Here is a 60948-nt window from a genome sequence, read left to right on the forward strand (position 1 = left end):
ACATCCCACCAACACACAGAAACCACTTCCACGGCAGAGCTAAATGAGACCTGACTGCTGTGTGCGTTTGTCATCTCAATAAAAGCAAGCGCGTGGCAACTCTGCTCTGAGAGACAGAGATGAGAGACAAATGGGTCATCTTGCAAATGTCAAGGGTAACCATCCAGTGTCAGTGATGCTATTTGTAGATTCATAACTCATCTGAGCGAAGGATGTCTGATTCAGCCCAACCTGTTTGAGGGGAAATTGCAGATATCCTGGGAGGAATTTTTCAAAGCTTGGTGAAAGATCACAGGTGCTCTTCCAGAGCTTCAGGTCAGATGTGGAGATACCTGAGATTTTATCACATAAGAACTGAAAAAAAAAAAAAAAAAAACACAAATTCTTTTTAAACATTTTAGCTGAACGAGAAAGGCAATTCAATTTTTAAAGAAATTGTGTGCTTTGAATGAAAATTATATGATGGGTTTACTAAAAACTTTGCTCATGACTAGCTATAAATGTGCTTTCACTTCTTCTAATTTATTTGAATAATTCAGCAATCTAAATATAAGTGTTTACATCCAAGGGAATCAGAAAATAAAAGACAAGCAAATGTAAAGGACTAAGTACAAGTAGAAAAAGAACAAAGCTGTAATCCATCAACCAAAAATGAAACACTGCCTGAAAAACAATATTTGAAACTTTACTTAAATACATTAAATAGCAGAATGAATGTCAGATTGAACAAATAAGATTTTAGCTACCACCAGTCTCCTCACTAACAAGCATAATGGTGGTCTGGATGAAGGGGTCGATCAGTAATATTTAGGTGTCTCAAACTTAGTTGATTTTGTTAAATGCAATGCAAGCGAACTGCCGGCCTGAGGTCTGACCTGATGAGCCAGTATGAACTGGAAAAACTGGCGCTCTTGTATGAGTCTAGCTGAAAAGGAAAGAACAGGTTAATTACAAGCTGATTTTAAGGTCAACCTAAAAGCTGGAACAATACATCCATTTAGATGCAAGATTAGATCTTTTCCGCCTAACAAAGTTAGGGGGGAGCTATTTAAATTACTTTTGCAGAGCATTTTCACCTCAGATTTAAAAAGGACAACCCGTGGGTGAGCAATTTATTCTCCGAGCATACAAACAAGAAATGTTCGTTGACATACTGTAATCCAGTGTGTACTTGCAGCTGCATTATGGGAGAAAAGGTGGCCCTGCAGATGGTGGTGAGGGGAGCTGAAAGGTTAATGCCCCACCTTCTCTCCAGGATCTGTTTCTGAGCTGCTGCATAAAAGAGCCAGTGAACAGTGAGAGAGACTCGTCACACCCTCTAGGCAAACATTTTGAACTGCTGACACGAGCCAAATAATACGTTTTTAAAAGCTGAACCACCAGACTTCTACAGAGTTTTCTGCACAAAACTGCTGGAATGGTCAAACGCTGTTGAAATTATGCATTTTACATCATTATACATATTCCATGATTCATTCAATGTCATGGAAACACCCCCCTCTTACAAATCTTTTATGTTTTTGCTCTTTGTAACATTTGAATGTTTCAGATCAATAAACCAAAGTCTAATATGAGACAACGATAACCTGGCTGAACACAAAAAGCTGTTTTCAAATGATGATTCTATTCATTAAGCAGGGGAAAAAACGACTGAAATCCACATGGCCTGGTAAAACGCAGCTCTGCCCAAAATATAATAACTGCCATGCCAGTTTGGCTGCAAGAACTGCCATCAAGCATTTGTGGTAACTCACAATGAGTCTTTAACATTGCTGTGGAGGAATTCTTGCCAATTTCTATTTGCAGGGTTTTCAAGCTGATATCCTGATTCAGGTCATCCCAAAAAGAATTTTGATATTCTGTGCCCTCCAGATGTGGATATTTTTTGTGTGAATTGTATTATTGCCCTGCTCCAAAACCTTTTTGCACTTGTTCTTTAGGTCATGATCTGATGGCCGGAGACTCTTCTTCTGGGGTTTTCAGTAAAAAGCAGATGTTCCCATCACTTACAGCAGGTCGCCCAGGCCCTTAAGCAGCAAGCATCACGCTGCCTCTACTATGTTTGACCCTTGGTATAATGCAGTCTTTCTGACCATAACTGAGGCAAGTGAGGCCTCCAGTAATATAGATGGTGTTCGGAGTTTTTTAATTCCTGTCGATGATGCGCTCTTTGAGTACATTTAGTAGGCCGGACACACCCGGGAGGGTTCATCACTGTTCCTTCTTTCTCCATTTGTGGATAAGCACTCTTGTTGTTTGCTGGAGTCCCAAAGCCTCAGAAATAACTTATTTCCAGACTGATAGATTTCAGTAATTTTGCCTATGATCCAAACGCATTTAGATTGGGGCATGATGTGTTGCTTTTTGAAAACTTTCAGCCTACTTAATGTTGTCAGAAAAGGTCCATTTCAATTATTTTATTTTACAAATTGGACAGTGACCAGGTTTTCCTGAAAATATGTTTGAGTTACTTCATGAATTAACAGGGAGCCCTTGCTTTTCTACATAAAGTTAATCCCTTGAGAAAAGAAATCACTTCAAAAATGCATTTTTATGTGATATTAACATTTGTTTGATACAGCACTGTACACGCCAATACACATGAAAAAATAACCAGATGTTTATTTACCGTCCTTTGTATTGAATGTATTATTAAAGGTTTAAGCTAAAATGTCTATAATTAGACTGCATTAATTAATCATTAATGCAGCCTGTTAATTCTATTTTACACATAATTTTGGAACTGAATTTAATCTATATATTTACAATCAGAGGAATCATTACTATATTTACCAGGGAAGCTTTGAAGAAAACAATACTGCCCTCTTGTGCAATAAATTCCAATCAATTTTAGGCAAGATGTTCCATTTGTGTCCGCTTTGTCAAAAAGAACCATAAAGAGGGTGAAAAAAATTCTTGTTAGTTTATTGAAGCCAAGAATCAGGCTACAATTCCTTTAAAAGCCTTTTCTAAAAATATTTACTTTATCAGCTGTAAAGGTGATTTTACAGCCAGAAGGAAAACAGGAAATACCAATCCATGACATTCCCAGTTTTTAACTTATCTAATTCATTCAGAATACAATTGAAGCCCTTCATTAGGAAAAAGTGCTTTAAAAAATACTTCAATTAATTTCTACATTTTGTCTTCAGACTAATCTCGGTATGTCTCATTTTTATGTTTGATATGCCGATTGGGACCCTAGCCCCAACTGCCTGCGTTACCTCTTAAAATGCAGTAATTTAAACTGATCTAGTTGGAATGGAGTAAAAATGTCCCTTACTGCTTTTGTAGCTTTAGAGGAGGAAGAAAAAAAAAAAACACACAACACAGGATAGATTTTATGAAAAGATCTATTTACATGTACAGATTATACAAATGCAAGAAATCTGAACAAGACCAGCTACCATCAACATTTATTAAAAATGTGTCTAAAAGAACATAAACAAAACTGTATTTACATCTATTCAATTTTAAAAACATCTAAAAAAAAAAAAAAAGTACAATTTAAAGCTCAACGCTTTTTATAGCTTTCTTTTTTGAGAAAAAAAATAAAATAATTTTGCTCACAGGCAACAAAAAAAATTGTTAGGTAACAGTTCAGAGTAGATTGTTCTGTGCTTCAAGTGCTCATCTCATTTGATCAGTTTGGCAGGCAGCAGTCATTAATGACGCCATTCTCACACTGAGCTTGTGTGAAAGCAGTCCGAGGTTGAAGTGGAGCCCCCTGGAAACACCCCAGCAGCAGAGAAGTCCATCTCAGTTAAAAGGAGTCCTTGATTAAAAGACGGAATAAACCTTTATCACAGGCGCCTGATGCTTCTCTTGCTGCGAGTGCTCCCCGGGATGACTGGGGTCGCCTTAGAGGTAGTGAAGTGTGAATGATGTTTTATCGTCCGGCAGGGGGTGGAGCCGTGGAAGGGCTCCCGACAGCGGGTGCAGAAGTCAAAGAGACAGCTGGCGCGAGTGCATTTGGCCCTCTGAACCTCGGCCAAATGGGTCGCAGGCGAGCCACAGTGCCTGCAAGAGCGCAGGGACTCGTTCTGCTTCAGACCGCTAGCAGCCTGCAAACGACAGTGAAATAATTAAGGTTGGTTAAAGAACGGTTTAAGCAAAGCTTAAATGTGGCAAATTCACCCTTGAATACAACTAAAATTGAAGACACTCACTTGCACAAATTCGCTGAAGCGTGTGCGCTCGGAGTTGGGCATACTGCCCTTTTGTGAGGTAGCAGTGCGTCTCGTGGTCCCACAGCTTTGCATGGATAAAGATTGAGAGGAAGTTGGGGTGCTTGAGGAGGCCAGAGTCTGCAAGCAGGACAGTACCACCCTGGACATCGCAACGTCTCTCGTCAGACCACTAGCAAGTTGTCTCTGAGAGCTTCTTGACTCCTAGATGTCAAAAGTTACATTAGTTAGGATGAAAACACAAATCCAACAGGTATACTATTGGAAACAACACTATAGAGTGAATTGCAAAGTATTTTTACTTCTTACTTACTTTACAACATAACCATTTATTGTAATAGATCAACACATGCTTGTGTATAATTCTGAAAAGAAAATTTTACATTTTCCTACAAATAAAAATCTGAAAAGTGTAGAATCCCCTGAGATGTCTTTTTAAAAGGTGTGGTTCTACCAGCTCTGCTGGTTACACATCTGGAGACTGAAACTGTTCTTTCTTACAAAATAGCTTGGATGAAGATGGTTTGGAGAGATCACTTTTCATGTCTTGCCAAGAAAAACCTCTAGCCTCCCATTAACTCTTTTCCAAAGACTTCCTTGTGTTTAGCTCAGATGATCTTCCCTTTCCCTGCTGAAGAAAGGCTTCTCCATTAGATGTTGGTGGGACATCCATGTGTGATCATGGGAATGGTGTTTATGGTGATGTGTAGTTTTAAGCCCCTTTCACAAAACAGTTGAAGGTGTGATTAAGATGCGCTTTATCTGTCTTCTTGTGTTGTGTGAAACGACCAGGGTGGGGGTTGGTCAACCCCCTGCTGTTCCCCTGCTCTTGACTCACTATGCAAGGTAGTCGCAGCCCGAATCAGCTGAATTTTTAAAGGGTAAACTAGTGGAGTCACAGCTAAGGGTGCGGACACAGACCACTACAGGTCCTTCTCAAAATATTAGCATATTGTGATAAAGTTCATTATTTTCCATAATGTCATGATGAAAATGTAACATTCATATATTTTAGATTCATTGCACACTAACTGAAATATTTCAGGTATTTTATTGTCTAAATACGGATGATTTTGGCATACAGCTCATGAAAACCCAAAATTCCTATCTCACAAAATTAGCATATCATTAAAAGGGTCTCTAAACGAGCTATGAACCTAATCATCTGAATCAACGAGTTAACTCTAAACACCTGCAAAAGATTCCTGAGGCCTTTAAAACTCCCAGCCTGGTTCATCACTCAAAACCCCAATCATGGGTAAGACTGCCGACCTGACTGCTGTCCAGAAGGCCACTATTGACACCCTCAAGCAAGAGGGTAAGACACAGAAAGAAATTTCTGAACGAATAGGCTGTTCCCACAGTGCTGTATCAAGGCACCTCAGTGGGAAGTCTGTGGGAAGGAAAAAATGTGGCAGAAAACACTGCACAACGAGAAGAGGTGACAGGACCCTGAGGAAGATTGTGGAGAAGGGCCGATTCCAGACCGTGGGGGACCTGCGGAAGCAGTGGACTGAGTCTGGAGTAGAAACATCCAGAGCCACCGTGCACAGGCGTGTGCAGGAAATGGGCTACAGGTGCCGCATTCCCCAGGTCAAGCCACTTTTGAACTAGAAACAGCAGCAGAAGCGCCTGACCTGGGCTACAGAGAAGCAGCACTGGACTGTTGCTCAGTGGTCCAAAGTACTTTTTTCAGATGAAAGCAAATTCTGCATGTCATTCGGAAATCAAGGTGCCAGAGTCTGGAGGAAGACTGGGGAGAAGGAAATGCCAAAATGCCAGAAGTCCAGTGTCAAGTACCCACAGTCAGTGATGGTCTGGGGTGCCGTGTCAGCTGCTGGTGTTGGTCCACTGTGTTTTATCAAGGGCAGGGTCAATGCAGCTAGCTATCAGGAGATTTTGGAGCACTTCATGCTTCCATCTGCTGAAAAGCTTTATGGAGATGAAGATTTCATTTTTCAGCACGACCTGGCACCTGCTCACAGTGCCAAAACCACTGGTAAATGGTTTACTGACCATGGTATCACTGTGCTCAATTGGCCTGCCAACTCTCCTGACCTGAACCCCATAGAGAATCTGTGGGATATTGTGAAGAGAACGTTGAGAGACTCAAGACCCAACACTCTGGATGAGCTAAAGGCCGCTATCGAAGCATCCTGGGCCTCCATAAGACCTCAGCAGTGCCACAGGCTGATTGCCTCCATGCCACGCCGCATTGAAGCAGTCATTTCTGCAAAAGGATTCCTGACCAAGTATTGAGTGCATAACTGTACATGATTATTTGAAGGTTGACGTTTTTGTATTAAAAACACTTTTCTTTTATTGGTCGGATGAAATATGCTAATTTTGAGAGATAGGAATTTTGGGTTTTCATGAGCTGTATGCCAAAATCATCCGTATTAAGACAATAAAAGACCTGAAATATTTCAGTTAGTGTGCAATGAATCTAAAATATATGAATGTTAAATTTTCATCATGACATTATGGAAAATAATGAACTTTATCACAATATGCTAATATTTTGAGAAGGACCTGTAGATGTCGGCCAAACCTCCTTTCCCCCCCATGTTTGTGTTGTCCCCAGCATTCCTTGTGACAAACTACAAACAAGACTTTCAATGGCTTTCTTTTTGACACTTTTCCATAAAGGCCGGATTTGTGGGGAACATAACCAATAGCTGCCCTGTCAACAAACTCAGGATCTCTCCAGAGTTACCATACGTCTGTTGGCTGTTTCTCTATTAATATTTTACTTGTTAGGCCTGTCAGATTAGGTGGGCAACCACAACTTGGTATTTTGCAATTGTGCTGCACCTCAATTTTCTGATGACGGATTGAACACTGCTCTGTTTGATGCTCATAGCTTCAGATGTTTGCTTAAACATCTCCGCAGTTTTAACCCTGACCTTTGATCTTCATGATCCTGGATGTCACTAAAGTTCTCTAACAAACTTCTTAAGCTTTCACAGAACAGTTGGATTCATACTACGATCAAACTGCACACAGGATACCTTTACCAGTTGTGTGAATTTTGAAGGAAGTGGGTTGCACATTATTTTATAAAGGGAAATCAGAATATGCTGCACTTTTCAAATTTTGAAAAAATTGGAAAATCCATGTACTCTCTGTGCCAATTATGTGTTGTTCCATCACAAAATGCAATACATGTTTTTGGTTATGATGAGACAAAAAAAGTTCAAGGAGCAAGAATACCTTTGAGAGGAACAGTATACATGCTAACAGGTTTTCATATGGTTTGCATTGATTTCCTCACCCTGAGTGCCTGCTCAGCTTGCTGACACCTCCTCATAGCTGCCGAATCCTCACATATGATCTTCTTCCACGTTCTGCTCACTGTCTTACAACTATAAGAAGGAAAACATGAACATGTTTATTTGAATGTTGCATCAGTGCAACATCCTCCAGATGAGGAATTTTAAATTTACCGTATGAGGTCCAGGTCTCCCAGCAGGGCTAGGATGTTGGTCAGGATGCTTTTCATGTTCCTGGAAAGCAGAGATTCAAAAATATCTATGTACTCAAGGCCAATTTGTCTTCCGATTACACGATCCAAAAGATGCTCCTCTGCTATCTTTGGGATGACACTCCAGTCATACCTGCAAAAAATAACATCTCATTGTCAGAAAATTAAAGTAAAAAGGAGTTTGTTCTGAAAGACAGATGTGCTAGGCTATCATTGTAAAAAAAAACATTAGAATGGTGTATAAAACAATAAAATGTTGTGCTGTATAGAAATATTACCTCTTATTCTTCTTATAGCTCTTAGCAAGCTCTTCACAAACAGCCTGCTGGAATTTTAAAATGGGCAGATTGGACAAGATGTGTTGGTTGGTGGGGGTGGATGACAGAACTGCTGCTGTCTTTCTATGGTGATCCACTGGTGTGGAAACTGCCAGAGACCCTGGAAGGCTGGGTCTAGTTCTTCCCTGACACTTTGAAGGGGAATTATTTGATGAAACGGTTTTTCGCTGGTGTGTCTGAACTGTACGGTCCTCTTCTTCATCTACGTGATGATCAATTTGACTGTTTTGCAAAGATAAATAACCACTGTCCTCAAAGCATTCATCCAGGGTCCCATCATGCTCCCTGCTGGTACGGTTTTCCTTGTTGTGATCTGTACTGGCGTTGCTCTTGTAAGCCACAGTCTCAGTCGTTACTCCAGGGGGAGCCTCCTGAGATTTAATGGGGACTGGCTCTTTCTTTGGAGAATCGTTGAGGTAAAGCGCCTTAGACTCCGCAGCAGCAGCTGAGCTTTTCTCCATCGTGTTCTCCTTAGTAGACTTGACCACGGGAAATTTCATGGCAACTCTTTTACAAGGAAGCATATGCGCTGACTGAGCGGTATGGTGATCTCTGCAGAGACACAGAAGAAGAAATGTCAGGGATCGTGTCAATGGTGTGGACGTGACTGGCGCTCACAACGTAGCACTGCTTCTTTACGAGTCTAAACTCTAATCTAAGAAAAGGTAGATCACCAGCATACACGTGAAATGTAACATTTCATACACAACGGTCACATAAACTAACGGTACGACGTGTCTTGAAACAAATAGTTGATTTTGGCGCGATGCGGATTTGGCGGAAAGATAGCGTAGATGACGTAACGAAACTCAGCTTGTATCCCCCACACTTAAACCCATTGTTTCATTAAATAGACTAAATCCCCTTTACGATAGACTAATCGGATTATTAATGATGCTTTTATTAACTTCCCTTGTGTGAACCTGTATTTAGGCGTATGCATTATGTGCAACGTAGCTAAGTAACCACGATGCTAGCTGTACTCAAATTAATAATACATAGGATACCATAAAACTTGCTTTAAAATTTCCCTTATTTCCTGTTATGCTGTGTGCAATATTCTAAACCAAGCGACAAAACAGTGCAGCTAATCATACACTGACCTGCTAAACACAATCTGAAATTGCCTTAATAAGAACAAATAAAAAAATCAGATTTTATCCTCAAAGTTATTTAATAAAGCCACATACCGTGAGTTATTCTCCTAAAATAACGACGAGGAAGCCTCCTCTTTCTGTCCTTTCAGTTATCCTCGCGTGGCTCTCTTCCGACAAACAGCCGCTACACAAAGTTAAAATCCTCTACAGTTGAAAAATCCGCCTGTTTCTTCTTCTTATTTGAAATCCGTGCGCAAAGCCGGAAGCCAATCACATTAAAGGGTATGGCTGCCGCTTTGGAGCATCGACCAATGAGATTTTAGGTTGAGCGGACATGGTGCAACTGCATTGTTTCCCGACGTGAAACACACAGTCGCTGTAGTAAAATATGAAAAGTGGATAAGCATTTCTGCAAATTGCAAAACAATGTACCAAAAAGTCCAGTTATCATCTTAACATAAACGTTTGTGTTTTGATTTCATTATATTTAGATAACATGGTCCCATCTCAAAGATTTTTTGGAGTCTCCCTAAATTCTCAAGCTTTTATGCCAAGTCACAACATTTGTACAACAGGACTTGGAGTTTTTTCACTTTATTGTGTCATTAAGGCAAAACAATTAATAAATGAGAAGAATGGAGAAAGAAAAAACATTTCAGCTCCATGATGTGTTGTGCAGTGATGTATTATTTCAAGGTAGAAGTTAAGAAATTCAAGAAAAGAGTTGCTAAATATTAGAAGTCAGATTTCTCAACACTGACTTAAAAATCCAAAATGGCTGTCTTGATCTAACACCCATTGATAGCAACAGTTAAAAAAATAGTTTGTTGCAGGTCTGATGATTTATATCCTATTAAAGCTTTTCAAACATGGTTTATACACTTTACTTTTGCTTACAAAGTACAAAATGAAAAGCGGCATTATTAGCTTGCATTGCTATTGATAGCTTGGTCACTGCATACATTACTTAACCGATTCCACAGTTTTGTTTTTTGTACTGAAAACACAGTTAAGTTACAAGCCATTCCCTGATTCCAGATCCCACTCCATGGGTAAATAGAGAAAATAATGTTACAATATGTCCCCTGCACTTCTCTTTTCAGGGGTTTCAGATTAAGCGAAGAAAATGTGCTTAAAAAACTTTTGGCTTTTGGTGCTTGTTACTTCCACATCACAGTTAATTGTTAGTATTTATGTTGGAAATAATTATTACCAAAAGTATTTCATGTATCACTAAGGCCTCCAGAAGTTAAACAGACACAGACATGTGTGACCGGTATACACAGCATATTAGGGGCTACTGTTTCTAATTTTATCAGAAATGTGACATGTGATTGTGAGAAATAACTGTTGTGAGCTTGTGTAAGACAAACACTAAAAGGAAACTGGAAAGGAGTGCAAAAAAGCTGACACCCTGCCTGGAATGTGTAAAGTGGTTCTTTCACTGAAACCAGATGGGAAATGGGGCATGGGTGGAGTTTAGATAAGCAGCCCTTCTTTTCTGTATTGACCTAACTTTGATATATAATAGTCTTGAATTAACTTTGATTTAAATGTATTAATGTTAAATTCATAGGAAAGCTTTGCAAATGTAGTCCACTTAGCAACTTAAGTGAAGGTTTATGTGTTTGTAAGAGAACTTTGCATTGCCTAATGAAGTGCATTTATGCTAATTCATGATAATCCCTTTATCTCCTGTTCAGAGTCTAATTTACAAGTCTACATTGTCTTTTCAATTTCATATATTGGTGATCACTCCATGGAATTTAATTTGTAAAAAAAAGACCTCAAAGCCTTTGCTTCTCAGTCATTACCTTTTTAGTCAAGATATGGATCCTTTCGTTCTCTCTTTCTTGAGTTCAGTAAGGATGAAAAAGTGTTTATTCTGCAGAATGAAAGACAAATAGAAAACACTGTAAAGGCCCATTAGATTATAGTAATGTGATATTGCCTGGTAAAGGTATTCATACTCCTTATATCTTGACATTTTGTCATGTTACAACAGCACAAATGAACTTTAATGCATTTTATTCGGATTTTATCTGTCAGACCAACAAAATGTAGCATATTATTGTGGGTTTCATAGAATATGGTATATCACTGTCTTTCTTTCTATATTTTTTTGCAAATAAAAATTAAAATAAAAAGTGTGGTATGCTGTTATGGAACCACCTTTTAGTGGTTCCATACAGCTGCAAGTATTTAGGGTCTGTTTACCAGCTTGGTACATCTAAAAACTAAGGCTTGTGTTGTCAGAATGAATGGGTAGTGCCTGTGAACATACATTTTCAAGTTTTGTTGCAGATTCTCAGTTGGATTTAGGTATGGACTTTGACTGGGCCATTCTAACAAATACATTTGCTTTGACCTAAACCTATCCATTTTAAGTATGACCATATATGTTTCTGTTTAGGTGTTCTTGCAGGATTGTCCTGTAGGCTATTGTAAGGCATATTCCCACCAGCCTTGACCAGCTTCCCTGTCCTTGTCAAAGAAAGGCATTATCACAGCATGATTTTGCTACATCCTTGTTTCACCCTGATAGTTAAAGTGATGTGTTGTTATTGACCACTCAAAACACTTTGCATGTAGGTTAAAAAGTTGTGGTTTGACCTCATCTGACCCGTGCACCTTTTTACGTGTTTGCCGTATCCTATACATAGCTTGTGGCAAACTTTAAATATGATTTTGGCTTTCCTTCAACAATGGTTTTCTTCTCGCCACTCTTTCATTAAAGGCTAATTTGTGCAGAGCACTTTTGTCCTGAAGTCTCCCACCTGAGGTTTGGATTTCTGCTGCTACTTCAGAGTTACTCTGGTCATTTTTACTGCATGTCTGATTAATAATGTCCTTGCATGGACAACTTAATTGGAAGACCATGTCTTAGAAGATTTTAAGTTGAACCATACTCATCTATTTTCAGATCATGGTGCTTTGTGAGATGTTCTGATATGGTTTTATAACCAAACTCTGCAGTAAACCTCACTACAACTGTATCCCTAGCCTATGTAGTGTGTTCCTTGGTCTCAATTATGCCGTTTGTTCACTATTTTTCTCCGTTAACTCTAAGGCCTTCACAAAACAAATGTATTTCTGCTAAGAATTACACACAAGTGGACTTTATTGACTAATTAACTCCCTTCTGAAGTGAATAATTTGCACTGAACTTTATTTAGCACTTTTAAATTTAGAATGGGTTAATTATTAAAAATACTTTTTTTTTTTTTGAGGGCTGCACGGTGGCGCAGTTGGTAGCACTGTTGCCTTGCAGCAAGAAGGTCCTGGGTTCGATTCCCAGCCGGGGGTCTTTCTGCATGGAGTTTGCATGTTCTCCCCGTGCATGTGTGGGTTCTCACCGGGTACTCCGGCTTCCTCCCACAATCCAAAGACATGCCTGTTAGGTTAATTGGTCACTCTAAATTGCCCTTAGGTGTATGAATGAGTGTGTGCATGGTTGTTTGTGTGTTGCCCTGCGATGGACTGGCAACCTGTCCAGGGTGTACCCTGCCTCTTGCCCATAGACTGCTGGAGATAGGCACCAGCTCCCCCGCGACCCACTATGGAATAAGCGGTAGAAAATGACTGACTGACCGACTATTTTTTGGGTTCACCGTGTTTATCACCCAATATACCAGGAGGGCTGCAGTGAGCCTACCAAACCACTAGGGGTGCTAACACAACATATCAATGGGAAAACCGGTTCAGGCGCATGCGTACAATTGTCAACATGTCTGCGCCCTTAGCAAGGTGGTAAATAAGCTGCAATATTGCAGCACGCGTTAACAAACAATTTATTGATAGTTTGAAGGCAACGAAGTGCTAAAATTTGGCTTGTTATGACCACAGCAATGTCTCCGATAACAGGGATACACTGACGGTAGCTTTCAATTGTTTTGCTAGCACTGTAAAGTTTATTCTTACTCTGTCAATGATCTTATGGTTGAACCCAGCCATAAATACATCTCAAATGAGCTTTCCTCTGTTACCAGATAATCTTGTAGCTTTAACGGTAAATCTATGCTTGGATATTAATCTTAGCCTTCGGATATAGCTCCCTAAAACGGAATTTGACCAAAAATTGAAGTTTATCAAATTAATGCGCGTTAATTTTACAACTCTCGCAGAAATTAAGATATTATAGTTTTGTACGCTCTGTCTTCTAAAATAACGAATGTGGTGCATGTTCTTTGGGTAAATAACAAGGAGATTTTAAACCTAAAATATATTGGGGAAAAAACTGGCCTACAGAGCAGCATGCTCCAAAGGCAAATGAATTCTGATTCTGATTGCTCCACTGTTACATAAAGAGCAATTAAGTAAAATATACAATGGCTTATAGGAGACTTGGAAGCCTTCTATCGAGAAGAAGACGTGAGTGGATACCTGACTTTCAAAACCATCATTTAATCGGAAAAACTGTTTGCAAGCAACCCTCTCATCAATATGTCAGAAACCAAAAACTTCTTCATACGGGGAAACCGGTCATGATGATGAAGCTGCTGTCAGTGGATGAGCTATTTGCCAAAAGATCTCTGCAAGAGCATCTGCAAAAGGTCGAGAAGGAGTATAACGAGTGTTTAAAGGCAGTCACTTATAGTGTGACAGAAGATGGGTGCAGTGAAGATGAAATGAAGGCCAAGAGAACCAGAATATCCCTGCTGGCTCCTCTCATCCAGAGCATCTGTGAGCTGGACAAGAAGCAAAAAGAGATCTCAGAGACTGAGATGCTCCTGAAAGGTGAGTCGGAAAGAGGTTCAAGTTTTCATTTTTTTAAAGGACCACTGATCTGAGTGTGAGCTGTGTTTATTTTATTGGAATTCTCCATGAGAAGCTTGTTTTCCAACTTGCTACCTCCAGAATACTTGGGAACCCTGGTAAGGATGTGCAAGTAAAACCTAAAATAAATTAATCATATATTCTATTTTGCATAATCTTACAAGAAACCAACCTTTAATTTGAATACTTTTTCTCAGTGGGGTAAAAAGTCCAACTTTATTACATAATAGCTTTTTACAAAATGTACCAGTAATTTGCAATTACTGGTAAACCTGCTGGTAATAATTTGTACCACACCATCATGCCAAATGAAGTTTATTCACCTATAACATGTCTGAAGGTTGGCATATGGAGAGAGAGCATATTACGTCTTTCATGATGCTATATATGCCAACAAGGTTACTAGGGCCTTTAGAGGAGAAATAGGCCCACAGCATCACTGATCCTCTTGGGTAGCTACCAGTGAATACGGGATGCTTTGACCTGTATCCATCCTTCGTTTCAGACTTGGATCTTCACTTGTTCTCTCTTTTGTTTATCTCATCCCACCGATTTTCTACAGGATTTAGGTTTGGGAACAATAATGATCACCGAAGATGGTTGATTTTGTATCTGTTGAACCATTTCTATGTTTATTTGACCATTTGTTTTGGACAAATAATAATAATAATAATAACCTGCTAAAATGCCCTGTGACAACCTGTTTTCTGTTTGCTGGCAGAGACTATCTCATATTAATTTTAAATGGCCTGGTATTTTAAAGTGTTTATAATGGCATGCTTGCTAACAAGGTTTCTAGGTTCTGTGGGATACAAAACAGGCCCTCAGCATTACAGATCCCCCACTGTACGTCAGAATGAACAGGTGCATTTTAGTTTGAAGCCAAATCCAGCTGGAGTGTTTGTTGCTGAAAGTTGTCTGACCAAAGAACACAGTTTAAGTGAAAGTTGCTGATGCATATAGAAAACTCCATGTTTACTTGTGTGTTGGCAACCTTGTGATACCTTATAAACAACCGGTTGCTATGTAGATATTGTTTGCTGGTTTTTCTTGACACAGGTTGACCCCATTATTCCTCTTTTTGCTGCAGCTGTCTTCCAGTGAGACAAAGCACATTTAGGCAAGCAGGTATTTTCTTTGCAACCTTTACCAACTTCAGATCAACACCTTTCTCTACAATGTTGGCATGTTTTCCCATCTTTCCTATTTTGAAGAGTAGCAAATAAAGATGGGCCTCTGTGTCACATTATACTTACAACGTTGGAAGTTACAAAATTATGGATTACCACGTAAAAGTTCCTCGACGCACTGATCCACTTAATTAAAAAGGATAGATTTTAAAAATGCTTCACTTACATTTATTTCCAACCATGTTATTTATTTTCTCCTCGGTGAATTTATGTTCTCAAATGAAAGGTTTCCTTAAAATTTTTATTGTGATGTTATGTTACTTTAATAAAGGAGGAATGTATTTTAATGCATTTAACGCATCTCCACCAGGGAGGCTAAAGATATGGCCTGAGCTGTATTTCAGGCAGCCATACCAAATAGACTGAATGAAGGAACAGGAGTTGGTTCAGCGTCTGCAGTATATTTTTAACTGTATTCTTGTCTCTTTTAAGATGACGATGCAGCCCTGCGAGAACTGGCTAAGCTGGAAAGAGAAAGCTGTTTTCAAGATATTCAAGATCTGAGACAAAAGGTAGAATTAAATGCTGCCAAAATGAAGTAGAAGACCAGAAAATAGGACTTTGGAATGTCAACTAATGTCATTCAGTGGTCAAAGTATCAGTGTTGTGATGTGCTGTTTATGTGTAATGCTCATTCATGAGTCATGTTGACCATCCAGGTCCTGGAGCTGCTGATCCCTGAGGAGGAAGCTGATATGAGTGATCTGGTTCTGGAAGTCACAGCTGGGATTGGTGGTCAGGAGGCCATGCTGTTCACCGCTGAGGTCTGCTCGAGTTCTGGTATAAAATCCTGAACATTTCTAACTGATGATGTACAAAGGGTACATTTCACGATGAGTTGGATTGATAGAAAGTAAATGTATTTTTGCAGCCAACTGAGAAAGAAAGAAAAACGACTTTGTTGTGATTTGATGTAAAGCTGTTTGTTGTCTTGTTTTTCCTGAAGATGTTTGACATGTACGAGGGCTTCGCTCAGTACCACGGCTGGTCCTTCGACGTCCTGGAGCACATGTCCAGCGATTTAGGTCAGTGGGTCTCATATTATTCTTCAAGAACAAACTTTAAGAAAACAATTTCTACACATTTTTACATTCTTTTTTTGGAACCATGTTCTTACATTTTATATGGCGATACTGTAGACTGCTCTGCCTCTTGTAGTTAAAGGGAAGTAAGAATTGGTTTCATATTTCTCACATAATCTGTTGTTGAACTTCAGGAAGCAGGAATCATCCAACCATCTAACCAAAGCGGCGGTGCAGATTGTACAGTCAGTAGTTGGACAGATTAATTTTTGCAGACAATGCAATAGTGTGACTCAAACAACTAAATTTTCTCAGCTGCACTGTTTTAGTACAGACGATCTAAAATGTTTAATAGAGTTTACACTAGAGTGAGTTTGTATTGATTTGTACTGCCAAAAACGATGGATTATCATGTGTGTTTCTATCTATAGCTAAAATGTAGAGGTCATGGTGATTACTTAATTAGGCTACATATCTTAGCTCAAACTAGTAAAGGACACTCATTTTTTCCCCTTGCAGATAATATTGCAGTAACAACTAAAAAGCTCAAGAGGGAGCTGTTAGCTGTGAACCCTAATCGTAGCAATTCATTTATGAAAGTTTACCTTGACCTTTTTAGACTTAAGTAATGACATATGACAAAGGACTGTTGTGGAAGAACAAAATTTAAAGGTGTAGTTCAGAAATTTTTAGATTAGTTTTTGTTAAACGATTATAGGCAGTTAATGTATAACCTGCTGTGGTTGGCGCTCTTGGCAGAATAAATCCAGATGAGCTCATACCAGAGCCTGAACTCTACAGTTAGTCTGAGGGGGGCCAAGCTCAACCATCTAAATGGAGCCCCAGAGTCAACAATATAACAGCAGTTGATGTAAACACCATTTTTTGAACTTTTGTACTGTCATCACATTTGCATTGAGGGGGTTATTTCCACAAAAGCCAGTGATGTTTTTTACAAAGGAAATAGAAGTTGGAGGAACTGCACCAGCAGTAATCTACCAGTTTGATACACATACTGGGCTGTGTAAAATGTGACTGCAAATATTCATAAAGGTTAGGTCATTGTGTTTTGACTAAAGTCTGTTATTTATCTTTAGTTACAGTTTAGTCAGCTATCATAATTTTAGTTTTTATGGACTAAAAGTTGTGCATGTTTAAGCCTAATAAATGTAAAGTCACAGTGGAAAATTCTTTCTTTATTCATGGGTAAAGCTTAGAATGGCATCAAAGTTATATTTTACACTGCACAGAGACCTAGATGAACTTTCATTTGACATTAAAATTCCTAATTAGGATGTTCTGTCTATACAAAATACACACAACCTTCTTTATTAAATTAAGGAGTATAAAATAGTCACAGCAGTCATACATACAGCATTGCCATCAGGCTTGTTCGACCTGAACAATTTTTTTATGAATCTTGCCTTTCCACATGACTAATATGAAACCTTATTGGATATTTCCTCAGTCCAATATTGTTGTCTGGTTTTCATTATTTCTATTTCCCATAGTTTTAGACATTCAGGGTAAGTTTTCTTAAGTTTTTGTGAAGACGAAAAGGTTGGTGACAAAAACTATGCCGAACAATTTTTCAGTTGACAAAATATTCACTGGAGCTCAGAGCGAGTCGTGTAAAGCATTTCTGTCAGAGTAACTGTCCGATGGAAAAGCAAAGCAGCGTAAAAACTAAAATATTTAAATGGTTTAAGTGAACACTACATTGATTTTTACACGGGCTTACTGTTCTATCAGGTAGTCACTCTGACCAGAAATGCATTGAGTGCTTCATTTTATGTGTTTCACACAGGAAGATTTTTGGTGGCGTACCACACTGCTGTAAATATTGGTCACATTCTGTCTAACTAATCATATGCTGCAAATGTGACCGTGGTTGGTTTAAAGGGTAGTAAAATAGATTTTACATAAACTGGTGGGACTTTTTTGAGGCTGGGGTTGTTTTAAGATGGAAGAAGTCATCTTTACCCATCTTGGACTATCAGCTAGGTTTTAGCCTTCATTACTAACTAATTTGAATTCATACCAACTTAAGACACCAAAAGCATTATCTACTATAGGTAAGATATTAATTGCTTGTAACCTTTCAACAGGATCTCATCTGCAAAATTTTGAACTATCCCTTTAAAATGTTGTAGTTTGTGCTGAGCCATGAAGTTGAACACATGGGATTGTAAAACTTTGTGTACTGATCTGCGGTGCTGCATGCTTAAATGTGACCAGGCGGACTACGGCACGCGTCAGCCAGCATCAGCGGCCTGCAGAGCTACAAAAAGATGAAGTTTGAGGCAGGAGTTCATCGAGTTCAGAGGGTTCCCAAGACTGAAAAACAGGGACGTATGCACACCAGCACCATGACTGTGGCTGTCCTGCCCCAACCTACTGAGGTACAGCGAAACAAAATGGACAGATGGTAAAAACATGAAGTACTGATGTGCTCACACAATCTTTGTTATTTAAATCAGTACATTAAGAGTTGTTTTCTGAATATGATGCATGTCAGTTGAAACAGGACATGATGTCAAAATGATGAAAATTATAGAGATACATTTTAGAAATGTGAATAGATTTGGCCCATTTGTTTGAATTTAATCATTCTCCACAACAGTACATTTCTGGTATCGGTACTTATTTATCTGGCTGATTTGTATGAGGAGTTTTGCTGTTTTTCTCTGACTCTTTGTTTTATCTTTTTAGATTTCTTTCACTATAAACCCAAAGGATCTGAAGATAGAGACAAAAAGAGCAAGTGGGGCTGGCGGTCAGCATGTGAATACAACAGACAGCGCAGTCAGAATAGTCCATCTTCCAACAGGTAGGATTGGGTAAAACACATTATTGAAAGCCAAACATATTGCTTTTTATGTTTGCTACCCTGAAGAACATGAGTTAGCATAGCTTTCATAGCTGCTTTTATTTATCCCCACATAGAAGATAGTCTTCTTTATCTGAACTGTGCTGTATTGTTATTATAAATCTTCTCAAGGTTAACACAGAGAGAGATTTAAAACCCTGCATGCATTATCAGGAAAGCATAGATAGGAAATGTCAATTTCAAAAAGAAAGACAGAAAAGCCATCCCCTCCTCACCTTGAAACAGAAATTAAACATTCCTTTGAAACTTAAAACGTTAAACCTGGAGCAATGGTGGAAAGGAAAACCCCGTTTTCACAGGAGGAGACCTCTGGCAGAACCTGGGTCAGTGTGAGCGGCCATTTGACACAACTGACTTGTGGTTTGATTTTTAAGAGAAATTAGGAAAGGTGTGCGACATTTCGCAACAACGCCCTAAACAAAGAAGTTCTTAAATGTTGATCTGTGTGTGTGTTAGGTGTGGTTGCAGAGTGCCAACAGGAGCGCTCCCAGCTGAAGAACCGGGAGAAGGCCATGAAGGCTCTGAGAGCAAAACTGTACAGCATGAAGCTGGAGGAGGAGACCAGCAAGCGTTACAACCAGCGAAAAGTCCAAGTGAGATTATATTCATTCATGACAGATAAAAAAAAAGTTTATATTTTTTACATTTCTGTTAAATGAAAAATAGATAAAAATATACCTTACCCTTATGATGTCGTTATAAACAAGTATTCATGTGAAACATTTTTGCCGTGATTTATTAAAGTAAAATGACGTATGCAAAATGACCAAACATGCCATGTCACCTCCTGTTCTTTTTCCAGATCGGCACCAGAGGCCGATCTGAAAAGATCCGGACCTACAACTACGCTCAGGACCGTATAACAGACCACCGCATCAGCATGACTGTGCACGACGTCAAAAGTTTCCTGTTGGGAGAGGATCTGTTGAACGAGATGAACTCCTCGCTGCAGGATTTCTCCAATCAGGAGACGCTCATGGAGCTGCTGGAAGGGGGCAGTCAGGAGGAGCCATGAGTTTGGGTAGAGAGGAAACTTTATAATGCTACACTGATATTGATCACTTGCACTCTGCTTTGAATTCTCATCAATATTTGCCATGACACATTGAACTTAGGTTGAAGTACTTTCTCCAAACTAAAAGACTGTGGAACTTGAGTACATGGATTTGTATTAGTAAAAATATTATGCATTTTTGAAAGATTGTTATGGTTTTACTTTCAAGTTTTTGAAATTATCCACAGTTTAAGTGAAGATGTAAGGTATGTTCTGTTGTTTTGACATCATAAATGTGTCTCTTTATGAACTGTCTGATATAAGGCTGAAAGACATTTTCTTGACAGATCAAATGTAACAGTGTTCTAGAATTGTACAGTTAAATGCTTTGTTTTCCATCTGATGGCAGCGTTAAGATGGACGGATTAAGGATGACATTCAGTAACCGGTCACAAGTTTACTTGCACTCGAAGACTGTCAAATTCGTTTTGGATTTTTAATGACGCAGTCAGACAGGGTTTTTCCTAAAAGGTCCCTTAATGAGTGGCACCTCAAACTCACACTGTTTCTAGCCATCAACAAGCTAGACGGCATACTTCTCGGTGGATACTTGACCACTATATTACTCCGCAAACTTGTTATTTTATTTAAATTGGTTAGGTTGCTGCATGGAGCAAGCTTTTTGAATGGTGCAGACATTTGTTTGTATAGTTCAATTCATTTTCAATTTATATAGTGCGAATTCACCACAAATGTCGTCTCAAGGCACTGTGGAAAAAAAGACACATTCCAAAGTCAACTGCCTACATCTGAAAGTTGCGCGTCACCTGTGAACTACATCTCCCATAATGCCCGTGATAAGGTCGATTAATCGAGCGCAGGAACAATCAAATCCACCCACTGCTACAGTTAGCCACAGTAGCCGTAGTTTTTTTTTTTTTTCTTTCACAGAAAATTACGTTTTTAAATCTAGAAAGTATGATGTTTATTAGAACAGGCGGACTCGGAAGATGAAACTCGTTTTCCCAGTTTTAATGGAGGACAAATATCCATCTTTGCGACGCTGGTAGCCGAGCGGATTTAGCGAGTCGTTTCGTTTTGACACTGAGGAGGCTCATCTGTCCGCCGCCGCTGCTGCCGCTGCTGCTGCTCCCCCTTCAGCGGGGATCTGGACAAAGCCAGTCAGATGTTGGACGATAGGAAATATATTCGGAATATTTTCAGACCGGGTTTTGAATTTGAATTTTCAAACTGAAAACCACTTATAAAAGTGACGGCTACAGGACAGTTTAAGGAGGGCGAGAGTTTGGATCTCGCACAGAGGGAAGGAGAGGAAAAAGCCACGGGGAAGAAGGGACGAAGGGGGCCGAGATCCTAATGCCAGTGATGGCAAACGAGCCGATCATCCTGAACGTCTATGATATGGTAAGAAAAAAGGAAACCAAGAATGTTTTCTTACTTTGCTTCTGCTACATCTATAAAAACCGAAAAGGTTTTTTTTTTTTTTTTTTAAGGTAAGTTAAGGATTAAAGTGAAATACTTTTGCATGCCTGCAAACAGTTTGTTTTCAACGTTTCAGCTAATGGTTCTTTGGGAAGTATCTTGTTAGCAAAAAGAAAAAAGGATACAATTACAGCAGTCATTGAAAGAACTACCAGGGGCGGCTCCAGAAATGTTTTGTTAGGGGTGGCCTCGAGGGGTTGAGGGCAGTGACACACCAAAAGCAAACACCGTTTCAGTAGTTTTATGTATGTTTTTAAGGCAAAACTTTGAAATTTAGGTACAATTAAACGTGTAAAGGCTTTGCGTTAGTTCACCCTCTAGAAAACAAAACATCACAGTTTATTAATGTTTTATTATTTTGTTGCTGCTGTTCTGTTGAGGTAAGGTAAGGTAAGTTTATTTATATAGGAGACATTACTTCACTGAACAGACTATTGCCCTATCAGGATATTTTGTTCAATGTACTACTTTTTATAGGCCTTAATACCAAACAAAAACCTATGGAAGCGGTTCATTAAGAGCACCAGGGTGGACTGGGATGAGTTTTCATTAATTATCAACTATGAATATATCCCACCAGGATGTGTGAAACCACCACTTCAACCACCACAACATTAGAGAATGATTTCCAAGCAGACTGATTTTGACGGGTCCAGTGGAACCAGTTAGCCCCATACCCCCCCCCCCCCCATACATACATTACAGCCTATATGTGAGTTATTCCTCTGGGAAAAGCCTATCTGACTTGATAAAATTCAATTTTTTCTATCATACAGTTATTTTATTATAAAAGTGCACATTTGGCCATTTGTTTTAACTTCGAACTTTGTTTTGTTCAGATAGAAGTTTTACCCCTGAGTTTTATTACTATGTTAAATCAGTCCAACCAAAGCATAGCTGAGTTTTTAAACTCGACCCTGAGAAGCCCTATGATGAAGATGATTTAAAACTGATAGCTTTGTTTTCAGAATCCTGGTGTCGCTGTAATAAAAGGGCAACACGGGCGAACCAAGGCATGTTTAAAGAAGTCCCTTCTTTGGTTATTTTTTTACGTGACAGATTAAGGATGACGGTACATTAAGGACCTCAACAGGAAGAAATAGAAGTAAATGTCAAACAACTGGAAAATGACATGAGTTTCTACCTGAAAAAAAAAATGTGCAGTTGTGTTTTTGGTGCAAAGCGAGACGGAAGTTGAATTTGAGCAACAATGTTGTCGCCATGCAGGGCTGAGTCAGTGATTAGGGGTTCACTAATTGATCTGCTGATTAATTATTGATCACTATGGATTCCCTGTGACCTCTAGATTGCACCTAAAACAGCCTTTGAGAAACTATAAAATCAAGAACAGGCCTTTAAGAATGATGATGACTGTAAAACTGCAGCTTCCTAAACATTTTCTCCAGACATTTGTTCCTCATCGTACTTCCTCTTGTTTTTTCCCTCTTTCTCCACTGCTGTTTTCTCAGTAAGATGTAAAATTAGCATTCAGGTAAATCTCAACCCCTTTTCATATGTCTTTGATTATTCTGACATGCTGTCAAAGTCAACTCCTTAAATGACTAAAAATATGGATTCCTATAAATTATTCGTTGTTAAATTGTTCATCAAAACCCTGAGATCACATGCTGTACTGTTCTTTGAGAGCTAGTAGAACTATGTCCCCTTTAACACATTGTTGAAATAGTTTCTAGCCATTAGTCTTTTTCTTCTTTCCTGCCCTTCTTCCCTTTCTTTCTTTTCTCTCTCCCCACCTTTTCCTTGTCATCTCTTTTCTTGCCCAGCTCATCTACTTCTTTCATCTTTCTGCCTTCTCTCCTTCCCCCCTCTTTCACCTCCTATTGTTTTTCGCCTGACTTGCTGGCCACAAAAGTTTCTTCTCAGTAAAGTCTGAGAAGCTTTCATCTCCATTTCAATTTTACTGCCGTGGCTGACTGCAGTGAAACCAACATACTTTGGCATGCAAAACGTGCCCCTAACAGAAGCTGGTGTGTCTCTTTTACAAGGAAATATAAAATGTATCTAAATAAAAGGGGTCTGATACGATACGGCAATCAATGTTTTATATTCAGCAATCAGATTTGAGTTGATTAGGTAAGATGTATAACAGCTTTTAGCTTTGTGTTTACAGCCGCCAGTCTTTTGGGTTATGTCTACCTGCTTTGCACATCTGGAGACTGACGTTTTCTAGCCATTCTGTACTTAATAGCTCAGGATCAGGTCAGATTGAATGGATGGCATCTTTGAACAGAAAAGGTCAACTTTTGCATCAAATTCTTACTTGGATTTAGGCCTGGGCTTTGACTAACCCACTGTAAGACATGACTGTGCTTTGATCTTAACCGTAACCTTCGAGTCCTGATTGGGTTGAATCTCAGATGAGGCTAAGGGGGACCAACAACCCTAAACCTTGTCAGAAAAGGATGCAGCATCAGAAACTCGGAGCACCTTTCAAGAGTATTTCTACCTCTCGATCTCACATTCTGTCATGTTACATCCACAAACATCACTGTGTTTTATTTTTTATTACTTTATATGAAGTGGAAGAAAAAAGATGATAGTTTTTGTCTAAGTATAAATGTGAGGTGTGGCTTGCATTTGTATTCCTGCCCTCTGAGTCAGTATTTTGTGTAACCAAGTATTGACTCATTTGGGCTACGTCTCTACCAGCTTTGCACAACTAGAGACTAAAATGTTTGCCTATTATTATTTTTTTAAGCTCAGTCACTCAGTTCTAGTTGGTACTGGATGACGGGTGGACCTCTGGATGAAGGGTGGCTGTGAACATCCATGTTCATGTCAATAGGAATTAAATCTGGACTTTTTCTGGGTTCTTCTAACTCAGAAATATGCTTTATTCTAAGCCTTCTGTTGTGGCTGTATCTTTAGGGTTGTCCTGTTTGGAAGGTTGACCTCTGTCACAGTGTCAGGTCTTCTGCAACCACTGACCCTGTATTTTCAACCATCCATCTTTCCATCATCTCTGACAAACGTCCATGGTCTTGAAGCATCCACACAGCATAATGCTACCACCACTGTGTTTCACAGTTGGGGACGGTGTGTTCAGGGTAATTCACCATTGGTGTTTCACCCCACATAGCATGTTCCTCTTCCTTTCCAGTTTTGTACATTAGCTAGGCGTATTGTGTCATTGCAACACACAGTCCTCTCTTTAAGTATTTGAAATGCATAGGAAAATCAATTGAGGTCAACGTGCGTCTCCTCTTTTGTCTCATGGTCTAATTTAGATATCATATTCAAAGTAGGAAAACCGGAAGTGTTCCTCTGCCGATGAGCAGCTATTGGAGCTCTCCAGATCAGTTCGAGTAGGTACTGGATGAGGGGTTTTCACAATGACTGGTTAGATCACTTTCTGGCTGACTCTTTGTAGACTGACTCACTGTTTGCAGGATTGCACAGACCTGTCTGTTTCTTAATACCAAACTCTTATTACGGATTTTAGTATTTTATATTACTAAACTAAGAGGACTTATTTTTCCAGGTTCTAGTACAAATTGGGTGACCAGATGAATGAGGAAACGGCAATTAGATGTTGTTAATACGACCGCAAACAATTGTCGAAATTGTTTGTAGGGACAAATCAAAGTTTAGACCGCTTAGCTAAGTAACAGCACACAAAAAAAGTATTCTCTTTATTGTGCCAAGAGAAAAAGAAATTGAGAAATTCTCAGCATTGTTTCCTGCAGTAAATGATCCAATGTTGTTTTTTTTTATCTTGGAGCACATACTTCTGCAAATTGTGACACTGACCTGTGTGTGTTCTTATACGCGTGGGTCTGTTTGTGCACTGCTACACTCACTTCAGTCTTGCTGGTAAAAAGTGAAGGTGGGTAATTAAATTAATGCTACAACGACACCCTGAGAATAGCTCATGCAGACGTTGCACAGGAAGTTGATATTTACGTGAGACTATACCTACACAGTTTCAGCTTGTGTGTTTTACTGCAGTCATTTGTTCTTATACCTACTTAACCCTTGGGTCACACTGTGGGTATTTCACACTCAAGTAAAAAATATCATCATCTTTTAGAATGTCCTGAGGGCCACAACAGTCACAAAGTACCTGATTCATTTGTGTGTTGCAAGGCAATATGTAGAGATGTACCAATCCCACGTTTTCCTGGCTGGAATTAATTAAATTCAGCAAATTCCAATTTTAACCGATTAGGATTTTCATATTTTTTGTTGTTCCAAGATATTTAACACATAGAAGAGAAACAATAAACTGCAGTTTATTTCATAGAGATGCAAGTTTAAATCCAATAGAAAATGTATTAATTACAAGATTATTTTCTCTATGCATCTAAGGAAATGTCCTTAACCTGTATCTGATCTCTGATAAACTTAAAATAAATGTGTGAAATTACATGCTGTTACGTGCTCTTAGACCCAGGGTTGGTTGGAGTTCTTAGTTTGGATTCACCTAATAAATTAGATCAGAAAACAATGATAAAAACACATTAGACAACAATCTTACTTTTCAAGTGTTGACCTGCTGATGACAGATTAGATCTGAGGGAAATTTGGTTGATTCCAGTCTCAGGCTTATTGTTTGGTGCATCCGATTATTTATCTCCACGCACTTCTAGAAGATTTGAGGTTTGAAATCTTACTGGTTTCCTTCTCTGTGCGTAACGTTGTCAGTACCTGAAAAAAGAAGACTGATGAAAAGTCATCTTTCCATTTGTGGATCAATAGACTCACGTGATTGTCAGGAATGTTCTGTGCAGGCGCACGTACAGGCCCCCCACCCACTCTCTCTTCTTCCATGTTTCCCATCCTGTTGGGCCCTCCCCACCGTCCTGCTCCTGTCTCCACTAAGTGGATTTTCTAGCCAGCTCTGAGTGCTTTAGTACAGCACTCTAATGAGAGAGCATTATCTTTACACCACCTGTCTGCCTGCCAGACTGTCAGACAGACAAGTAGAGTATCTAACATGCTTTCTCACTGTTCTGTCAAAGAGAAGACACACTGGGATATTGGGTTTAAGTGTGTAATGCAACTGAGGAGGTTGAGTTACGTGTGTTGGCTGCAGATCCTTTTCTGCATGACATTAAGTGTGCTGTGACCAAGATTCCTCTTCTTTTGTGCTGTCTGATGAGATAAATTAACAAACCGAGATCATTGCAGAAAGAGAGTAGAAACAAAATCTGTTCTAGGTGTATTTTGAAATTTAAAACATATGTTTACCAGTTATGGTTGCTGCGATAGATTAGAAGGGATAAGTTGTACATTGGCTTTTTTCTTTGCAGCCCCATACTGTATTATTGACACTTTATTTTAAAGGGAAATGCTCATAGATACACATTTCCAACAAGTGACAACAATATACAACTTCTTCCATTTGCTCCCATTAAATTCTCTGGATTTAACTCTGGAACGTGAGTTGGGTATTTTGTGTACATCAGAAACACCATGTACTGTAGATCACATGGTTGAGATGATTTCTGGTATGTTGTGGAGTTTTTATCAAACAAGCCTTGAAATATATGAAAAAACAAAATGATGTCCTTTAACAAAATGATGTTCTTTAGTTTGTTCGTTCGTTCATTTATTCATTCATTGATGGAGATATCACATCCAGGAGGGAGACCCAGAGGTGCTTCTCGCCAGTGACATTCTCCAGCTCATTCTGAGGACCCCAGTTCATTCAAGCAGGTTTATTTGTTTCGCATTTAGCAACAAGACAGTTCAAAGTGCTTTACATGATCCCGGAAACATTTAAAAAAGTACATTGCAGTGGAATGATTAAGAAAAGTAAAGAAAAGTTGGAATTTTCCTTTAAAACGGTCTTTTACAGGTAACTGCTTCTCACTGTGGACAGCGAGGTTCTTTACACTATCTGTTCCAAGGTGGAAAATCTTGATTAACCTTTATGCTCAGTAGAAACATTTATCAATATGTTTTAGTTCACAGTTTACAAAAGCAACTCTAAACAAATGGGTTTTTAACCTCGATTTAGAAGAATTCGAGGATTCAGCTGTTTTGCAGTTTTCTGGAAGTTTGTTCTGGATTAGGGCAGCATAAGAACTGAATGCTGCTTCTCCATGTTAGGATCTGGTTCTGGGGATGTAAAGTAGTCCTGAACCAGAAGACCTGAATGGTCTAGAAGGTTGATACAATAGTAATAAATCTTTCATGTACTTTGGTACCAAGCCATTCAGTAATTTATAAACTAACAGAAGTATTTTAAAGCATATTCTCTGAGATACAGGGAACCATTGTAAGGACTTTGGGGTGATGTGCTCTACTTTCTTAGTTTTAGTGAGAATGCAGACAGCAGCGCACTGGATCAGCTGCAGCTGTGTGATAGATTTTTTAGATAGAACTGTGACACTGCTGCAATCAATTTGACTAAGGATAAAAGCATGGATAAGTTTTTCGAGATCCTGCTGGGCCATTAGTCCTTTAATTCTGGAAATGTTCTTCAGGTGATCAAAGGCCGTCTTAATGATTGTCTTTATGTGCCTCTAAAGTTTCGTGCCTGAGTCCATCACTACAGCCAGACTTTGGGGTGGGTCTGTGGCTTCTAGCTGTAGTAACTGAAGCTGTGTGCTGACTCTTGATCGCTCCTCCTTTGGTCCAAAAATAATTACTTCAGTTTGTTTTTATTAAGCTAAAGAAAAATGATGGCACATCCACGTATTGATTTGTTCTATCCATCTATCTAACACCTGAATAGGTTCATAGTTACCTGGTGACATTGTAATGTAGAGCTGTGTGTCATCTGCGTAGTTATCGGTAACTTATCTTGTTGTTTGTTATAATCTGAGCTAGGGGGAACAATTGTATATGGAATATAAGGGTTCATGTGTGTATATATATATATATATATATATATATATATATATATATATATATATATAAAATCTCTTGATCAGATGCCAGAACCAACTCTACCTGTCATGATGGATGCTGTTCTCCCAATCTCTAAGACTGAACCTCGGCACCCAGTTGAAGAAGTTTGTTTCAGTTGCTTGTATCTAGGATCTTACATTTTCAGCTATGACACATATCTCATGATCATAAATGAGGGTTGGATTTTAGATGGACTGTACCAGCGTGAGCTTCACATTTTTCGCCTTTTGGTGGCCTTTTCGCCACCATGACACATCAGAGTAGCACCTGCAGTACTTAAATGTTTATTTATTCAGCTTTAGACGAGTAACTACAAAGAAACCAATTACATAGATAGTATTCTATTTCTGTCAATAGATCACTTTACCATTAAAACCTGTTGGACTCTTGGTCTTTTGTTTAAAACTCTGCAAGTTTCTGAAAGGCAAATCATAGTCTCTTCTTGAGCGGTTGACCACAAGCTTGACAAAGATTGCTTTTATTTTTGGGTTGCCCAGAAGGGGGAAAAAAATCAAGGAACAGATGCTAAAACAATTCTGTATCAAATTACAATCAGCTGATTATCGAAGTACTGTGTGACATCGAACCACTGCCGGTCGCAATGATAGACTTTACAACCTGAGGCATGGTGCTATTTTAGTTTTGATTGTTCCTCTTTGTTTTAGTTTTCCTCTGCATATTGTGATACATTTAGTTGGAAGACATCATCTCTGCAGTCGTGCTCTCTATGCAGACGAGTTTAAAGCAGCTGAACACAAATCCTGCAAAATAAATGACAAATGATTGTTTGCTGGAAACTTGGAACTGATTTAAAGTACAAGAACCAATACATGCAAGATTATTGGAATACCTAAAACGTATGGTAGCGGAAAAGCTGGTGTACTCATGCACTATATTTACCTACGCGCATTATTGTGCCGACATGTAGCTTAAAAAGGCAGGTGGCAGGGCGCGGCGCTGATGGTGTAGGGGTTAAGCGCGCGACCATATACGGAGGCACCAGTCCTCGAAGCGGCCGTCCCGGGTTCCAGTCCCGGACCCGGCGACATTTGCCGAATGTCTCCCCCTCTTTCCTGTCTGCCTACTGTCAAAAAATAAAAATGTAGGCCACTAGTGCTGAAAAAACATCTTAAAAACGCAGGTGACAGGATGACAGATAGGGCAGCATGTGTTCCTGTTTGGGACTAAAAAATGTCATTTCCAACATGTGTGAACAGCAGCTGTTTATGAAGTCTAATTTATGTCGTCATAAGAACACAGACTGAGAGTCTCCTGTGCTCAGAACAGGAAAATAAACCTGGTACTACAAAATGGTCCAGATTAATAAAAGTATGTAGAGATGGCGAACAGTTTGCATTGCATCATGGTTGTTTATATCTTCAGCTGCCATCTGTGGTGGGATTGCATTGAAGATCTTATCAGAGGCTGGCAGGATCAAAGGTGCATACTGTTTTGTTTTTATATATATATATATATATATATATACATATATATATATATATATATATTTATTGTTTTAGTGATGAAAAAGATTTTGGATTTACCAAATTTATTTTGCAAATTGTTTTTTGTAGGGCTGCAGGATATATTGCAAATATTTCATCATCGCAGTGTCAGCGTTAGCAATATTAATCAGTTGATTTCCTATGGTCATTTTATATTTAGTAAAAAAAAACAAAAAGCAAACTCGTGCAGTATGACTAGAAAAATGACAAAAATGATCAACATTCTTCTCAAAAAATAAAACTGAGAAAAATGTTGGCAGGAGATGAAATCAATGAGGTTTGATTTTATTCATGTAGATGAGTGGGACAAGTTAGAAGAATAGCCGATGGGATTTGATCTTCTGGAAAGGTAGGGAGTCAAGGACCGCACACGCTAGAGATGTGCTTCCTGTGAAGATTGTCCTTATGGGCTTGAGTTTGAAGCTGTTTTAAAATGCATTCTTCAGTGACTTTATATACGTTAGATAACTTAATTTATAGTAAACGTTGCCAGCTGAAATATAGTTCAGTGGTTTACTGCTGTTTCCCCATATTTTTTTAATCAGTTGGTTTTCCTCAAGATTTTTGAGTAAAAGGTTGAATGGACCAGAAACCTTGGGGATAGGACCAAAAGGATCACTGTTTGTTCCTGTCAATATATTCAATATGAAATGCAGACCATGACTTAATCTTCTTCTTCTGCCTTCAGTACTGGATCAATGAGTTCACAAGCTCTCTGGGCATTGGAGTCTTTCACTCAGGGATCGAGATCTATGGAAGAGGTGAGGTTGCCCAGAGATTATGAACGACGATGCAGTCTTTCTTTGGATGATGTTTCAATGAAGATGCTCTTTTAAGGCTCAGAAAATATGATTCACACACAAAACACATTGATTTTTCTTTCAGACATTTTTAAAAATGTATTGGTTAATGAATGCCTTTCTTTCTACTTTCTGTTATGCTTAAATGAAAATGTTCGTGTGTTTAGAGTTTGCCTATGGTGGACATCCGTACCCATTCTCAGGGATCTTTGAGATCACTCCTGGCGATGCAACTGAACTCGGTGAAACCTTTAAGTTCAAGTAAGCTGGAGGCTTTTTATTTTTTTTTTTTCTATGATGTGTCTATTAGATGTTTTCTGGCAGTTTATGAAAGTCAAAAAGGATTATGCAACCAGGATGTCAGAAAAAGGTTTTTGCTGAGTAAATTGGTTGGGTCACATCTCTGAAGTCTTTTCTTGTTAGGCTACATTCACACTGCAGCTTGAAGTGACCCAAATCCAATTTTTTTGCCCGTATGCGACCTGTATCCAACCTTTTCATGACAGTCTGAACGATCCGATTTTTTAAAATGCGACCCAGGCCACTTGAATATGTGGTCCTAAATCCGATACATATCTGATCTTTTCAAATGCGACCTGTGTCTGTGCACATAAAGGTTGCCTTTGTCATTCGAAAATTATGAATGAAGTCCGTATCATCAAAGCCGCTCACATCACTATCCCACCACTGCTGGCTTCAACTCCGAACCCACACGTTCTTTCTTTTCGATTTTCTTAAAAATACTGCGTTGTTAATATGCAGGCTCCGGTTAGACAACAACTTAAAAATCACTGAATACAGGCCAACATTTCCATCCATATTTACTTCCACAAACACTAAGCACGCTCGTTACATGCGACGTCTTGCATCGTCTACTGCGCATGCGGGATACTTGAGTTGTATGAATGCGTTCACACAGGAGATCACTACAAGTCACATTTATTTGGAAATGTGAACGACCACGCAAAAACAAATCGGATTTCACCAAAAAATCGGAATTGAGCATTAAGACCTGCAGTGTGAACGTAGCCTTAGTCAATTAACTTAACTGGACCACCTATGGGGATAGTTATTTAGTCCACTTTGACTGGCAACAAAATGATCTCCTTGACTAGGACAGACAAGAAAACCCCTCAGTTTATCAACCTACATCTGCACAATAATGTCAACAGCAACAAAGCTATGTGTGATATTGTACTGGGTTTTAAAAGCTGGGTCAGGAAAGAGAAAAGGTGTTCCGTCTGTTTAAGAAATTGAACCTCTTCATTACTTTGAGGGTACATGAAGGCAAACTCGACCAAAGTGCCACCTATTGGAAGCAAGCTCATGAAATCCAACAGATTTGTATGTTTTTTTCTCATATTATGTATTAATGTGTTGATTAACTTGCTTCCCTAATTCACTTTGTAAATGTTTAGTAGAGCAGTGACCTATTTTCCTTTGCATTTCACTAGAATCACAGCAATCAGTTCTACATCGAAATTTGCTAATTTTCCATTAATCTGCTCTAAACGGTGATTGTCAAGTCAAATGTGGAAACATAAAATTTTTTTCATATTCATTAAATACATTAAAATTAAGAACTCCCTCTATGTTTGATCATTAATTGATTTACTTTTTTGCATCAGAAAAACAACTTCTCTAAAAATTAGGGACATCTTTGGTGCATGAAGGAGGAATATTTTTAAAATTGCTTGATTTTTATGGCGGATTTAAATCTACTACCTTCATCCAAAACTGCAGCACATTTTTCAGGATCAGTCAAGATCAGAATCGGCAGGGAAGACTTCATTGTCCTTTTAATGTCTAGCTGTAACCCTGTAACGTGTGCTTTGTGCCATGTTACACATTTTGATCTTCAAAAGTGCAATGAGAAATACAGGCAAAACGTATGCATACTCATTTGTGTTTTATTAAAACAAGCATAAAGGCTATGAAATAGTTTAATTCAGCAAAGGTTTTATCATTTTAGCTGTAACCAAGGGTTTTATATTGAATGATTTCCTCTGCAGTTGCACTGAAGTCTGAGAAACAACAGAGGATGAGTCGGTCCAATATGTTGGAGCCTCTGGTTATCCAGAGCTGCTGTATTACTTCTGCTCTAGTTGATCTGCCTGCACACACACACACACACACACACTTACATGGTGTCCTCACACAGAGGGGTAGGCTGTAAGTATGAATCATCTGGGACCAATGGGCTGATGTCAGAGATGGGCAGATAGACCAGAGCTCTCAGACTACAACTAACTAAACTATTTTCATTCTTTTATTTCCTAACGAATTTGAAGAAAGTGCGGGGATTACCCACGAGTCATTTAAAAAAATTATATTTTGAAATCATTTAAAAAGAAATTTGAAATTTTGTCTTTAGCATGCTAATTTAGTGTTGAAACATGCAGATGACTATGAACAGATAAAATATTGTAATTAGAGATGCATCAATCAATCAATGAACCAGGAATGTAAAATATCTCTCAAACAGCTCTGACTGGTGATCAGCAGGTCAAATACTGAAAAATCAGATTTTTCTATTCATTAAATGCATCAAAACTAAAGTCGCAATATTTTTAGTCTATAAACGCATCAACCCACAGGATGTATTTTGATGCACTTTATTGTTCCGTTTAGTAAAACCATGAAAGTTAGGGACGTATAGTTTTACATAAATGGCGATAGTCTTCTAATGCCTTCATTCAGTTTGATTTAAAACTACTGCCTCAATCAAATAACCTGCTGCTCATTTTTTCTCTTCTATGTTATAGTCCTTAGGGAAACAAAATCAGAATCAGTTCAAATGAAAACCAGCAGGTCAAATCTCAAAGAAAACTGTTAATATTTTCAGCCTGGAAGAGACTGGTCGGTGCATCTGGAAAAATGGAATAAAATACTAATGAAAATCTGAACGTTACAAAAAGGTTTAAGTGAGTCATTCTTCATTTAGATTGTACCTGGATTATTTGAGCTCGTACTCGTTGATACATGACACGGATTTCCTCTTGCCCTCTGTCTCTGTAGAGAAGCCATAGTCCTGGGTAGCACAGACTTCACAGAGGAGGATGTGGAGCGGATCGTGGAGGAGATGGGCAAGGAGTACAAGGGCAACGCCTACCACCTCATGCACAAGAACTGCAACCACTTTTCCTCAGCACTTTCAGAGGTGGAGAACGAAAAAATAACCACAAGCTTGCATCACATTGACCTTTCATTGTAAACAGCCTAAAACTGACATCAGGTTGAGCCATGGAAAATATCACATCATGGTGACTCCATTGGAAAAAGTACTGGATGCTGTTAAACTGACAGATTATTGCTACATATCTCATTTCTGGAACCAGCTTGTGCCTTCATTTTGCTCTGGGTAGCAGTGAGTATGACTGAGTGTGTGTGTGTGTGTGTGTGTGTGTGTGTGTGTGTGTGTGTGTGTGTGTCCAATCAGCTTATGCTGGAGTGACTAATGAGCAGGGAGTCTTACAGTTAGCAACTAGAGCTTACTGATACAAGCCTGAACATGCAGAGCCAGCTGGCAAACACTCACACACCCATGAAGCACATATGTGCTGTAAATTCTCTTTACTATATACAGGTCCTTCTCAAAATATTAGCATATTGTGATAAAGTTAATTATTTTTCATAATGTCATGATGAAAATTTAACATTCATACATTTTAGATTTATTGCGCACTAACTGAAATATTTTAGGTCTTTTATTGTCTTAATACGGATGATTTTGGCATACAGCTCATGAAAACCCAAAATTCCTATCTCACAAAATTAGCATATCATTAAAAGGGTCTCTAAACGAGCTATGAACCTAATCATCTGAATCAACGAGTTAACTCTAAACACCTGCAAAAGATTCCTGAGGCCTTTAAAACTCCCAGCCTGGTTCATCACTCAAAACCCCAATCATGGGTAAGACTGCCGACCTGACTGCTGTCCAGAAGGCCACTATTGACACCCTCAAGCAAGAGGGTAAGACACAGAAAGAAATTTCTGAACGAATAGGCTGTTCCCACAGTGCTGTATCAAGGCACCTCAGTGGGAAGTCTGTGGGAAGGAAAAAGTGTGGCAGAAAACGCTGCACAACGAGAAGAGGTGACCGGACCCTGAGGAAGATTGTGGAGAAGGGCCGATTCCAGACCTTGGGGGACCTGCGGAAGCAGTGGACTGAGTCTGGAGTAGAAACATCCAGAGCCACCGTTCACAGGTGTGTGCAGGAAATGGGCTACAGGTGCCGCATTCCCCAGGTCAAGCCACTTTTGAACCAGAAACAGCGGCAGAAGCGCCTGACCTGGGCTACAGAGAAGCAGCACTGGACTGTTGCTCAGTGGTCCAAAGTACTTTTTTCAGATGAAAGCTAATTCTGCAAGTCATTCGGAAATCAAGGTGCCAGAGTCTGGAGGAAGACTGGGGAGAAGGAAATGCCAAAATGCCAGAAGTCCAGTGTCAAGTACCCACAGTCAGTGATGGTCTGGGGTGCCGTGTCAGCTACTGGTGTTGGTCCACTGTGTTTTATCAAGGGCAGGATCAATGCAGCTAGCTATCAGGAGATTTTGGAGCACTTCATGCTTCCATCTGCTGAAAAGCTTTATGGAGATGAAGATTTCATTTTTCAGCACGACCTGGCACCTGCTCACAGTGCCAAAACCACTGGTAGATGGTTTACTGACCATGGTATCACTGTGCTCAATTGGCCTGCCAACTCTCCTGACCTGAACCCCATAGAGAATCTGTGGGATATTGCGAAGAGAACGTTGAGAGACTCAAGACCCAACACTCTGGATGAGCTAAAGGCCGCTATCGAAGCATCCTGGGCCTCCATAAGACCTCAGCAGTGCCACAGGCTGATTGCCTCCATGCCACGCCGCATTGAAGCAGTCATTTCTGCAAAAGGATTCCCGACCAAGTATTGAGTGCATAACTGTACATGATTATTTGAAGGTTGACGTTTTTTGTATTAAAAACACTTTTCTTTTATTGGTCAGATGAAATATGCTAATTTTGTGAGATAGGAATTTTGGGTTTTCATGAGCTGTATGCCAAAATCATCTGTATTAAGACAATAAAAGACCTGAAATATTTCAGTTAGTGTGCAATGAATCTAAAATATATGAATGTTAAATTTTCATCATGACATTATGGAAAATAATGAACTTTATCACAATATGCTAATATTTTGAGAAGGACCTGTATATATGCTTCCAATAGGTCAAATTATTAGGCAGCATGAGATAAATTTTCACTGTTACGCTGATGACACTCGTCTTTACTTATCCATAAATCCTGATGAACCCAATCAGTTAGATAGACTACAAGCATGTCTTGAAGATATAAAAACTTGGATGACGTAAAGTTTTTTGCTTCTAAATTCAGACAAAACAGAAGTTGTCGTCTTTGGACCGGAGTCTTTAAAAAAGAAACTGCTTAGTCATTCACTTAACCTGGATGGCATTAAATTGACCTCTGATAATAAAGTAAAAAACCTTGGTGTTATTTTTGACCAGGACATGTCATTTAAATCCCATATTAAATAGGTTTCTAGGATTTCCTTCTTTCACCTCCGGAACATTGCCCACATTAGAAATATCCTATCCAGGAGTGACACTGAAAAACTAGTCCATGCATTTGTTACTTCAAGGCTGGACTATTGTAATTCTTTACTATCAGGATGTCCACAATATGCAGTTAAAAGCCTTCAGCTGATTCAGAATGCTGCAGCAAGAGTTCTGATGAAAATTAAAAAGAGAGATCATATTTCTCCTATTTTAGCTTCCATTCATTGGCTCTCTGTTAAATCCAGAATAGAATTTAAAATTATCCTCCTCACATATAAAGCCCTTAATGATTTAGCTCCATCATACATCAGAGATCTGATTGTTCCATATGTTCCTAACAGGGCACTTCGTTCTCAGACTGCAGGTTTACTGGTGGTTCCTAGAGTCTCTAGAAGTAGAATGGGAGGCAGATCCTTTAGTTATCAGGCTCCTCTCCTGTGGTACCAGCTCCCAGTTTTAGTCCGTGAGGCAGACACCCTGTCTACTTTTAAGACTAGGCTTAAAACTTTCCTTTTTGATAAAGCTTATAGTTACAGTGGCTTAGTTTATCCTGAGCTATCTCTGTAGTTATGCTGCTATAGGCTTAGGCTGCTGGATGACATAATGACCACTTTCACTCTCTCCACTACATTCTCATACTCTCCAATTTTGCATTATTTGCTGTTATTTCAGCTTTTGGCCGCTCACACTGAGCCTGGTTCTGCTGGAGGTTTCTTCCTGTTAAAAGGGAGTTTTTCCTCTCCACTGTCGCCACATGCATGCTCAGTATGAGGGATTGCTGCAAAGTCAACACCATATAAGTTCAGTCTAATGCTGCAAGTCACTGACTGGATGCAATCTGCTGGGTTTCCTTAAACAGAAAAACTTTTTATCCAATTTGAATAAATAACTAACTCTGACTGCACTGTTCAACTGTTAAGATTAATTAGAATGTATGTACCTGACTGTTGTGAAGTGCCTTGAGACAACATGTGTTGTGAATTGGCGCTATATAAATAAAACTGAATTGAATTGAATTAAATACCGCACAGAGAAATCCTCTCAGGAAATGACAGCTTAGACTTTAAGCATTCACAATGTGTGAAACACAAAACTGAGGACCATTATAATGAGAATGTTTAACAAAACAGGGGAGAAGCACAGTTTCCCTCAGGATTTAACTCTCAGTGCTATACAGTGGAAGATTGTATAGAGAGAGAAGATCAGATGAAGCGTAATAATTACTCCTCCAGAGATAATATTGGTCTGTCATCTTTTATTCACAAACAAGCCTGTGCTGCGTCACTGTTATCATTCATCTTGTTATACGAGTCTATGATCTGGTCACATCTTTGTGCATTTATTTATTTTTTGACATAGTAGAGATATGGAAGAATATAATTCCAGGACATGAAGCACATTTAAAAGTTAGTGTTCTCAGGTAGAGAGGGAAACCTTTCATTTAGTTGTCGACGTTTATCCTTGTACACGTCTTGGCTTCGGTTTGTCGTCTTATACTTCCTTAATATACCATAGCAGTCGTGTGCTCAGATCAAGATAGAACAAGTTCATCGGCAAGATGAAACAGTTTTATCTGCAGTAACAAAGCGGAAAAGATTGACTGGATTAGACAGGGTACAAGCCACAGCGGCTGGTAAGTCACATTTATTTACCAAGCTAAATATGTAGTGTTTGACAAAAATTATGTTGAGAAGTATATATAGGGAAACAGACACTTCAAAGTTTAAAAAGGGAGTAAAATAGATAGTAATAGTCTGTTGTAGCCCCTCAGAATGCTTAAAAAACATCCCCACTCTCTTTTCCTTTTTCTTTGTCTCCTTCATAACATAAATCTGTCTTGGTGCCGGCTGTAAAAGGTCATCATATCTGTCATGAGCAAGCCGAGGGTGTGGGTAAATCAGGGGATATTTCTGAAAGGGGGGGAGCTTATGGAGCCATGACATCATCTATATTGTCGTCATATGACGGCTTGTAAGCGTTGCTTTCTCTTCTTGCCAAAACATGTTATGTGACAAGTAACCTTCTTGCCTCCACCTCAACACACAGCAAAACAGATTGATAATATGACAAAAACTAATCTTGTTTTATATTGCTGAAACTTATTATGAAAAATGGTCCATCTGCACCTATCAGCAGCTGCTGTCAGTGCCCTAAAAATAGGTGGAAAATATCCTGTTTAAGCAGGAAAACGCTGAGTTTCTTGGAAGCCGATTGGGTCGTAATGATGCCATGGCGCTGATAAAGCTGAGTGATTATCATACTCAGAAAGGAGAGCTGCACAATCGCAAAGGGCTGCTTGGATGCAATATTTGGTGAGATATTAGATTTCAGGCGTCAGGCATTCATGCTCTGCAGCTGGACGGATGCTAACTGCATCCAATAAATATCTTTAGTTGAGATGCTAACGCTCATGGAGAGTAGTGGGGACGTCGAGTAATGGTGAAGAAAGAAAAGAGTCAGAAGTTTGAGTTGATCATAATTGATGTCGTCCTTTGAAAGTTCCGTTTGTCTGCTATACACAAATTAAACAAACCTACTCAAACTATTGTTTCCCACTGTCCCGAAAGCTTTTAATATTTTATAAAGAAAAAATGATTTGAGCAGTTCACGTTGCATCTTTAGTGTTACATAAAAGTGATTTTAATGGTGAGCACAGCTAGCATCAAAGCAGCAGCCTCCGTGTGTTTCCCCAAAGATATAGATGCTTACCTTTTAAACCTGGGATTTCCCAAAGCCTGTTAACTTTTCCAGATTTAGCTTTGTTCCGTGATGGACGGGGTTGAACTTTGCTTTAATTCACGTCGCCTCCCTGTTATCTGCTGAAAATGCTGAATCAACCCCTCGCCGATAATTGCATAGCTCAGTCTATGTTATGTAAACTCGACTGCATGTTCTGGTGCCGCAGTAGGAAGAGTAGTCGTCTGGCAATTTGAAAGTTGCAGGATCAATTCCAGCTTCCTACTGTCACATGTCGATGTGTCCCTGGGCATGGCATCTAACCCCAAGTTGCCTACCTATCTACATCTCAGTGTGTGAATGTGTGTGCCCTTGAGAGTGCAACTGGATGAGTGTAAAGTTCTGGAGTGGTCGGTATGACTAGAAATATACACTGCTCAAAAAAATAAAGGGAATAATCAAATAATGAATAAATGAATGAATGAAATATTCTCATTCAATACTTTGTTCTGTACAAAGTTGAATGTACTGACAACAAAATCACACAAAAATCATCACTGGAAATCAAATTTATGTGGTCTTGAAGAGGCAGTAGTGCAGGATGATGTGAGGAGGTGTTTTGGGGGTCTCCTGTTTATACTGAGGTAGGATGTCAGAGCCAAGCTGCAGCACCTGCCATAGAGTAGTGCACAACAGGAAAGAAAATGGAGAAAAATATACACATTTGTCCCTGTTGGGCTAAAATACACTGCTCAAAAAAATAAAGGAAACACTCAAATAACACATCCTAGATCTGAATGAATGAAATATTCTCATTGAATACTTTGTTCTGTACAAAGTTGAATGTTCTGACAACAAAATCACACAAAAATCATCCATGGAAATCAAATTTATTAACCAATGGAGGCCTGGATTTGGAGTCACACACAAAATTAAAGTGGAAAAACACACTAGAGGCTGATCCAACTTTGATGTAATGTCCTTAAAACAAGTCAAAATGAGGCTCAGTATTGTGTGTGGCCTCCATGTACCTGTATGACCTCCCTACAACGCCTGGTCATGCTCCTGATGAGATGGTGGATGGTCTCCTGAGGGATCTCCTCCCAGACCTGGACTAAAGCCAACTCCTGGACAGTCTGTGGTGCAACGTGACGTTGGTGGATGGAGCGAGACATGATGTTCCAGATGTGCTCAATTGGATTCAGGTCTGGGGAACGGGCGGGCCAGTCCATAGCTTCAATGTCTTCATCTTGCAGGAACTGCTGACACACTCCAGCCACATGAGGTCTAGCATCGTCCTGCATTAGGAGGAACCCAGGTCCAACCGCACCAGCATATGATCTTACAAGAAATCTGAGGATCTCATCTTGGTACCTAATGGCAGTCAGGCTACCTCTGGTGAGCACATGGAGGGCCGTGCGGCCCTCCAAAGAAATGCCACCCTACACCATTACTGACCCACTGCCAAACCGGTCATGCTGAAGGATGTTGCAGGCAGTAGATCGCTCTCCACGGTGTCTCCAGACTCTGTCACGTCTGTCACATGTGTTCAGTGTGAACCTGCTTTCATCTGGGAAGAGTACAGGGCGCCAGTGGCGAATTTGCCAATCCTGGTGTTCTCTAGCAAATGCCAAGCGTCCTGCACGGTGTTGGGCTGTGAGCACAACCCCCATTTGTGGACATCAGGCCCTCATACCATCCTCATGGAGTCAGTTTCTAACCGTTTGTGCAGACACATGCACATTTGTGGCCTGGAGGTCATTTTGCAGGGCTCTGGCAGTGCTCCTCCTGTTCCTCCTTGCACAAAGGTGGAGGTAGTGGTCCTGCTGCTGGGTTGTTGCCCTCCTACGGCCTCCTCCACGTCTCCTGGTTTACTGGTCTGTCTCCTGGTAGAGCCTCCAGGCTCTGGACACTACGCTGACAGACACAGCAAACCTTCTTGCCACAGCTTGCAATGATGTGCCATCCTGGATGAGCTGCACTACCTGAACCACTTGTGTGGGTTGTAGAGTCCGTCTCATGCTACCACGAGTGTGAAAGCACCACCAACATTCAAAAGTGACTAAAACATCAGTCAGAAAGCATCAGTACTGAGAAGTGGTCTGTGGTCCCCACCTGCAGAACCACTCCTTTATTGAGTGTCTTGATAATCACCAAAGATTCCCCCCTGTTGTCTATTTCATTTGAACAACAGGATGTGAAATTGATGGTCAATCAGTGCTGCTTCCTAAGTGGACAGTTTGATTTCACAGAAGTTTGATTTACTTGGAGTTATATTGTGTTGTTTAAGTGTTCCCTTTATTTTTTCAGCAGTGTATAAATTCGGTCCATTTGCATTAGAGAGAGTTTCTGTTAGTGGGGCCTGGTAGCGCTTAAGTATTTATTTAGTTCTATTTGCAAAAGGCACCACATTCATACCTGTTTCAAAAAGGCTGTACATGTTTAAAATTGTACTGTGATGATGATGCCAACATTAAATCAGTATTTGTTTTTCTTGTAGAGTATTCCCTAAATTTCTCTTCTTTTTTTTTTAACCTGCTTTCCTGCTCAGATCCTGTGTGGCAGGGAGATCCCTCGTTGGGTCAACCGCCTGGCCTACTTCAGCTCCTGCGTGCCATTCCTCCAGAGCTGCCTGCCCAAAGAATGGTTGACCCCTGCTGCCTTACAGTCCAGCGTGAGCCAGGAGCTCCACGGAGGGAGCGGAGAGCTAGAGGAGGCGGAGGACGCCGCTGCCACAGCCTCCCTGGCCTCCATGTCACCCTGCTCACCTTCAACCTCCTCCAGCCCCTCCTCCTCTTTGCCTCGACACTGTCGCCCTCAGCCCCGCAGGTAGAACCAGCTAGATCTGCTGGGAAACCTGGGCCTTTACTCTTCTTTTTTTTTGAAAGAGAAAGCGAGGTCACAGAACCTGCAGCAGCCACAGCCAAAAGTTGATTCAGGCACTGATACCTGCTCTGTGTGAGAGCATCAGGACAATCTCTGTCCCAGTCTGGACCTGCTGAACGGGTCTTGCTGAAGAAATAAGCTCTTGATTCCATTGAAAACTCAAACGGTTTCTCCTCTGTCATTTACAAACCACATGCAGATTGTACCAGCGTTTCCTTGTCACCCTATTACTGTGTAAAAGACACCTCTGGATCAGAAAAAAACTATAAACTGCTTGGTATATGGATGCAGAAGAAAATCTTTTTTATTTTCAATAATTTCTTGAAAATTTTCTGACTGGACTTTGTTAATGAGTTTAAAATAATCATTTTTCTATAGCTCTTCAATTGTTTTGAGGTAAATAACTTTCGGTTACTTGTTTAGGACGTGAGAAACATCAGGGTTGATATTATAGCCTGCCTCCCCTTTCACTGAGACAGAATATTTTCTAACGAAGACGGCTTCTGTTAAACTTCCCGTCTGTTCACAATCCCACCCTAGTGAATCCTGGACAGACTTGGGCTCAAAGGTTTTCTATCACTGTAGAATATTACAATCTGAATCCCTGGTAAAAATGTGTACAAAATCCTCCAGTGCAGTAGCACATTTTAGAGAAATGCAACCTTTTAATTAGATAAGGTTTATTCAGTGAGAAAGAAATCCCCCGTCTCCTCTCTTCAGCTGTCCCACCGGCTTTCTGTTGGGTTTAGGTTCTTGGGACTCAGATGTTGACAGGAGGAGGTTAATTTGGTCTCTGGTGAATCATTCCTGTGTTATTTGGACCTTATGTTTTGGACGTGAGGTGCTTTCCCACACGTTCTTCCTTTGTTTTATGCCAGATACACCGGTTTGTGGGATCCTGTTAAAATCTCTACTGTTTAGTAAACCTCTACATCTTCACCTGATTGTGGAACATCTTGTAATGCCACCTAAACAACTTACTGGCATGTAGATGACATCTATTCTGTCTGGAGGATTAGTGACTTGTCCGTCTTTGCTGCGGTTCTGTAACAATGAGATCTGGGGCTTTACTTGTTCATACCCTCCTGCTCGCTGTGTATCGTGTCACCATCCAGGCTCGTCGACAGGTCCAGTTGTTTTAAGTGTTGCTCTGACTGTAGATATGGGCACGTTTATTTTCTTATAGTCTTTCCTGACTCGTGAAGGTCAACATATATCTGTCTGTCTTTGATGGCATGTTCTCTTGTCTTTCCTATTTTGAGGAGCGCCTGAAAGAAAAGAAGCTCTTTGCCATGTCATATTTTAGCCTAGAGAAACAGAAGGTCGTCAGATCCTAATTTAAAGTTTCAAAACTGTCTGATCAACTTTAAAAACATATAAAGTGAATTAATGCTGGCGTAGTTTCTACGTACAAAGCAGGGGTCACGGTTATTTCCCATTGTTACATGTTTCTCCACTGAATAGATATAATTTATTTGAAGGTTGGATGTTTTTTAAATGGTAACCTTCAGATTATGCTGCTGTACTAAAGATGAAGTAATTTTAAGCATCTTTACCAGGGGCTCAATGAGTGTGCATGTTTCTGTAGGATGTCCTATTGTAGCTGTTAAAGGGTTCCTCTGCAGGCAGCTGTATTTCAAATGTTCTGAACTAAAATCCTGGAAGGACTCACCATAATTCTGAACCTGGATCTCCATCACAAAATGTAAGCAGCTTAAAGCAGTTCTGCAAAGTTGATCCACCAACTCATCCAGCTGTGATTAGGAAGTACGTTCCTAATGATGTAGGAAGTAGGTGCAGGCAGTGAGATGAAGGATACTTTCTCAGCAGCAGCTGCCACGGTGCCTTTAAACCAGGTACTTTCTTACACAACTGATACATTTAGCTCACATAAAGGCTTTTAATAGTTCAACCAAATATAAGTTCAGTCTAATGCTGTATGGAAATCTACATTTAACTGACCTGAGATCAGCCTGCATAAGTTTCTTCCTAGGTAGAAAAAAAGCCTCACTCATCACATTTACGTTTTTCTTGCCACATGTTTTCATTTATTTCATCGTCACTGGAAAATAAAAAACCTAAGGTCATCATGTACTCCAAAGCTTTACATTTTACAGGATGGTGCTAATGTTTCTGAATGACGAGCAACTCATTTTAAACTCTATACCTGCTGCAGAATGAGTTCTGCAGCAAAACAAGAGCCGCTGACATGTTTAAAGGATATTTGGTATGACTGATCAAATCTGACAAATCCTGTTTGAACTTTATTGTATTGCTATGATATGAAACTCTGACCTTTCTGTCAGTTTTGTTTATTTTTGATAAACTCAGGACTCTTAAAGGCTTTTTTTTGTCTTTGTTTTTACACGTTTTATGTTGATGTCGTTACTTTTTGTAAAGCAGCAGATGCTCAGTGACACACCGTTTCAGCGGTTTTGTATCCCACTCTAAAAGAATAACCTTTTGTTTACCTTTCCGTCTACTTTAACATGTAGGAGTCTGTTTTCTCTCTCTTTTCTAAACAGTTTAGTATCTAATCTGCCGCCTGGGCCACATTTCCCTCCACCACACACACACATACTGAAACCTTTACAAATGTAGCACTGTTTGAACATTATTCTCCAACATCATTTTGAAGAGGTTTGAATACTTTTTTTGCTCAAGTTAATAACTTTTAGTACTGTGGCACCCACAAGTAATTTCATCTTTTTATATTTGTTATAAACAGCCTCAGTGTTACTTAAGCATAGATATTGTCATGAAACCAGCAACTGACGGTGTGAGAGGATAGAATCAGTGCTTCTAATGTCAAACGTGACTCCTATTGTTTAATCATGTTTTATTAAAGGCGTTCCTTTGGCGCCGTCTGGACATTTTTATAGTGACTGAGGTTTCCAGAAAAGCGTTAACGTTTCTCAGCTTTAAATTTTTACTTTTCATATTTATGATATGATAAATTATAATTATCTTCCATATTAGCTAAAGATGTCTTCACCATTATTAATGTCCCGTTGCAGGTGCTGACTTACAGCCTATACAACCATGGACCTGGGATTTACTATAATTGTAAATGTTCAGGAGTGAATTATAATTCTATCTCAAGTTTAAATGCGGAGCAGGAAATCTCAGACACATCAGCTTCAGCTGTTTTACAGTGATTTTTATTTTTTTCAGATATGTTAATACAGCCAAACACTGTATCCCATCTGAATATTATTAAAGAAAATATATAGTATGCCACTCCTGTTTTTATGTTGTGATAGTTTAATTGTTCCGGGAAAAAAAAAATACCAGTAAAGCCTTATGTTTTCATTCACATATTTAGCTTAAATAAACCAGTTTTACTTTTTGGAAAATATGTCTATAGTGCCATCTTGTTTTTAGCCCTGCTGGTCCTATTGAAGATGACCTATGGCTCTGTTTAAAACCTAAAGAAACTGTCTAGCTACCGTTTATTCAACCAGTCAGGATTCTTAGTTTTTACAAGCAATGGTAGTTCCTGCTAGTAGAGCTGTTTATTTCCATCAAAATCTCGAGCCTATATGCTGACACAATAGATTTCAGATGTTAAAGAAACCATTCACTGCTCTAATCTACAGATCCCTAAAATATGGAGCAATATACTGTGGGTTTAGAGAACAAATTGAAACAAGCAATATACAGATCCTTCTCAAAATATTAGCATATTGTGATAAAGTTCATTATTTTCCATAATGTAATGATGAAAATTTAACATTCATATATTTTAGATTCATTGCACACTAACTGAAATATTTCAGGTCTTTTATTGTCTTAATACGGATTATTTTGGCATACAGCTCATGAAAACCCAAAATTCCTATCTCACAAAATTAGCATATTTCATCCGACCAATAAAAGAAAAGTGTTTTTAAAACAAAAAACGTCAACCTTCAAATAATCATGTACAGTTATGCACTCAATACTTGGTCGGGAATCCTTTTGCAGAAATGACTGCTTCAATGCGGCGTGGCATGGAGGCAATCAGCCTGTGGCACTGCTGAGGTCTTATGGAGGCCCAGGATGCTTCGATAGCGGCCTTTAGCTCATCCAGAGTGTTGGGTCTTGAGTCTCTCAACGTTCTCTTCACAATATCCCACAGATTCTCTATGGGGTTCAGGTCAGGAGAGTTGGCAGGCCAATTGAGCACAGTGATACCATGGTCAGTAAACCATTTACCAGTGGTTTTGGCACTGTGAGCAGATGCCAGGTCGTGCTGAAAAATGAAATCTTCATCTCCATAAAGCTTTTCAGCAGATGGAAGCATGAAGTGCTCCAAAATCTCCTGATAGCTAGCTGCATTGACCCTGCCCTTGATAAAACACAGTGGACCAACACCAGCAGCTGACACGGCACCCCAGACCATCACTGACTGTGGGTACTTGACACTGGACTTCTGGCATTTTGGCATTTCCTTCTCCCCAGTCTTCCTCCAGACTCTGGCACCTTGATTTCTGAATGACATGCAGAATTTGCTTTCATCCGAAAAAAGTACTTTGGACCACTGAGCAACAGTCCAGTGCTGCTTCTCTGTAGCCCAGGTCAGGCGCTTCTGCTGCTGTTTCTGGTTCAAAAGTGGCTTGACCTGGGGAATGCGGCACCTGTAGCCCATTTCCTGCACACGCCTGTGCACGGCTCTGGATGTTTCTACTCCAGACTCAGTCCACTGCTTCCGCAGGTCCCCCAAGGTCTGGAATCGGCCCTTCTCCACAATCTTCCTCAGGGTCCGGTCACCTCTTCTCGTTGTGCAGCGTTTTCTGCCACACTTTTTCCTTCCCACAGACTTCCCACTGAGGTGCCTTGATACAGCACTCTGGGAACAGCCTATTCGTTCAGAAATGTCTTTCTGTGTCTTACCCTCTTGCTTGAGGGTGTCAATAGTGGCCTTCTGGACAGCAGTCAGGTCGGCAGTCTTACCCATGATTGGAGTTTTGAGTGATGAACCAGGCTGGGAGCTTTAAAGGCCTCAGGAATCTTTTGCAGGTGTTTAGAGTTAACTCGTTGATTCAGATGATTAGGTTCATAGCTCGTTTAGAGACCCTTTTAATGATATGCTAATTTTGTGAGATAGGAATTTTGGGTTTTCATGAGCTGTATGCCAAAATCATCCGTATTAAGACAATAAAAGACCTGAAATATTTCAGTTAGTGTGCAATGAATCTAAAATATATGAATGTTAAATTTTCATCATTACATTATGGAAAATAATGAACTTTATCACAATATGCTAATATTTTGAGAAGGACCTGTATACGGCGTATAAGTCGTGACTTGGAGGTACAAGTTTCACCACTCATTGTGCTGCACTGATGTTTCTTACTGATTACTGCAGCCATTCAGTGAAGTGAAGAAGAAATCCTAGACACAATTTATGTTATGCAAATACTAGCCAATAGCAGCTTCTGCGTTGTAGTCATCCTTGTCATTTATATCGGTAGCGTCTCGTGTAGTTTTCAACTTAAAATACATCTTTGGGAGATAAACAGTGGCCTTTTAAACATTTTTCAATTATTTATGAATATATAATGAAAAACCTTATGTCCACTGAGTGTTTAGAAGATTAAAGGAAAATAAAGATCACTGTTCATTTAAAAAACATTAAAATATTACAAAAAATTATTTAATTGATTCACACCAATAATGAAATCTACAATAAAGTCCTTTTGTAAGAAAGAGTACACAGTGCCTTACAGAAGTATGAACTTCTCAAACCATTTCATATTTTATATGATAGAAAAGTAGCACAAAGTAGTAGATGACTGAAGAGAAATAAATGTGATATGGGGTTTCAATGGTACCAATGTTCACAAATCTGCATCTTCATTTAGAAAGAATTCCGTATTTAAAGGTCCAAGAGGTATAGATTATTCAAAGAGAGCTGTTTTTACTTCTTTTTAGGTTGGATGTCAAAAAAGCTGTGAAATGGCTGCATACACAAAATTAAAAGCTAGTTCCTGCTTTTTTAGTCCTATGATTTGTGGAAACTACAGATAATGAGACCTGGCTGCTATTCAGGCAGTTCAAGGGTAATATTTGTGTACTGAAATGTACAGAATCTTATCAAATCTGACTATATGTGGAAATTTGAGTCTGAAAAAGTATGACATTTAAAAAATAAAAAGGCAGTGGTATCCTCAGAAAAGAAATGTATTCCACTGCACTGATTTGTGTTGGTCTTTCACATACAGTAAATGTCCAAAACTTATAAGTTTGTGGTTTCAACATTCTATATATTTTTTTCAAGGGGTATGAATATTTCTGCAAGGTACTGTACATGCATAATGTACCTTTCACTTCAAAGGACGAAAGAAAAATATAACAGTAATCACAGTTTTTCTAAAAATAACAGTTTTTTTTCTGTGATCTGTTTAGATGGTTTTATGTCAGAGATAAAGACAGATTTTTAAAAGTATTCGAAGCGATCTGATTTTTCACCATTGCTAGAATTACACAACATTCAACAACAATGATCCTGCCGAACTGTTAAAGACATTAGAAGTTAATTACACATGGACATCAACTCTCCTCCATCATAGTCTTCTAGGAACAAACTTCAGCATCACAGGCTTGGTTGGTTGAAACTTCCAGTCGAACTGAATTGGGATCTGAAGACATAAACAGGTTGAAATGAAACACTGACATGACGGGTGCAGAATGACAATCTGAATCGTTGTAGGGTGTCAGCCTTACCACGGTGTCTCTGCATGTTTCCACAGTGTAACTCTGCAGGATGCGCACAATGAGCATCTTCATGACGAGGACTGCATATCGCATCCCAACACAGTTACGAGGGCCGAGGCCGAACGGCATGTATGCGTATGGGTTCAGATCCTTCTCATTCTCCTTACTGAACCTGTTGGGACCATATTAAGCTGACCAGTTATGATATATAAAAAATAAAAACAAACCGTAATTGTAGCTGTTGTCAAACAGTAATTGCATTAAGGGAAAACCTTCCTCCAACAGAAAATCTTGCAAGAAAAGGTATTCTTTGTCAGATAACAGTAATAATCACGCTGTTCTCTGTTATGTACCTTTCTGGTTTGAAAAGGTCAGGCGAGCTCCAGTATCGTGGGTCCATGTGCAATAAATGCACTGGAATCCCAATTAACGTTCCCTCGGGGATGGTGAGGCCGTTAATCTGCACCGTCTTTTTACAAGTCCTCTCAAGTCGAGGTGCGGTGGGAATTAATCGCTGTGACTCACAGAAAACCTGTTCCAGGTACTCCATGTTGTTCAGGTCCTCAAAGGAAATGGAATTCTAGATGCAGCAGAGAAAGTCGGATGTAAATAAGGAAGGCATACACAACAATTGCATCTGTTGGATTACAAAAGTCAGCATGGCATGGAAAGTTACATTTTTCTGCAGACAGCCATCGATTTCTTTTTGCAATGTCTGGGTGACATCAGGGTTTACAGCCAGATTGTAAAGGATGAAAGACAGAGTTGTGCTGGTTGTCTCGTAGCCACCGAAGATGAATGTCAAAGCCTGAGAAAGGATCTCGTGTTCGGTCAAACCTGCAATAAAAAACATTGATGTCAATATAGATGCATCCTAATAAATTAAAATAAATTAAACTTCATAAAGTTTACAATATGATTAAGAGTGCTGATTTGACAGTTGTCCAGCACAGAGTCAATGAGACCCTCCACAGTGAGGGTAAGCCATCAAAGATTATTGCTAAAGAAGCTGACTGTATCCAAGCATATTACTTGAACGTTAAGTGGAAGGAAAGATGTGGTAGAAGGTGCAGAAGCAACAGTGATAACCGCAGCCATGAGTAGATCGTAAAGCAAAGTCCATAAAAGAATTTGATGGAGAGTAACAACGCATGCGTTGGTGCTGGAGACACACAATCCAAGTTGCTGGAGGTCCAGTGTCAAGTTTCCACAGTCAGTGATGATGTTGGGTGTCATGTGTTTTATTGAGCCTAAAATCAACAGACCCATCTACTAGGAAATTGTAGAGCACTTCATGCTTCCTTCTGCTGACAAGCTTTATGGAGATGCTGATTTTATTTTTCAGCAGGACTTGGCACCTGCCCAACCTGTCACAGATACAAAAGCTGGTTATATGAGCATGGTGGTACTGTGCTTGATTGGCCAACAGACTGCCCTGATCTGAACTGCAGAGAGAACCTATGAAGTATTGTCAAGAGGAAGATGAGAGACACCAGACCCAACAATGTAGATGACCTGAAGGTGGCTATCAAAGCAACTTGTGCTTCCTTACCAGCTCAGGAGTGCCACAGGCCGGTCAACTCCATACCTTGCACAGTAATACAGTAATTCATATAACTGACCTAGTATTGAGTGCATATACTCTACTGTAAATGGTCATACTTTTCACTGAGTGGGCTAACAGTTTGGTTTTATTATTTGTCTTGTGTGATATTCTAATTTCAAGAAAAACAGAATGTTAGGCTCATTAGCTGAAAGCCAGAAGTCTTTAAATTAACAGAAATAAATGCTTTCAAAATATCCTTCTGTGTAATGTATCGGTATTATATATAGGTTTATTTTTTTATTTGAATTACTGAAACCAATTAGCTTTGCAATTATATTATAATTTACTGAAATGTACTTGTATCTTATATAAAGCGCTCTATTCCTGCTGTTTGAAACTTAGCCATTGTCAACATCATGCATAAACAGCAATAAAATTTATAATTCACCATCAACTTCTGACAGATACAATCGCTTTGCAGTGATGTTAAACTGGAAAGGACTACACAGTACACTCTTCGATTGTTCTCAAATCTTTGGCAGTAAATCTACATCTTTTTCTTAGCATGTTTCTTGTGACGTTGTTGACTATTTGCATAAAACAAAAAGAAAAAAGAAACATTTTATGGTTTTGTGATCATGCCCCAATATCTTGGCAATTTCCAGAGAGATGCATCCCTCTGAAAGACTTTTCATGATTCCTGTATTTTCAGATTAAATTAAAATCGCTTTTTTGGAATATTTTTCACCAGGAATAGAATCTGCCTAATATTTATGTACATCATTTAATATGGTGTTTTATCTCTCAAGGCCAAACCCTCCCTCACTTTAGAAATACACACCACCTAATATGCTTTATCAGTTTATACAGCTTAGAATTGGAAACATATACACAGAAAGGCTAATATGGTCAAAATGTTATTTTGCTTCACAGAAAATGAATGTTTGAGTTATATCAAAATTAGACTGTATCACTTATTACTATAACTAGAGAGCAATTATTGAGATGAAGTAGTAAGGCAATGGAAGCTCAGCTGTTAAATCCCAAGATCCTTTACAATGAAAAGATCTGGGAACCCCAGATTTACCCCATCGTGTTTGTCAATGCTTATAGAAAACATAGCTACATATTTATTATGTAGAAAGATCTTTCTCCCAGAGACGAAACATAGTAATGTTTGCGTATTTGTATTACACTAAGTGTAGTTAATCGTCATTATTATTATTACCTTTAAGCAAACCCCTTGGTAATTGTTGGCCTTCTCCTCACTTCTCATAATATCCTTTGAGATTTGTTGTAGACAAGACCTATGAGCTGACTGTGCTAACTATTTAACAAAGAAGACATCTAAAATTTGATAAAAGTAGTTTAAATGTGAGCGGAGATCAGTGAGAACACAACTTTGTTTCTTTGGTTTTCAAGTATTACTGCTGTTGTGCAAACAGACCTTTACTTGGTTGCTCATTTTCGCTCTTTAGGTCGGATTCTGGAATCTCATTCCGGATCATCACCTGCAGGAAGTCCCCCCGAGTCTGGATGGGGCAGAGAAATTATTTAAAGTTCAACAAAAATTATTTTGTTAGCCGTTTTAACTTTTAATCGGTAACAGCAGGTGTGAGCGGGTGTGTTCAAACTCCTTCTACTGAAGGTTTGTGACTTATTTGACTTACCATGTACTAGAACTAGAACCTGCTGCAACTTAAACAATTAAGTTTCTAAAACGCATTAAGTCAATGCTCACCGATTCCTCTGCACTGTGCTGGTCTTTAAATTTCTTAATGATGTCGTAGAAAAAGTCCAAACTGGATCTGGGCATAAGCTCAACTTTAAGGAGCTTCAGCAGGGGACGACCAAAGGGAAAGATCGCTAAAAAGACATAATGAAATGAATTAAATGCATTTGCTACTCATGCTAAACGCAATCTTAACAAACAAAGAGCTGGCATACACAGTAAAAGAAAAGGCCAAAATCTGAAGTTCAGAATCTTCTGCATGTGAGCATGAACAGGGTCGTTGACGTTGTTAATAGAGTCAATCTCCACACTGAAGGAAGCACTGGTCACCACATCCAAACTGTATGGTGCAACAAATCTGGGAGAGAGAAAAACAAGAAGTAGGGGCTTGCATGTTTGTTTGAAGAAATAAAAAGCCTGTAATTTGATGGAATACAACAGAACAAACATACTGCTTGACATGAATGGGCTCATTCAAATCCATTTGTTTAAGTTTTTCCATAAGTCTGTCTGCAATTTTAACAACCAATGGAAAAACCTTGAAGAAAGAGACAAGAATAACAGAGAATGACAATGTGTTGTTCATTTTTTATCATTAATGCAGTATACGGACACCAGCAATGGTGGAAGCTGTCAAGCTAAAGAATGAATCATAAGAGCTTTGTTGACTTTAGGGACTCTTGAAACAGGAGATCTGGACTCAATATTTTGTTGAGAGAAAGGAACACTTTATCAGTGTTATTAAATTTTCCTCTGCTAAGGACGTACACTTTGAGGACTTGGAGGCCATGATTCCATCACCATGGCACATCGCTGAGCTCATTAAAAAGCAATTTGGCCCAAGAAGATGAGGCCTGTGATGATACCTGAGGAGTGTCTGACAGAGGTGGTGGTCCATTTTTCTTTAAGAAAGTGTGCTCCAACATTTTCCCAACCACCTGAAAATAAGCCTCAAAACCAACTGTTGAAATCAGATTCAACTGGAGCAGTGTGGCTTTTGTCCTGGTGTTTGGATCAATACGGTGGTTTGAGGAAATCTATTACAGTCTCAAATTATGCGAATTAAAACAAATGATTTGAACCACTCAGTAGTGGCCAGTAGAAGCCATTATAGTCTAAGGGACGACATTAACATATATAGCACATGTGCTAATGCAATGGTCAGAAAAAACCCAGGGCAGAAATGATTTATGAACAGACAGGAGATCCTGACCTGTTTAAGCTTTCCACTGGTAAAACATGGAGATATTGTGCTGCGAATTCGTTTCCACCTTTCATCTTTCACTACTGTGATTCCATCGTCTAGAGGTCCACCATCTCCAATCAAATTCTGTAAAAAGACAAAACGGCAGCACATGTTTAGAGTCTGCAGATGGGACAGACTTTTGACAGTCATCCAACCTCGTGACTCTCTTTTTCACAATAGCCTTAATGCATAACCATACTTTATTTAGCTAGATTAATTATTCAAATTCTAGGATTGGGTTTAAGTAGAAACTTAGGCTTTAGATTTGTCGGTTTTGCCACCTGATTTCTAACAGTTCTCCTATTTTTCTCCACACTAACAAATAGGATTTCTGTCACACAATTTGTATTCAACAAATACAGGTTGGTATACAGGTAAATTTATATTTAGGTTTATTACACACAGAGTTAAATATTTCAAGCCTTTATTTCTTAACGTTTTGATGATTAGGTCTTACGGATAATGAAAACCCAAAATTCAGTGTCTCTGAAAATTAGAAAATTACACAAGATCAATAATAAGATTCTGTTAAAACAGAAATATCAGGTTTCTGATTTATATTAATTTCTACTCATTCAATACTTGGTTGGGGTTTCCTCTCCATGAATTACTCCATCAATGCAGCGAGGCACGCTGAGGTGCAGCGGAAGCCCAGGTCCCTTTGATAGTGGCCTTTAGGTCATCTGCTTGGGTCTGTTGTCTCTCATCTTCCTTTTGACTATACTCCATTTATTCCCTCTGTGGTTCAGGTCAGGCAAGTTTTTTTTTTCCTCCTTTATTTTGTGGCACTAGTGGCCTTTATTTGCAAGTTGACCGACAGCAAATGGGGTGGAGAGAGAAGGGACGACAGTGCAGCAATGGTCAACAGTTCGGGACGGCTGCTTCAAGGACTGAAACCTCTGTATACGGATTTCCGTGACAATCCTCTCAAGGCTGCTGTTAACTCTTTGTCAATGACTGTCTTCTGGACATTTGTCAAGTCAGTAGTTTTTCCCATGATTGTGTAGCGTGAAGACCCCAGACTGAGAGACAATTAAGAGGCTCAGGAAACTGTTGCAGGAATTTTAAGTTAATTAGCTGATTAGGGTGCGACACCATGAGTTTCCAATGCTTTACTTTTTCACGTTGTAATTTTCTGAGATGAGGTTTTCACTATCAGTAAGCCATAATAATCAAAATTGCAAGAAATAAAGGCTTGAAATATTTAACTATTTATGTAATGAAGCTATATAATATATATACATTTCACTTTCTGAAATGAGTGACAAAAAATATTAAACTTTTTCACGATATTCAAATTTTTTTAGATGTACCTGTAGGAACTACATCATCCATAGCACTTGATGTTGTTTGGCAGGTTGTTTCTGAGTGTAACTTTGAGACTGTCAGGCTAACCGCGGGGTTAATACCAGGTCAAGTCAGCAGGATCTGGCTGCACTGTTACACTCCCAGGTTTCATTAGGACAGCGAAAAAATATTTACTTCCCATTGCATCAGCTGCAGTTGTTCTGTGGTTGTGTTTTGGATATAATCCTTCTCAACTGTTTGCTATAAACCCTGCCAGTCATTTCTAAAAATCAAAATTATCTGAATGAAATGCCTCCCTTAGAGTCAAAAACATAAAGTTAATTTTGTGTTTTCAGGTTGATATAATATAATTTTTAACATAAGCTTTAATTAACAGCAAATTGTACAGTGTACACTGTGAAAGTAAAAAAAAAAAAAACTGAACATGCAGAATCTCCATAGTTTTATACACCGTCTTACCCTGCGATTTGTAAACGCAGTGTAGCACTCCTTCACCAAGATGGCTTTTATCATCACAGGGTCAGCAACCATCATCAACGGGGTTCGCCCCTCAAACAAACTGACAAGGTGGCAGGAAAACAAAAAATAAATCACAGCTTACTTCTGATAAAGCACAGATATTTGACAGAGCATTTATGTAAGCACAAATTCATAATCTAACATGAATTTTAACTAAATGGTGATGGCACTGGCTCTTCTGGCCCAATAAGAAATTTAACAGAAATAAAGGGTGGAGATCACTTGATGAAATTGCTTTTCAAGGAATCTGAGTTCAGTATTCAAATGTTCTGCTAAATAAAAACATAAAATGAATTTATTTTTCTACTAACCCCCAGATATCCCCATATTTGGCTTTGCATTCACGGTCAAAGGTTAATATTCCCTGCAGAGAAAAATTACAGGAGAGAATTAAAGAAAAGCCATGAGTTCATTACTTGGAGAAAAACAATGCTTGCGTTCATAAAAATGGGAAGATCATCAGCACTTTCATTTCCACTTTTCTGGGATTGTTTAAGCACTACCTTTGAGAAACCCAACATGGTTCCCACAAAAGGGAGGGGTCTCGGTCCGGATACCCCTATCTTTTTGTAAAACCTGTATGGCCAGGTTCCGTATCTAATGTTGAAAAGAGACCGGAAAAGAAACGTAGGAATTAGAGTTTTTGTTTTGTTTTTTTGCATGTGAAAGACAATAAATACTACAGAATACTCACAGTAATAACAGCGTGACACAGAGAGCAACTAAGGTCCATGTTGTTGCTGAAAACATCAGGAAATCCATTTTGTCTTCTATCAGACTGAAACCTGCTGTCAACAAGCTGTTTTAAAGCCACCACTGGAGGGAGGAGTCCTGAAACCGAGGGCGGTCTCAGTCTTATCTTTTCCCCTTTACTTTTATGTTTTATTGTCTTTTTCATTTGTTTAGATGTTCATTTTGCTTCAAACCCACATTACTAATATATCCTGTTCAAACTGTCTTCCCTCAGCAGGCGTATGCCTTTAAAAATGTGTGCTCAAATACTTTTACTTAATAACTACATGTTTATTTTATACAATTTGTTATAAATCTTTGTATTGGTGTTTAAGACAAAAAATATCAAATTTTATTTGTGCTTGAACCTTCGCCTGCGCCTTAAATCAAAGGGAATTTATTTCGGCTTGCCAGAAAAGAGCCGACTGTTTCGGCTCCTAAATGGCTCTTTGATGTGTCGTTTTGTTTTCATAGTGAGGTGTTGGTCCTTATTTAGTATGTTTATATAGACAATATGTAAAACAATTTGAAGTTAATAGTGTGGAAAGACATATCTGTTTTCAATGACTGAGCACTACGTTCACTTGAACGAGTTAACGTGTCGAACCGAGTCAGTCTCCAGCGATACGTCGCTGCTCCGGAAATACAACAAATGACCCCTGCTAGCTAGCTAGCTGTCACATTTCCACGGTTGGGTTTTTCTGATTTATTTCTGGACGTGTTTTCACCTCGGCGTCGAATATTTGACTGTATTTAACGTCTTTATAAGGTGGGGAAAATAACAAAAACGTATCTTGCTACTTTTATTTCTGTCGTAAGGTTCAAATTAATCTGTTTTAGTCTGTCCTTGTTCTGTAACGCAGGCTAAGGCTAATTCAGCTTTAGCTAGAAGTTTAATCGGAATGCCGAGATACTGACTTTTCTTTCAGCAGCTATGGTTTGCATGTGTTTTTATATAAAGCTTTTATATTTGTGTGAGCTGCGTATACATTTCATTTCCCCTTATCTCCTGCCCTTTTCCACAATAACCCCGCTAAACATGCAGAGATGAAGTAGATTGTTTTTAAACCACGTTATACTGCTGTTGTAAAATGATCATCGTCGTGACTCAGTGCAAAGGCCAGCTTTTAGTAAAGCAATAAATTAGCCACATTTATTACATGTGACATAAACCATTAGATTTCTTTGAGGGTTGGTTAAAATTTACTATATAACGCTACATTACTACTGAGTGCTACTTTGAACAATAAACGTGCGTAATGACTAAAGAGACATCAGTAAAACCAATATTAAACTCTCTAAAAGCATTCGCTTCCATCTACAGTACAGACCAAAAGTTTGGACACACCTTCTCATTCAAAGAGTTTTCTTTATTTTCATGACTATGAATATTGTAGCTTCACACTGAAGGCATCAAAACTATGAATTAACACATGTGGGATTATATACTGAACAAAAAAGTGTGAAACAACTGAAAATATGTCTTATATTCTAGGTTCTTCAAAGTAGCCACCTTTTGCTTTGATTACTGCTCCACACACTCTTGGTATTCTGTTGATGAGGTTCAAGAAGTAGTCACCTGAAATGGTTTTCCAACAGTCTTGAAGGAGTTCCCAGAGATGATTAGCACTTGTTGGCCCTTTTGCCTTCACTCACCCCCACACCATCAAACCTCCTCCTCCATGCTTCATGGTGGGAACCAGGCATGTCCATCCGTTCACCTCTTCTGCACCGCACAAAGACAGGTTCTTCAAAGTAGCCACCTTTTGCTTTGATTACTGCTCTGCACACTTGGTATTCTGTTGATGAGCTTCAAGAGGTAGTCACCTGAAATGGTTTTCACTTCACAGGTGTGCCCTGTCAGGTTTAATAAGTGGGATTTCAAGCCTTATAAATGGGATTGGGACCATCAGTTGTGTGGTGCAGGAGGTGGATACAGTACACAGCTGATAGTCCAACTGAATAGACTGTTAGAATTTGTATTATGGCAAGAAAAAAGCAGCTAAGAAAAGAAAAACGAGTGGCCATCATTACTTTAAGAAATGAAGGTCAGTCAGTCCGAACAATTGGGAAAACTTTGAAAGTGTCCCCAAGTGCAGTCGCCAAAACCATCAAGCGCTACAAAGAAACTGGCTCACATGAGGACCGCCCCAGGAAAAGAAGACCAAGAGTCACCTCTGCTGCGGACGATAAGTTCATCCAAGTCACCAGCCTCAGAAATCGCAGGTTAACAGCAGCTCAGTTTAGAGAACAAGTCAATGCCACACAGAGTTCTAGCAGCAGACACATCTCTAGAACAACTGTTAAGAGGAGACTGTGTGAATCAGGCCTTCATGGTAAAATAGCTGCTAGGAAACCACTGATGAGGACAGGCAACAAGCAGAAGAGACTTGTTTGGGCTAAAGAACACAAGGAATGGACATTAGACCAGTGGAAATCTGTGCTTTGGTCTGATGAGTCCAAGTTTGAGATCTTTGGTTCTAACCACCGTGTCTTCGTGCGGCGCAGAAGAGGTGAACGGATGGACTCTACATGCCTGGTTCCCACCGTGAAGCATGGAGGAGGAGGTGTGATGGTGTGGGGGTGAGTGAAGGCAAAAGGGTCAACAAGTGCTAAGCATCTCTGGGAACTCCTTCAAGACTGTTGGAAAACCATTTCAGGTGACGACCTCTTGAAGCTCATCAACAAAATGCCAAGACTATGCAGAACAGTAATCAAAGCAAAAGGTGGCTACTTTGAAGAACCTAGAATATAAGACATAATTTCAGTTGTTTCACACTTTTTTGTTCAGTATATAATTCCACGTGTTAATTCATATTTTTGATGCCTTCAGTGTGAAGCTACAATATTCGTTGTCATGAAAATAAAGAAAACTCTTTGAATGAGAAGGTGTGTCCAAACTTTTGGTCTGTACTGTATATAGCCAACCCACACAACATGGCAGCTGCATGCCTGTTTATACAGAGCAACAAAGCTGATCATTTGTCATTGACCAGATAATTTCCAGCAAAAATCAAGGATGTATTTGAGATTACTCTTACTGGTGGGAGCATGATGGAGCTTTGGTTCAAGGGTCACCTGAAAATAAAACTCAAAACAGATAAAACATGGCACACGATCTTTTATCACATTTCTGAAGATAACCAGTGAAATTGAGCAAAGGTGTGAGGAATAATTAAAGATTAGTCTAAGTACAATACTTTCTTTAAATCTAAATCCTTCATACAAAGTATCTTAAAATATGAATATCATAAGGCTGAACATTGCACTGCAACAAGACGATTAGTATTACTGAGTGTCATCATGTAATGGATTCATTTTGAACTATGCTTTAACCTTGTTTAGATTCTACAAGGCTTGTTCACACTTTTGACGATTATTTTGCTAATCGATTAATCTGTCGACTGTTTTTTCAATTAATAATCGGTAGCAAAAGGTGCTTAATATGAGATTTAGTTTTTACAGAATTTAAACCAGGTGAAGCTAGATGTATGGCCCTTGAGGACTTCTGGATAGAGAATATTTACAGAAAAAGAAGGTTTTTCATCTTAAACGCAGAATGTATATATTTTTGTAGAAGTTAGGTCTAATTACTGGTCTGAGTGGGTTGTTTTCAGCAAAGGGCATGTTTTAGAGTCTGTATATTCCAGTTAATGATTGTTCAATTACTAAAGTAGTTGACGATTATTTCAATAATCGATTTATCCGATTAATTGTTTCAGCCTTAATTGCTTTCTCTATTTGGACTGCTTACCTATTATTGAAAAGTCAATTTTAGTTACATAAAGTGGTGCATTTGTACTGCTAAACATTACATAATATTTGCAGCAAATCATATTTTCAAAAATATTGATTCCAAAGGTGATTTTTTTTTTCTTTTTTACAAAAGAGTCCGAAAAAAAAGGTTAAAACAGTGAAAGTTAAAATCTAAACCATAAAGTGAGGGTTTGAGGTTTCCAGAGTTCATCGTTAACAATACTTTTTTAACTTTTAACTGCTTTTGACATTCCAGGGTGAATTTGTCGCCATGTTTCTCACCCTCGCCCTGCTGCGGAAAGGTATTCCCGGGAAGCAGTGGATCGGGAAGTATCGCCGTCCACGGAAGATCACGTGGCAGATGAAAAGCAACACGCTGAAGCATCTGGAGCGTGAAGCTGAGAACGAGTACTGGATCAGCCGCCCGTACATGACAAAGCAGCAGGAGCATTCCCACGCCGCGGAGCGCAGAGCTCAAAACTGGCTGAAGATCAAAGACACCAATTTTGCCAAATTTCCTGAGCACAAGCACATAACTGATCACCTGAGTCATCTAAGAGTCACCAAGTCGTGGTCAAGTTAACATCGGCAGCCAGATATAGATGGAGAGACTGGTTTTATAAAGTAACAAAGTGTTTCCTAATTTATGTTAAGAAGACTTTTGCATCATCTGAACGGTGTTATTAACATATGAATGGTAGAGCCTGTCTGTCTGCTTAAAACATTGCTCTTCTGTGATTCTGGTTGTTTAAAAAAAATAATAATAAAATCTTCATTGTTTGCTGTGTTACTTGTCCTCTTTATATTAAAACAGCTTAACTGTACTAGCTTATGTTTGGTGTAAATAAAAAAAAAAAAATGCATGGTAAAGTTCAGTTTCATTCATGCAGCCTAATTTTCTGTCCTAAAATTTTAAAATCAAGTTTAAGAGTTTCATATGAGAAATTAGGCCAATTTACAGAACTATAAAACAGATTCGTTTATCTGTAATGCAACACCATATAGTTTTTATTTCCATCCAAAATGTATCTTTACCTGTTGGTTTAAATCTTTTTCAACCAGTTAATTAGAATCTACTTGTGTTTTTTCTTCTAGCAATGTCATAGGATGAGCGATATCGACACATTGCTGCTTTAATGACTTGAGATAAACAGCTTGTCTGATAAAGCCTTGCCCTCATGTGAGAACTGCAATAAAACAAGAGGCTGTAATTTAGGCCCTTCTTGTTACCATTTAAGGATTGACTGCAAATGCACACCAGATAAGGTAGATGTTGATTCAAAATGAAACCTTATATAGACATTTTGAGTAACCTAGTTGGCTTTATTTCAATTTCTGATGCAAGGGTAATGATGTACATATAATGTTTAGTTGGATGACCACTTTTATACACGTAACATTTGTGTTGCATTCAGTTGGCCAATTTCTGACCCCTGTAAACAGATGTTACAGCACAGGGTGAATGAAATATTTTGCATCTACTGGTTTAGCCTCAGACACAGCATGTTTTTTATGTCACCCCACAGGTTTTTAAGTAGGTTAAGGTCCAAGGTTTGGACTGGCCACTCCAGAACTCTAATCATGTCTGTCTGCAACCAAAATTCATTGTCTTGTCAAAACACCAA

General features: G+C 39.1%; 5 protein-coding genes across 5 annotated transcripts; 3 read left to right on the plus strand and 2 right to left on the minus strand.

Moving 5' to 3' along the window:
* Nucleotides 1-3335: 3335 nt before the first annotated feature.
* On the minus strand, nt 3336-9335 carry fbxo5 (F-box protein 5). The gene is made up of 6 exons (XM_047351999.1): nt 9200-9335; nt 7950-8561; nt 7634-7804; nt 7462-7552; nt 4170-4391; nt 3336-4064 (listed from the first exon to the last, which is right to left on the minus strand). Exons 2-6 carry the CDS (start codon nt 8531-8533, stop codon nt 3804-3806), a joined length of 1329 nt encoding a protein of 442 aa, XP_047207955.1. The 5' UTR covers nt 8534-8561; nt 9200-9335; the 3' UTR covers nt 3336-3803.
* Nucleotides 9336-12835: 3500 nt separating this feature from the next.
* Nucleotides 12836-20296, plus strand: mtrf1l (mitochondrial translational release factor 1-like). Its single transcript, XM_047351777.1, has 8 exons — nt 12836-13843; nt 15505-15584; nt 15732-15836; nt 16019-16097; nt 18333-18496; nt 18807-18924; nt 19441-19577; nt 19787-20296. Exons 1-8 carry the CDS (start codon nt 13435-13437, stop codon nt 19997-19999), a joined length of 1305 nt encoding a protein of 434 aa, XP_047207733.1. The 5' UTR covers nt 12836-13434; the 3' UTR covers nt 20000-20296.
* A 419-nt stretch (nt 20297-20715) lies between these two features.
* On the plus strand, nt 20716-45143 carry desi2 (desumoylating isopeptidase 2). The gene is made up of 5 exons (XM_047351779.1): nt 20716-21403; nt 30554-30626; nt 30833-30926; nt 33684-33825; nt 41451-45143. Exons 1-5 carry the CDS (start codon nt 21356-21358, stop codon nt 41730-41732), a joined length of 639 nt encoding a protein of 212 aa, XP_047207735.1. The 5' UTR covers nt 20716-21355; the 3' UTR covers nt 41733-45143.
* A 2146-nt stretch (nt 45144-47289) lies between these two features.
* On the minus strand, nt 47290-55684 carry LOC124859475 (cytochrome P450 3A40-like). The gene is made up of 13 exons (XM_047352269.1): nt 55530-55684; nt 55339-55432; nt 55147-55199; nt 54776-54875; nt 52976-53092; nt 52215-52300; nt 51978-52120; nt 51772-51896; nt 51478-51562; nt 49161-49321; nt 48838-49064; nt 48494-48656; nt 47290-48408 (listed from the first exon to the last, which is right to left on the minus strand). Exons 1-13 carry the CDS (start codon nt 55595-55597, stop codon nt 48334-48336), a joined length of 1497 nt encoding a protein of 498 aa, XP_047208225.1. The 5' UTR covers nt 55598-55684; the 3' UTR covers nt 47290-48333.
* Nucleotides 55685-56181: 497 nt separating this feature from the next.
* mrpl57 (mitochondrial ribosomal protein L57) lies at nt 56182-60103 on the plus strand. The gene is made up of 2 exons (XM_047352270.1): nt 56182-56336; nt 59580-60103. The coding sequence occupies exon 2, from the start codon at nt 59595-59597 to the stop codon at nt 59904-59906; it is 312 nt and encodes a 103-aa protein (XP_047208226.1). The 5' UTR covers nt 56182-56336; nt 59580-59594; the 3' UTR covers nt 59907-60103.
* Nucleotides 60104-60948: the final 845 nt, after the last annotated feature.

Source organism: Girardinichthys multiradiatus, chromosome 22 (genome assembly GCF_021462225.1).
Source record: "Girardinichthys multiradiatus isolate DD_20200921_A chromosome 22, DD_fGirMul_XY1, whole genome shotgun sequence".
Classification (NCBI taxonomy): Eukaryota; Metazoa; Chordata; class Actinopteri; order Cyprinodontiformes; family Goodeidae; genus Girardinichthys; species Girardinichthys multiradiatus.

What these genes read in the sequence shown, in the direction of transcription:
- fbxo5 (XM_047351999.1), bottom strand. Translation starts at nt 8,533, where the DNA reads ATGCTTCCTTGTAAAAGAGTTGCCATGAAATTTCCCGTGGTCAAGTCT. An exon ending in AGCTATAAGAAGAATAAGAG is followed by an intron (nt 7,805 to 7,949) that starts GTAATATTTCTA and finishes TATTTTTTGCAG; the next exon opens with GTATGACTGGAGTGTCATCC. An exon ending in AAGCTGAGCAGGCACTCAGG is followed by an intron (nt 4,392 to 7,461) that starts GTGAGGAAATCA and finishes TTTGACATCTAG; the next exon opens with GAGTCAAGAAGCTCTCAGAG.
- mtrf1l (XM_047351777.1), top strand. Translation starts at nt 13,435, where the DNA reads ATGGCTTATAGGAGACTTGGAAGCCTTCTATCGAGAAGAAGACGTGAG. An exon ending in CCATGCTGTTCACCGCTGAG is followed by an intron (nt 15,837 to 16,018) that starts GTCTGCTCGAGT and finishes TTTTTCCTGAAG; the next exon opens with ATGTTTGACATGTACGAGGG. An exon ending in GCACATGTCCAGCGATTTAG is followed by an intron (nt 16,098 to 18,332) that starts GTCAGTGGGTCT and finishes AAATGTGACCAG; the next exon opens with GCGGACTACGGCACGCGTCA.
- desi2 (XM_047351779.1), top strand. Translation starts at nt 21,356, where the DNA reads ATGCCAGTGATGGCAAACGAGCCGATCATCCTGAACGTCTATGATATG. An exon ending in TCCTGAACGTCTATGATATG is followed by an intron (nt 21,404 to 30,553) that starts GTAAGAAAAAAG and finishes TTCTGCCTTCAG; the next exon opens with TACTGGATCAATGAGTTCAC. An exon ending in GATCGAGATCTATGGAAGAG is followed by an intron (nt 30,627 to 30,832) that starts GTGAGGTTGCCC and finishes TCGTGTGTTTAG; the next exon opens with AGTTTGCCTATGGTGGACAT.
- LOC124859475 (XM_047352269.1), bottom strand. Translation starts at nt 55,597, where the DNA reads ATGGATTTCCTGATGTTTTCAGCAACAACATGGACCTTAGTTGCTCTC. An exon ending in AGCACAGTGCAGAGGAATCG is followed by an intron (nt 51,563 to 51,771) that starts GTGAGCATTGAC and finishes TGCCCCATCCAG; the next exon opens with ACTCGGGGGGACTTCCTGCA. An exon ending in AAATGAGCAACCAAGTAAAG is followed by an intron (nt 49,322 to 51,477) that starts GTCTGTTTGCAC and finishes TTTTTATTGCAG; the next exon opens with GTTTGACCGAACACGAGATC.
- mrpl57 (XM_047352270.1), top strand. Translation starts at nt 59,595, where the DNA reads ATGTTTCTCACCCTCGCCCTGCTGCGGAAAGGTATTCCCGGGAAGCAG.